The 72,089-nt window shown below is 40.0% G+C and overlaps 1 protein-coding gene across 1 annotated transcript; it reads left to right on the top strand.

Annotated features, from left to right (window-relative positions):
• The first annotated feature begins 27,812 nt into the window (after positions 1-27,812).
• LOC128641240 (uncharacterized) lies at positions 27,813-61,460 on the top strand. The gene is made up of 2 exons (XM_053696883.1): positions 27,813-28,184; positions 51,910-61,460. The coding sequence occupies exons 1-2, from the start codon at positions 27,825-27,827 to the stop codon at positions 53,221-53,223; spliced, it is 1,674 nt and encodes a 557-aa protein (XP_053552858.1). The 5' UTR covers positions 27,813-27,824; the 3' UTR covers positions 53,224-61,460.
• Positions 61,461-72,089: the final 10,629 nt, after the last annotated feature.

The raw sequence follows: 72,089 nt of genomic DNA, 5'->3' as shown, positions 1-72,089 counted from the left end.
TGTGAAAAGTATACATGGTGGGGCTAAGCTAGAGCTTTTGGGGAGGCATTGAGGCCTATTTAACAAATGTCTGTCGGACCTGATCCGAAAGTGCGGATCAGGTCCACCAGACCTGCTGAATGCGGAGAGCAATACGCTCTCCGTATTCAGCATTGCACCAGCAGCTCTTGTGAGCTGCTGGTGCAACGCCGCCCCCTGCAGACTCGGTGTCAATCCACCCGATCGTACTCGATCAGGTTGAATTCCGGCGATTCCTGTCTGCCTCATCAAAGCAGGCGGACAGGGTTATGGAGCAGCAGGCTTTCTGACCGCTGCTTCATAACTGCTATTTCTGGTGAGCCTGCAGGCTCGCCAGAAACACGGGCCAATAGATAGGCCCCATTGTGTAATCCCACCTACCTTCATGCCAAGTCAACAACAGTATTTGTTTGGAGGACAGCTGACAACCCTATGTGTAAATAAAGCTCCACCCTTAACAACTACACATTAACACCTTATATAAGCAATATAGGTGAATACAGATAATCTAATTCTGAGAAAACGGAATCTTCTCTACAGAAAAAAGATCTCATCTTAAATTACATAATGAAATGAGTAAATGTAGAGGTGCCAGTTTTCCTTTAAGAAGTGAATAAATATTGCACAGCTACCTCATTGCAGTCTTTTCAAACCCTTTATCCGAGTGATATTGTAATTTGTATAAAAAGTTTGAAATATCTAGCATTAATTTGTACTGTATTTATATAGATTGCACAATAGTATAACAGGAGCATGTGTGAGAGGATGTCAGATTTGGCTAAAATAATAAAAGTCTGATATACACAATATGCCAGTCTTATCATTTGACTATTCTGTCAATCATAGTGTTAAAACAATAACTGTCTGCCATGAATATACTCTATCTTATTACAACATTGTCATGCCAGTTGTGGTATCTATATGCATTTTCATAACTACAATATTGACCATGACTTTGTGCTTCAACGGTGTCACAGATTGCTTGTCGTGTTCACAGGTAAGTGCTGATATAGTAATAGATAGTATGAAGGCTATGACAAAGCACACTTTCTCATTGACCAAAATTCACTAAGAGGTCTCTCCAGTCTCCTCTCCAAATTCAACAAGGTGCAGCATCTCACAGGTTCTAGTTAGTGAAGCTTCTCATCTTCATACTGGGACCATAATTTTGGAGCATAGATATTTGTGCTCCCTGTGAAAGAAGCAGTGCACATTCAGAGATTAGTGACAACAAGTGACATTACTGTTTTTTGACAGTTGTATCATGCCCTTTGGGTGAGCATGCACAGTACAGTGTGAGAGCTTTACATTTTTTTATGAGGCTGCATTGCTATATATTATGGGACAAAGCCCTTAAAAATTACATAAAACACAACACACATAGAAAGTCTGGCACTCACTTGCAGGCACATAGCTAGATTAAATGCACACTAGATGAGTTACTTACAGCATTTAGCCAACATGCATCTGTTGGAAGAGACGTTGAAGCAGTCCTTGGTCTATCACCTGTACCTAGATATAGCTAATAATTATCAGGTACCACTACTATTTAGTGACGTTCAACAAGTAGTAAGCTTTTACTAACTAGCAGCAAATTAAGTATGATCCAGTCACCAAAATTGTGTTGCAGTGACAAGTAACTTGCATAGGCTCTAGGAGGCATTTGTCTCTACAAAAACATTATGTTGGTTTGTGTGCCTTTCTATCCCGTTTATGCAAAATGTTTGTATTATATTAGGTTGTGTTATTCATTTATATTCCTATATGAACACAGGGCCGTCTTTAATATTGACTGGACCCTGGGCAAAAATGTTTTTGCCCCCCACCCCATGCAATTTTGCTCTCCACCCCAACATCCCAAAAAACAACTAAATCAATTTATTTTATAAAAAAATGTTTAAATTATTAGCCCAGCAGTAGATCATCCACTGCTGGACTAATCATTTTTAAAAAAAATTAAATAAATTGCAATATGTGAAACTGGACCTAATCAGTGCTAATAAGTAAATAAATATATAAATTCCTCCACTGTGTATTCATTTAATATGCTTTTGAATGTTATTCTGGTGTGAGGTTAGCTGGTTAAAGAGATTTAGGGCAGCCAAGAGGAGCAAAGCAAGGTAAAGACTGAGGAGGAAGCATGGAGGTGCAGACAAATATAAGTTTACTGATTGGAACAGCAGAACTACTATGGGAAGCTGTAAAATCTGAGACAGAGAGAAAACAAAAACTATAAAAAATAAATCTTACATTAATGTGTGAAGTATCAGCATGACACTATACATCAGAAACAGCAGCACATGTCCATTCTTTGCTAGGAACAAGCTCCCTTCCACCCTGTACTAGACAATGCTGCATGGGGAGGGGCATGTGTGCACTCACTTATTCTTCCCACTAACACCTTTCTACAAAGCACTGTTCCCCTAACAAACTTCAGTTAGTTGATCTTAGGGCCACAGCAGAAAGAGCAGGGCTAAGGGGACCATCAGACTGGATGTTGTCTGCCCAAGACTGCATGGATACAGTGTGAGACAAGTCACACAGCCTCAAGACTGAAGAGAGCAGTGTGTGCAGCTGCACAGATGCTCAAATCCTCACGTTCCTGCCGCTCCAGCTTTCTGCTGCATGCGCCTACAGTCAGCCCCACCCAGAAACAATCCCCACCATCAGAGCAGCTACCTGGTAACAGTGGTAAACCCAGCAGGACCTTTTCTGATGCAGTGGGAATGGCTGGATGCCGAGTTAGGGCTTAGCATCCAGTGCTGCACGGTGCACATCTAAAACAGCAAATGGCAATAGCTTGGCATATCACATGACACCGGCACGGTCTGGCACAGTTTCTCACAAATAAATATAAGCAGAGAACTTTTGAGTGTGACAATATTAGGACTGACTGTGTGTGTTCCCCATGTCACATCAGGCTGGGCTCTGGACAGCTGCCCCTTTTGCCCTGTGTTAAAGACGGCCCTGTATGAAAATAGACATTACAATATAGTATAACCCTGAGAGCACTGCTCTGCTTTCTCAGATTACACCTGTATGTACAGTATACAGTATGTGTTTTTGACAGACACGGAATATATGAAGATATCTTTACTAAATACATCAGTTAAGACAGGGTACAGTGGGGCAAAAAAGTATTTAGTCAGCCGCCAATTGTGAAAGTTCTCCCACTTAAGAAGATGAGAGAGGCCTGTAATTTTCATCATAGGTATACCTCAACTATGAGAGACAAAACGTGGAAACAAATCCAGACAATCACATTGTCTGATTTGGAAAGAATGTATTTGCAAATTATGGTGGAAAATAAGTATTTGGTCAATATCAAAAGTTCATCTCAATACTTTGTTATATATCTTTTATTAGCAATGACAGAGGTCAAACGTTTTCTGTAAGTCTTCACAAGGTTGTCACACACTGTTGCTGGTATGTTAGCCCATTCCTGCATGCAGATCTCCTCTAGAGCAGTGATGTTTTGCGGCTGTCGCTGGGCAACACAGACTTTCAACTCCCTCCAAAGGTTTTCTATGGGGTTGAGATCTGGAGACTGGCTAGGCCACTCCAGGACCTTGAAATGCTTCTTACGAAGCCACTCTTTTGTTGCCCAGGCGGTGTGTTTGGGATCATTGTCATGCTGAAAGACCCAGCCACGTTTCATCTTCAATGCCCTTGCTGATGGAAGGAGGTTTGCACTCAAAATCTCACGATACATGGTCCCATTCATTCTTTCATGTACATGGATCAGTTGTCCTGTTCCCTTTGCAGAGAAACAGCCCCAAAGCATGATGTTGCCACCCCCATGCTTCACAGTAGGTATGGTGTTCTTTTGTTGCAACTCAGCAATCAGCATTCTCTCTCCTCCAAACACTACGAGTTGTGTTTCTACCAAACAGTTCTACTTTGGTTTCATCTGACCATATGACATTCTCCCTATCCGCTTCTGGATCATCCAAATGCTCTCTAGCATACTTTAGACGGGCCTGGACATGTACTGGCTTAAGCAGGGGGACATGACTGGCACTGCAGGATCTGAGTCCCTGGCAGCGTAGTGTGTTACTGATGGTAGCCTTTGATACGTTGGTCTCAGCTCTCTGCAGGTCATTCACTTGGTCCCCTCGTGTGGTTCTGGGATGTTTGCTCACTGTTCTTGTGATCATTTTTGACCACACGGGGTGAGATCTTGCATGGAGCCCCAGATCGAGAGAGATTATCAGTGGTCTTGTATGTCTTCCATTTTCTAATTATTGCTCCTACAGATGATTTCTTCACACCAAGCTGCTTGCCTATTGCAGATTCAGTCTTTCCAGCCTGGCGCAGGTCTACAATTTTGTTTCTGGTGTCCTTCGACAGCTCTTTGGTCTTCACCATAGTGGAGTTTGGAGTGTGACTGTTTGAGGTAGTGGACAGGTGTCTTTTATACTGATAACAAGTCCAAACAAGTGCCATTAATACAGGTTATGAGTGGAGGAAATAAAGAAGAAGATACAGGTCTGTGAGAGCCAGAAATCTTGCTTGTTTGTAGGTGACCAAATACTTATTTTCCACCATAATATGCAAATAAATCCTTTCCAAATCAGACAATGTGATTGTCTGGATTTGTTTCCACATTTTGTCTCTCATAGTTGAGGTATACCTATGATGAAAATTACAGGCCTCTCTCATCTTCTTAAGTGGGAGAACTTGCACAATTGGTGGCTGACTAAATACTTTTTTGCCCCACTGTATATATCCTTAGCCGGATTCATTGTATATTTTAACTTTATTTCTGAAGAACATGGCTACATTATTAGGATAGGGGTAATGGGTAGGAATGGTTTTGATTTCAGGTAATAGGACTAACCAAATAGGACAAAGGTGTTTCTAATACCTGCTATCTCCAGGTATTCAGACTAGTTATTTAAATAGCTGATTCATTCTGATGTTAAATGAATAAACGATATACACAAGAATTAGAAGATTCAAAATAATAAAACCATTTATTTAATTGGTCTACCCACTTTTAGCACTGGCTAATGAAAGTAGGAGCATCATTGGCAGTCAACTGTACAGTAGCCAGGGTGATCCAAAGCTACACTGCTTACCACCTTGGTGAAGAATTAATTTGCAACCCTATCCCCCCAAAAAATAATAAGTAACCTTATATTTAATCTCTCCTCACATGTCCCACATCTTTATTATATATAATCTCACTCTACCCAATTTACTGAAGTATGTTAAATATTCATACTATCCCTTCATATTTCACCTTTCCACACAGCACACACATATGCCCACAGACTCTTCACATAGCCATAAGTACCCACGTATGCTGGCAGACCCCTGAACTTCTATGTAATAGCCTTATGCACATGGCTCCCTGCACCCCCTCTGTGCCAGCTATATACCCACAGTACTCAAGAGCAGACATATATCCCTCTTCACTCCTTTATGCCAGATATATGTCCACAATCCCCAGACCAAGCACATAGCCTTCACTCTATTGCCAGATGTATGCCAACCGACCCCATAACAGATCTATACTTATTATATGCCTTCCATATACCCACAATCCTCAGTCCAGACATAGGGTGCCCTGCACTACTTCTGTGTTAGTTATATGCCTACAGATCTCACAGATGCATGGAAGCATACACTCTCTTTGTGACATCTATATACCAGACCAGATTAATTGTTCCCAGACTAGATGCATTACCCCTTCTATGCCTTAATGCCAACTATGTGACAAAAGAGACCCTAGATCAAACAAACTGGTTAATGAAAACCATATATGCCACTTGGTGCTCGGACAAAATTCCGATGGACAAAATGCCGAAGCACATTCGTCCGTCAGACATATGTCCGAGATACACTGCTTCCGACTGCACGCCGAACAGCACAATCACGCAATCACGTAATTGCGTAATTGTCATCAGTAAAAAAGCGGAGAATTTAAATATATATTGTGGCTACTGAGGTAAAAAAATATATAAGATTTACTTAAATAAATCAAGATACATTCGGCCGAGGGCAGATACGATCCAAAATTTTCTGTTACAATCAGTGACTCGGGCGCCGCAACCGCCTCTGGGAACCTATCCATGGGTCCCTACCCTCACGATGTACTTTTAACACATAATATAATTATTATAATTATAATATTATATATTATAATTAATATGTTATATATAAATTGATTTAATTGTCTTTTGTCAGTCCACTATTAAAAATGTTATAAATATTATATATAAGTTGATTTAATTGTCTTTTGTCAGTCCACTATTAAAAATGTTATAAAACCGTGATTTTTAAGCTTCATTCCCACCCAGCAGCCGGATAAATGTCTTTCGGAATATTGTCCGTCGGACAAATGTCCGTCGGACAAGCGTCAGTCGGATAACAGTCCGGCCACGATGCCACTTATATGTCTCCATCAGAGGCGGAGAGATCCATGTCCTTTATACCCAGCTATAAGCTGTCATTAGACCCAAGACCTCAATCCAAGACTTGAAGCCCATTTTATTCCACCTATACACCCAAGCTCCTTTAATGTCAGCTTTATGCCCTAACAGACCTCATAGAGATGCCAACTCACTGTTATCCCCTTTGCCTTATCTGTCATTTCTGTTCTGCATCCACATCTGTGTGCTGCATCAGAAACTAAGCAGAGTGTGAAAGTTTTGAGAGTATGGAGGAAAGTCCAGAGCTTAGCTACCATCCTGACATGGCCGTGCTGCTTCATGACACAACTGAGGAATGGAGTACACCTTTTGTTCTGCTCTTGCTAATGCTAAGCAGCCATCCTGTGTATTTTGTGCAGTACCACCAAGTCCTGAAGGCAGTGAGATAGTTGTTTAGAAATGCTGCAATAGAGAAGGGTATGAACATAGGGAAAGAAACAGGGCCAAAGGATAGGAGAGGAGCAGAGGGCTGGCAGTTGGCACAGGGGATGTGATCTTTTTAACATAGCATACATTAGAAAAAAAGAAAGAACAAAAAAAGGTAAATGAGATACCTGAAAACCCTGCTCTTACAGGAGTAATCTGTAGGCAGCAGCAGCGGCGAACAAACACTTATGTAAGGATTCTACGGCCAGCAAGATTTTAAGGGCTAAATTTGTAAAAGTATCTCCTTTTGCTTAAATATGCCAAATACAGTAAGCTGTTCTTGGGATATCTTATATCATATGTTAACAAGGGGGATTTCTGGATAGTCCTGGGGAAGCCAGACCACAAGGGAGCACCGATCCCAATCACTTAAATTCTGTGTCGCAGTAGAACATTGTATCCCTGAAGTGTGGAACGCCTAGACAGTTGGACTCATACAGTAACTCTGTTGTAAATTGATGCCATTCTACATGTTCCCTGTCAGATTTATATTTTGGGATGTATTGGCTTGTTTTCCTTTCATGACAAATCAAATTAGAACCACACAGAAGTCCATGTCAGAATCTTGAGGTCAGTCAAAAAAGATCCGGAGAGAAATCAGATGGCACTGTTCTAGTGTGTTTCATAGAATAGAGTAATTACATTAGTTAAACTATTGTAATATTTATGGTAATCACCTACTACTGACAAGGGCATACGACTGCTCACTAGAAACAGTGACTCTCCGTGTTCTGTGTAATGATAGATATGAGCTTTGAAAGAGCTCATATATCCCTTATAAAACACCAAACTGATGTCAGGTGATCACTATTACTATTGTCATTACTTGCAAATTAGAGGGGCATATGACTTCTGTGGTAACATAACCATTAATAACCACAACTCCCTGTTTCAAAAGATGGAATTCCTGTCTTTCATTGAAAGATTGAAACAAAGGGGGAGACAGGGGTTCTGCAATAGCCTCTTCACCTACATAGAAAACCTCATTGGTGTTCTCTGGGTAGGTAAATACATTGTCTCATTGTGATCTTCTGGACCTAAAAATGACCGTTCACTTAAAGGAGGGGCTTCTCCATTTTAAATAAGTAATTTGTCCTATGTCAAACCAGGGGGTCTTTGGACAGAATTTTGGATGCTGTTTCAGGTGTCTTCTTTTTATGGTGATATCCATTATCTAAGAGGGACATAAATCTTTAGCCCCTTAGGTGCAGATGAGGAGACATTTTCGTCATGTGCAAAGAGGCCGCGATTCTCCTGCATGACAAGGCGTTCTCGACATGAAAGGGGATCGCCCATCAGAAGCTGTTTTCAGTGATTGCACGCACTACAGGCGGGGGATCATTGATGGCCTAGTCGGCGGCACTGATGGCTTTAAGTGAAGTGACGGTGATGTCACCACAAATGTTTGATGTCACAAAGTGGTGGAGTCATTGTAGCTGCAAAGGAGCTAGATGTAGGAGGTTATTCAGACCCCTTGATCGCAGCTCCCTTAGCAGCTACACGTGGCCGGACTGTTATCCGACTGACGCTTGTCCGACGGACATTTGTCCGACGGACAATATTCCGAAAGACATTTATCCGGCTGCTGGGTGGGAATGAAGCTTAAAAATCACGGTTTTATAACAGTTTTAATAGTGGACTGACAAAAGACAATTAAATCAACTTATATATAATATTTATAACATTTTTAATAGTGGACTGACAAAAGACAATTAAATCAATTTATATATAACATATTAATTATAATATATAATATTATAATTATAATAATTATATTATGTGTTAAAAGTACATCGTGAGGGTAGGGACCCATGGATAGGTTCCCAGAGGCGGTTGCGGCGCCCGAGTCACTGATTGTAACAGAAAATTTTGGATCGTATCTGCCCTCGGCCGAATGTATCTTGATTTATTTAAGTAAATCTTATATATTATGTGCTATTGCCTTTAAAAAGTCTAATCTTGAGTATTCACTGTATTTTTCTAAAACTTTCATTATCCTGTTGTTTATGATTTCATATTGTTTTTTTTGGTTTTCTCAGTTCAACTCCAGAATCAATTGTTTCAATTGTTAATTCCCATTCTGCTTGTTCTTTTCTTATTTTTGAAACTAGTCTGCAAATGCTTGGGTGGGTTATAGAGATTCGTTGGTCAAATGCTCTGTGCCATCCTTCTAGAGAGTTGTTTGTTCTAGGTAACCCTAGTTTTGTTCTTTCAAAAGTGTTCCACATCGTAATATCGAAAGTAGGTTTTCTTCTTGTACCTTGTTGTAGTTCGCCAATCCAGGTTTTTTCAAAATAATTTAAAAATTCAGATAAAATGTTACTGTTTTGTTTTTCTATTGATTTTACAAAGTCATTAAATGTTTCAACTACATCTTCCACTGGCACAAATGCTAATGCTTCTAAGCATTTTATGATCAGAGCATTTTTTTCATTATTATACCATATTTTTAAGCCCAAAGATTGTATTTTTCTCCACAGGCATTGGGAAAAATGGAAAAAGCATCCATAAATTATTGTATTTTGTAAAAAATTTGTCATGCAATTTATTGCTGCTCTTTCAAAATCTACAGTAATTGATATAGGATTGATATCTGGATTTTTTTCTTTTATAATACTAAAAATTAAATTATAAGTTTCCTGATTTTTATTTTTTGATATGCAGTATACTAATGGTATGGTATGGTTATCTTCTATTAAAACATGTATTGTATACAACTGAAAACCTAAAGGAGTTGAGTCAAATGTTCCGTCACAGAGCCAGTGTTGTTTTTTTGAAAGAAGATCTACATTTTTTTTAGTAGACAGAATGATTAAATTTTCACTTTCGTACATGATGAAATCTTCTCCTCTGGTTGTTTTTCTTAAATCATCATTTAAAATGTTTCCATTTGGTGTTGTTCGATGTCGACGTACCATTCTGGCAAGTTTCTTTTTTAGGTAGAGCTCCTGCTGCTTCAAGGGGGAAATTAAATGTGCAATTTTGTATTATGCTTGATGTTACTTCTTCTGAATTTTTAGCAACTTCTTTTATTTTTTCAATTGTTTTCATAGCTAAAATTCTTGCTGCATTAGGTGGATGTGAATGATTTGATGCATCTTTTTCAATTATATCATTAATGGTTTTTAGCCTTCCTCCATAAAAACCTTTTTTTTCACATCTCCAATATGTTACATCTTCTTTTTTTTGTCTACAATGTATGCATAACCTTCATATAACATTTTTCTTCCTCTTTTACACGTCTTTATGAACTCCATTTTTTTAATTTGATGTTTTTTTTAAATTTATTTATTTAACGGCTAGATTTAGAGTTGGGCGGTAGCCGTGAAAACCAGCGTTAGAGGCTCCTAACGCTGGTTTTTACCGCCCTCTGGTATTTGGAGTCAGTCAGGAAAGGGTCTAACGCTCACTTTGCAGCCGCGACTTTTCCATACCGCAGATCCCCTTACGTCAATTGCGTATCCTATCTTTTCAATGGGATCTTTCTAACGCCGGTATTTAGAGTCGTGGCTGAAGTGAGCGTTAGAAATTGTCAGGCTCAACTTTGCTCTTATCTAGAAAGATTAGAATAGTTGAGCATAAGTATGTTAATGGACCACAACTGCTGGAATTCAAGTCAGTAAATGTATATATGTAGCTGAACTGATAGATGGTATCAACAACATGAACCCAGGCAACTGGTTGTACCATAATACCATACAGCAGAATTTGATATATTGTGAGTATAGGTTAAAGGTTCTTATTGTCAACACATGTGTAGGTAGTACACTGAGAAATTTATGACACGAATTTCAACCTAAGTATACAAATGAGAATTGCAACAGCAGTTTTAAAAAGCTATTTAGTGAAACAATTGAATAACAGTTATATTATCATTCAGCCTGGATATATACTATAACCATGATTTGAAGAGGACTTTTGGAAAGTAAGCTTAGTAGCTGTTTTACACAACTCAGAGAGGCGCAACTTAGGTACATGTTCATATATATGATCAATAGAGACAAGCAAGCAAATTTATATGGAGCGTGGTAGAAGTTATGCTGCAGTTTAAAGCTTACCGGTAAGTTAGAAGACACTTTAGTTGCGGCCGTTTGAGTGGGGAATGCTGGAGCTGTGTGTTCCTGGAGGCAGCGTGCGTGGAGCGGAGATGGCGTGTGACGTCACCGCTCAGGATGTTCAGCTTAGAAGGAGGAATACAGGAACGCTGCAATTATTTTACAAGGAGGTGAAATTAGGTGAGCTGTTCCTGTAGAGCGATATAGATAAAGGTCATAAAGCAGAGCTGGTGCAGGATGATTTGTGAACAGCATTCACACGAGTACTGCAAAGTCAGTAATTAAGGTAGAGCCTGAACCACAACTGATCCAGGGAGAGGCTGTACTGTTGATAACCACAATACTAAGCAAAGATATTGTGGGGAGTGAACCTTATAAAGGTAAGGTATGCTGCAATACTGGGTCCTAAAGAGAGACTATTGTGTAAGCATAAAGAGAAGAAGGATGACATCCTGACAGAACCCCCCCCTTCAAGGAGCAACTCCGGTGCTCACAACTTGGGCCTGTCTGGGTTCCGCTGATGAAAACGAGAGACCAGACGAGGTGCGGAAATGTTACAGGCCGGTTCCCAGGAGTCTTCTTCAGAGGAGTAACCCTTCCAATGGACAAGATATTCGAGACGTCCAAGTCGTAGACGAGAGTCCAGAACGGAGGAAACCTCATACTCCAAGTCAGGATCTATGTCAACAGATGGTGAAGGGCTAAGGTCAGTGGAAGCACGGAGATGTCTATAGGGTTTTAACAAGGAGACATGGAAGGTTGGGTGAATTTTAAGGGAGTCCGGTAGTCTAAGACGTACAGCGTTGACGTTGACAACCCTGTCCACCGGGTAAGGTCCAACAAAAAGAGGTGACAATTTCTTTGAAGGGGTGTTCAGTTTCATATTCCTGGTGGAGAGCCAAACCAAGTCTCCGGGACTGTAATGAGGAGAAGGCGGCGATGGCGATCATAGTAATGCTTGTATGAGTCCTTGGCTTGTTTGATGGCTGCTTCAATATTCTGGAAGTTTGAGGAAATGTCCGTAGTTAACTGAGAAATTGAAGGCTATACTGTATCCGAGGAAGGTAGAAGTTGGAAACGAGGGTGAAAGCCATAATTAGCGAAGAATGGTGTTTGATTGGTTGAAGTATGTATGGTATTATTATAACAGAACTCAGCGTAGGACAAGAAATCTGACCAACGATGTTGCTGAGAGGAGCAGAAGGATCTGAGGAATTGTTCAAGCCACTGGTTACACCTCTCTGTTTGGCCGTTCCCCTGGGGGTGGTAGGCCGTGGTTAGTTTTCGTTGGAAGGAAAAGATTCTACAGAATTCTTGCCATAATTTGCGAGAAAATTGTGTGCCTTGGTCACTGAGGATCGAAGTGGGTAAACCATGATGTTTAAATACATGTTTGAGGAGTAGATGAACTGTTTCCAAGGCAGTGGGTAGTTTAGAGTAGGGAATAAAATGGCACATCTTAGTGAATAAATCCACAACAACTAGGATAGTGGTGTTCCTGGAAGATGCGGGTAGATCTACTATGAAATCTAATGCGATTTCTGACCAAGGTGTCTTGGGGGTAGGTAGTGGAAGAAGAAGTCCATAGGCTGGTTGCTTAGCTTTTTTAGAGGTAGTACATGTAGCACAGGATAATACATGTTCTTTGATGTCCTTGAACATATGGGGCCACCAGTAATTTCTTGACACCAGTTCAAATGTTTTATTGATGCCAGGATGACCTGCTAAGGAAGACTCATGTACAGTTTGGAGAAGAGTTGGTCTGAGAGTAGATGGTATAAATAATTTTGCCGAATGATAATAACAACCATTAGGATGAAGTTGTAAGAGATGTAAAGGTTTGTTGTGGTCTTTATTTTGTTCTTTGAGGACTGTTGGAAGTGAATTGAAAGTGAAAAGTAGAAACTTGTCCTGTGGAATGAGTGATTGTTCTGAAGTGTGGACTGGAGAATAGGATGTAATCCTAGAAAGTGCATCAGCCTTTTGATTCTTCCCTGAAGGACGATAGGTGATTAGAAAGTTATAGTGAGAGAAAAAAAGATTCCATCTTACCTGTCTGGTTGACAGAGTTTGGGTACATTTCAAATATTGCAGATTCCTGTGATCTGTGTAAATGAGCGTGGGAATGCTGACACCTTCCAACAAGTGACGCCAATGTTCCAACGAGAGTTTTATTGCCAGGAGTTCCTTATCACCTATCACGTAATTCTGTTCGGCTGTATTCAGGGTCCGTGAATAGTATGCAACAGGATGAAGTGGTTTCGACAAATCTTGTCTTTGGGAAAGGATAGCCCCTATTGCATAGTTTGAGGCATCAACCTCTAACACAAACTGGAGCCTTGTATCAGGGAAACGGAGAATAGGTGCTGTTGTGAAACACTTTTTTAAGTAGTCGAAAGCTGTCTGTGCTTCAGGTGTCCATTTAAATGATTTGTTAGCTTTCGTGAGGCTAGTTAAAGGTATTGCAAGTTTAGAAAAATTCTTAATAAACTTGCGGTAAAAATTTGCGAAGCCCATGAAGCATTGTACCTGTCGTTTGGTTTTTGGGGTAGGCCAGTTTAAAATAGATTCAATCTTTTTATTATCCATACTGATACCAGAGGGAGTTATGTCATAGCCCAGAAAGGTTATAGACTGTGAGTTGAATAGACACTTTTTGGCCTTTGCATAGAGATGATTACCCCTGAGTCTCGAGAGAACCTGTCGTACGTGTAGGATGTGTTCTTGATATGTCTTAGAGTATATTAGAATATCATCCAAGTAAATGACTATGAATACGTCCAGGATGTCCCTAAATATATAATTGATCAGGTGTTGAAAGGTCGCGGGGGCGATGCACAGCCCGAACGGCATAACAACATATTCGAAGAGGCCGTAGCGTGTCCTAAAGGCCGTCAACCATTCATCACCTGATCTGATTCTAATAAGATTATATGCTCCCCTCAGATCTAACTTAGTAAAAAACTTAGCCCCTTCGAGCCTTTCTATAAGCTCGGGAATGAGGGGTAAGGGGTAGCGATTTTTTACTGTGATTTTATTCAACTGTCTGTAATCGACTATAGGCCTGAGGGAACCATATTTATTCTTGACGAAGAATATACCTGCACTGGCCGGTGATGTGGAGGGACGTATAAAACCTTTTGTGAGATTTTCATCTAAATATGATTTTAGGTGTTTAAGCACGGATTCAGATAGAGGAAAAACATGCCCAGTTGGAATCTCAGATCCAGGTAAGATGTCAATGGGGCAATCATATTTCCTATGTGGGGGTAGGTTTTCGGCTTCTTTTTTACTAAAAACATCAGCATAGTCCCTATATACTTCAGGAATATTTAAATCTAGGTCTGCTTCAGTGGTTTGCAAAACAGCAACAGGAAAACATGTAGAAACACAGAATTTCGAATTAAAACTGAGAGAGTGGGTAACCCAGTCTATCTGAGGATTATGTGTAGAAAGCCAACTGATACCAAGTACAATAGGTGAGATAGGTGATGAAATTACATCAAAAGTGATATATTCTCTGTGGTGTTCAGAGGTTACTACAAGTAAGGGTATGGTTTGAAATTCTACCGGCCCAGTAGTAATGGGGTTCCCATCTATGCCTCTTAAAGAAACAGGAGACCTTTTGTGCACCAAGGGTATTTTATTTGTGTGGGTGAAATTTTTATCAATGTATGAAGCTGTAGCTCCAGAATCAATAATCGCGGAGGCGTTGACCCGCTGAAGATCCCACTGCAAGAGAAGGGATACATTTAGATAAGGTGAAACTGGTAAGAGAGTACTACAGTACTGAGGATGGTTAGAAGTCTTACCCATGTTTTGGCGTTGGAGGGAAGGACAGTCCTTAACTGTGTGATTGTCAGCGGCACAATAGAAACAGAGATTGTTCAATCTTCTCCTAGCTTTTTCCTCTTGAGAGAGAGGTCCTTTTAACATCCCTATGTCCATAGGTTCTTGTATATGTTTGGTAACGGAACTAGGTGTAGGTCTCTTAGGGTATACATCATGAGAAGACCTCTCCTGCTGTCTTTCCCTGAGACGTCTATCTATTGTGATACTAAGGGTCATCAATTCCTCTAATGAGGCTGGCAAATCAGATCTGGAAAGTTCATCTTTTATACCGTCAGAAAGACCTAGCCTAAACTGATTTCTGAGAGAGATGTCATTCCACATAGTATCTTTAGCCCATTTCTTGAAGTCGGCAATATAGTCTTCGACTACTCTTTTCCTTTGTTTAAGGGCTCTCATGGCAGTCTCTGCCGTCAACTGTTTGTATGGATCCTCATACAAAAGACCCATGGCATTGAAAAAAATTTCGAGGGAGTTCAGAATCTCATCATTGGTTTCAAAATAGGCATTGGCCCATGTACGGGGTTCACCTCTTAGATATGAAATTACAGTGAGGACCCTGGCCCTATCATTAGGGTAGGTGTGAGGTTTCAGTGAGAACATGAGTAAACAGGCGTTTTTGAATTCTCTGTAAAGAGACCTGTCTCCATTAAATTTCTCAGGGGGACTAACCTGAGGCTCTATTATGGGAGTTCTTTTATCTACAACATCCCTAATATAAGCTTTTAGGGCATCATTCTGTGCCTTAAGTGTATTGAAACCTTCTGTTAGGATATCAACCCTTTGTGTTAGGGTCTGTAAATGAGCGTTAATCCCAGCTGGGTCCATCTTGGTTTTTAAGGCTTAGTATTCTGTCAGGCTCAACTTTGCTCTTATCTAGAAAGATTAGAATAGTTGAGCATAAGCATGTTAATGGACCACAACTGCTGGAATTCAAGTCAGTAAATGTATATATGTAGCTGAACTGATAGATGGTATCAACAACATGAACCCAGGCAACTGGTTGTACCATAATACCATACAGCAGAATTTGATATATTGTGAGTATAGGTTAAAGGTTCTTATTGTCAACACATGTGTAGGTAGTACACTGAGAAATTTATGACACGAATTTCAACCTAAGTATATAAATGAGAATTGCAACAGCAGTTTTAAAAAGCTATTTAGTGAAACAATTGAATAACAGTTATATTATCATTCAGCCTGGATATATACTATAACCATGATTTGAAGAGGACTTTTGGAAAGTAAGCTTAGTAGCTGTTTTACACAACTCAGAGAAGCGCAACTTAGGTACATGTTCATATATATGATCAATAGAGACAAGCAAGCAAATTTATATGGAGCGTGAGATGTACAAACAATCCGAGGTAGAAGTTATGCTGCAGTTTAAAGCTTACCGGTAAGTTAGAAGACACTTTAGTTGAGGCCGTTTGAGTGGGGAATGCTGGAGCTGTGTGTTCCTGGAGGCAGCGTGCGTGGAGCGGAGATGGCGTGTGACGTCACCGCTCAGGATGTTCAGCTTAGAAGGAGGAATACAGGAACGCTGCAATTATTTTACAAGGAGGTGAAATTAGGTGAGCTGTTCCTGTAGAGCGATATAGATAAAGGTCATAAAGCAGAGCTGGTGCAGGATGATTTGTGAACAGCGTTCACACGAGTACTGCAAAGTCAGTAATTAAGGTAGAGCCTGAACCACAACTGATCCAGGGAGAGGCTGTACTGTTGATAACCACAATACTAAGCAAAGATATTGTGGGGAGTGAACCTTATAAAGGTAAGGTATGCTGCAATACTGGGTCCTAAAGAGAGACTATTGTGTAAGCATAAAGAGAAGAAGGATGACATCCTGACAGAAATCTAACGACAAAACTCCAGCCGCAGAAAAAAACCAGGAGTTAAGAGCTTTCTGGACTAACGCTGGTTTATAAAGCTCTTAACTACTGTGCTCTAAAGTACACTAACACCCATAAACTACCTATGTACCCCTAAACCGAGGTCCCCCCACATCGCCGCCAATTTTTTAACCCCTAATCTGCCGCTCCGTACACCGCCGCCAGCTAAGTTATCCCTATGTACCCCTAATCTGCTGCCCCTAATACCGCCGACACCTATATTATATTTATTAACCCCTAATCTGCCCCCCCCCAACGTCGCCGCCACCTACCTACACTTATTAACCCCTAATCTGCCGAGCGGACCTCACCGCTACTATAATAAAGTTATTAACCCCTAATTCGCCTCACTCCCGCCTCAATAACACTATAATAAATAGTATTAACCCCTAATCTGCCCTCCCTAACATCGCCGACACCTAACTTCAAGCATTAACCCCTAATCTGCCAACCGGAGCTCACCGCTACTATAATAAATTTTTTAACCCCTAAAGATAAGTCTAACCCTAACACTAACACCCCCCTAAGTTAAATATAATTTAAATCTAACGAAATAAATTAACTCTTATTAAATAAATTATTCCTATTTAAAGCTAAATACTTACCTGTAAAATAAACCCTAATATAGCTACAATATAAATTATAATTATATTGTAGCTATTTTAGGATTAATATTTATTTTACAGGCAACTTTGTAATTATATTAACCAGGTACAATAGCTATTAAATAGTTAATAACTATTTAATAGTTACCTAGTTAAAATAATTACAAAATTACCTGTAAAATAAATCCTAACCTAAGTTACAATTAAACCTAACACTACACTATCAATAAATTAATTAAATACAATACCTACAATTATCTACAATTAAACCTAACACTTCACTATCAATAAATTAATTAAATAAAATACCTACAATTATCTACAATTAAACCTAACACTACACTATCAATACATTAATTAAATACAATACCTACAAATAAATACAATTAAATAAACTAACTAAAGTACAAAAAATAAAAAAGAACTAAGTTACAAAAAATAAAAAAATATTTACAAACATTAGAAAAATATTACAACAATTTTAAACTAATTACACCTACTCTAAGCCCCCTAATAAAATAACAAAGCCCCCCAAAATAAAAAAAATGCCCTACCCTATTTTAAATTAAAAAAGTTCAAAGCTCTTTTACCTTACCAGCCCTGAAAAGGGCCCTTTGCGGGGCATGCCCCAAAGAATTCAGCTCTTTTGCCTGTAAAAAAAAAAACCATACAATACCCCCCCCCCCCCAACATTACAACCCACCACCCACATACCCCTAATCTAAACCAAACCCCCCTTAAATAAACCTAACACTAAGCCACTGAAGATCTCCCTACCTTGTCTTTACCTCACCGGGTTCAGCGATCGGTCCAGAAGAGGGTCCGAAGTCTTGATCCAAGCGGCGGCTGAAGAACTCCATCATCGGGCTGAAGTCGGAAGTCCATCATCGGGATGAAGTCTTCTATCAAGCCGCATCTTCAATCTTCTTTCATCCGGAGCGGAGCGGAGCCATCTTCTTCCCAGCCGATGCGGATCCAACCTCTTCAAGCGACGCCTGCTCGCCGAATGACGGTTCCTTTAAATGACGTCATCCAAGATGGCGTCCCTCGAATTCCGATTGGCTGATAGAATTCTATCAGCCAATCGAAATTAAGGTAGGAATATTCTGATTGGCTGATGGAATCAGCCAATCAGATTCAAGTTCAATCCGATTGGCTGATCCAATCAGCCAATCAGATTGAGCTCGCATTCTATTGGCTGTTCCGATCAGCCAATAGAATGCAAGCTCAATCTGATTGGCTGATTGGATCAGCCAATCGGATTGAACTTGAATCTGATTGGCTGATTCCATCAGCCAATCAGAATATTCCTACCTTAATTCCGATTGGCTGATAGAATCCTATCAGCCAATCGGAATTCGAGGGACGCCATCTTGGATGACGTCATTTAAAGGAACCGTCATTCGGCTAGTAGGCGTCAGTTGAAGAGGATGGATCCGCGTCGGTTGGGAAGAAGATGGCTCCGCTCCGCTCCAGAAGAAAGAAGATTGAAGATGCCGCTTGATAGAAGACTTCATCCCAATGATGGACTTCCGACTTCAGCCCGATGATGGAGTTCTTCAGCCGCCGCTTGGATCAAGAATTCGGACCCTCTTCTGGACCGATCGCTGAACCCGGTGAGGTGAAGACAAGGTAGGGAGATCTTCAGGGGCTTAGTGTTAGGTTTATTTAAGGGGGGTTTGGGTTAGATTAGGGGTATGTGGGTGGTGGGTTGTAATGTTGGGGGGGGGGGGTATTGTATGTTTTTTTTTACAGGCAAAAGAGCTGAATTATTTGGGGCATGCCCCACAAAAGGTCCTTTTAAGGGCTGGTAAGGTAAAAGAGCTTTGAACTTTTTTAATTTAGAATAGGGTCGGGCATTTTTTTATTTTGGGGGGCTTTGTTATTTTATTAGGGGGCTTAGAGTAGGTGTAATTAGTTTAAAATTGTTGTAATATTTTTCTAATGTTTGTAAATATTTTTTTATTTTTTGTAACTTAGTTCTTTTTTATTTTTTGTACTTTAGTTAGTTTATTTAATTGTAGTTATTTGTAGGTATTGTATTTAATTCATTTATTGATAGTGTAGTGTTAGGTTTGATTGTAGATAATTGTAGGTATTTTATTTAATTAATTTATTGATAGTGTAGTGTTAGGTTTAATTGTAACTTAGGTTAGGATTTATTTTCCAGGTAATTTTGTAATTATTTTAACTAGGTAACTATTAAATAGTTATTAACTATTTAATAGCTATTGTACCTGGTTAATATAATTACAAAGTTGCCTGTAAAATAAATACTAATCCTAAAATAGCTACAATATAATTATAATTTATATTGTAGCTATATTAGGGTTTATTTTACAGGTAAGTATTTAGCTTTAAATAGGAATAAGTTATTTAATAATAGTTAATTTATTTCGTTAGATTTAAATTATATTTAAGTTAGGGGGGTGTTAGGGTTAGGGTTAGACTTAGCTTTAGGGGTTAAAAAATTTATTAGAGTAGCGGTGAGCTCCGGTCGGCAGATTAGGGGTTGATGTTTGAAGTTAGGTGTCGGCGATGTTAGGGAGGGCAGATTAGGGGTTAATACTATTTATTATAGGGTTATTGAGGCGGGAGTGAGGCGGATTAGGGGTTAATACATTTATTATAGTAGCGGTGCGGTTCGGTCGGCAGATTAGGGGTTAATTATTGTAGGTAGGTGGAGGCGACGTTGTGGGGGGCAGATTAGGGGTTAATAAATATAATATAGGGGTCGGCGGTGTTAGGGGCAGCAGATTAGGGGTACATAGGGATAATGTAGGTAGCGGCGGTTTACGGAGCGGCAGATTAGGGGTTAAAAAAAATATGCAGGTGTCAGCGATAGCGGGGGCGGCAGAATAGGGGTTAATAAGTGTAAGGTTAGGGGTGTTTAGACTCGGGGTACATGTTAGAGTGTTAGGTGCAGACGTAGGAAGTGTTTCCCCATAGAAAACAATGGGGCTGCGTTAGGAGCTGAACGCTGCTTTTTTGCAGGTGTTAGGTTTTTTTTCAGCTTAAATGGCCCCATTGTTTTCTATGGGGGAATCGTGCACGAGCACGTTTTTGAAGCTGGCCGCGTCCGTAAGCACCGCTGGAATTTAGAGTTGCAGTGGCGTTAAATTATGCTCTACGCTCCCTTTTTGGAGCCTAACGCACTGAAAACGCAGCCATTCTGTGAACTCTAAATACCAGCGGTATTTAAAAGGTGTGGGGGAAAAAAAGCACGCGTAGCTAACGCACCCCTTTGGCCGCAGAACTCTAAATCTAGCTGTAAGTGTTTGTGTTGTTTTTTTACCTCAGTAGCCACATGTCATGATTCCACCTTAAATCCCTTTGTCCACCTTTACTATTCACCTATAAAAGGATATCAGACACACCTGTTTAATGCTTGATTATTGAAGTTGTGTTTCTGAAGAACTTCCTGTTCCTCCGTTTCTACTCTTTCAAGCCTTTAACTAAATTTTGAGAATCATCTACGTTGGATCAAGTTTTCACTTTCAAAGTGTATCTCAAGTGATTATATCTTCCAAAACTTACTTCTCCAAGGTATTTATCCCTTGCCGTAATCTATAGCCTGAATCTGTGACGTCATCTCACACGCTGTATCACAGGAGCCGTACAGCACTCGCATCTTGCAGCCTCCTCCTCTCTGACCTGTTCAGTGAACGCTGCCTAATCAATAACGCTGCTTCCCAGCTGTGTCTTCGATACATTTCAGTCTCCGATCAGGTACAAACTTCCTCAGCTCATAAACTGTTTTTGCCTCAAGTAAGATCATCTTGTAACTTACAAAGTATATTTTGTTAATTCAAGTTTACATCTCATATATAGCGGATACATATTTTTCTATCTTTTTGCTCACCATTTTGTCTCCTATTTTTCTCTTGTGCGCACAGAGTGTATTATTTTTTGTCATTAATACAGCCTGTCTCTTGTAAGACAAATCTTATTCTGAGTGAGTTTACTTCAAGAATCTTTCTCCTCAGATTTCCCACTCTGTATTATTTTTTATTTACACAAATCATTTTCAATTACTAATATTAAGTTGCTTTATTCCATGAGTTTAACTTATTCAAAGCTATATTTGTTAAATATTGGAAAAAGCTACAAATCTATTTTTATTTACCTGGAGACATGACAGAATAATCAAGCCTTAAAAATATATAAAGTTACTCTTAAATATGGATCCTGCAGCAATGGCAAATGAAATAACCAGTTTAAATCAAAAGGTGGAGATATTAGCTCAGGGTTTAACAGAGTTAAAAAATGAAAATAACACTTTGAAAAGTATTATGAATGACTTTATTACACAAAAGGCAGCTGAACACCCTGAACCAAAGATTAACCCACCAAGTGTGTTTGCTGGTGTACGCACTCGCTTCCGTGAATTTCGCAATGCATGCTTACTCATGTTCTCTATGAAACCTAAAACATATTATTCTGATAGAGTAAAAGTATGTACTGTGATCTCATATTTAAGTGGGGAACCCAGATTATGGGCTGACAAATTTTTTGAGGCTAATGATCCCATTTTAGGTTCACTGGAAGATTTCTTTAACGCAATGGCTTTATTGTATGAAGACCGCAACACCCAACTCCCTGCTGAAAATAACTTAAGAACACTTAAGCAGGGCAAACGGCCAGTTGAGGACTACGTCGCTGAGTTTCAACTGTGGGCTACGGAGTCTCAGTGGAACTCAGTCTCTCTACGCAACCAGTTTCGTCTGGGACTATCAGAACATTTGAAAGATGAGTTATCTCGTATTGAGTTCCCAGACACGCTTGAGTCTCTCATAAAGATCTCTATTTCAATGGATAGGAGATTCAGGGAACGCCGTGCTGAAAAGGTACCACCTGAACCATATCCAAAGAAGTACCATCAACCACATGTACAACAACCATCTTCAAGTCCTGTACCTATGGAAATTGGCACAATTAAGGGTCCTCTAACATACGAAGAAAAACAAAGAAGAAGAAGTTTAAATCTTTGTATGTACTGTGGAAACAAAGACCACACAGTGTCCACTTGTCCAACTCTAATACGCCAGAAGAGGGGTAAGATATTGATAGTTAACCCTCAAATTAATTCTAAAATGATATCACACTTAACCATTTCATTGTCTTTGCAGTGGGATCAACATCTTCTGCTGAATGAGGCCATGATCGATTCAGGGGCGTTTGGCATGTTCATGGATCAAACTTATGTTACAAAAAATAAAATACCCAGAGTGTTAAAGCAATTCCCTATTCTTGTCAAAGTTATTGATGGTTCCACTCATTTAAAAGGTCCAATAACACACCACACTATTCCACTACTCACTACTACAGGTAATGGACATACTGAATATATCACATTCGATATACTACCTAACTCTATCCATCCTATCATTTTAGGATACCCTTGGTTACAGCTGCATAATCCAAGTATTGATTGGGTAACCAATAATATACAATATACATCTCAGTACTGTACCAATACTTGTTACCCTACAATCTCTATAAACCACATACAACCTCAAATACCCCCAGAATACCTTGAGTTTTCAGATGTGTTTAATCTTAAAGAGGCAGAAAATCTACCACCACATAGGCCATTCGATTGTCCTATAGACACTAAACCTAATACCACCATACCTTTTGGTAAAATATATCCTATGTCTAATAAAGAATTACAATACCTTAGAGAATATCTCGATGAAAATTTAAGAAAAGGGTTTATATCCACTTCCACTTCTCCAGCAGCAGCTGGAATGTTTTTTGTGACCAATAAAGATGGTACTATACGTCCTATTATAGATTACAGGGGTTTAAATGAAATTACAGTAAAAAATCGCTACCCACTTCCACTCATCCCTGAACTCTTAGAAAGATTAACTGATGCTCAAATCTTTACCAAACTAGATTTGAAAGGTGCGTATAATCTCATACGCATAAGGAAAGGGGATGAGTGGAAAACAGCTTTTAAAACTCGTTATGGCTTATATCAGTACAATGTCATGCCTTTTGGCTTGACAAATGCTCCAGCAACTTTTCAGTTTTTTATAAATGAGATATTCAAGGATTTATTAGATATCTGCGTAGTGATATATCTAGATGACATTTTAATTTATTCTAAGAACATAACTGATCACATCAAACACGTACGATGGGTTTTAATGAGGTTAAGAGAGCATCATCTTTATGCTAAATTAGAGAAATGTCAATTCCATGTAAAGACAATCAAATTTCTGGGTTACATCATCTCCCCAACTGGCATAGAAATGGATCCTGACAAAATAAAGGTTGTTTTGGATTGGCCTGTCCCTACCAATTTAAAATCTCTCCAAAAGTTTCTTGGTTTTTCCAATTTTTACAGAAGATTTATTCAGGGGTATTCTTCCATAGTTCAACCCTTAACTAAATTGACAGGAAAAATTAAATTTTGTTGGACTACTGAAGCACAAGAAGCTTTCGAACATCTGAAAAAATGTTTTACTTCAGCTCCCATCTTACAGCTCCCTGATCCAGATGCAGATTTTACCTTAGAAGTTGATGCCTCAAATGTTGGTGTTGGGGCAATTTTGTCTCAACGACGCATTGGATCACAAGTTAACCATCCTGTTGCCTTTTATTCCCGACTCTTGACTCCAGCAGAAAGGAATTACTCTGTGGGTGACCTAGAACTTTTGGCAATAAAAGTTGCCATGGAACATTGGAGGCATATTCTTGAAGGCACATCCAAACCTTTTTTAGTACTTACAGATCACAAGAATCTACAGTACCTAAAGAAAAACAAAACTTTATCTTCACGTCAGGTCCGATGGTCCCTTTTTCTAGATCGCTTTAACTATCTCATCCACTACCGTCCAGGATCAAAAAAACACTCAAGCAGACTCTCTATCCAGAACTTTTCAGAATGTACCTGAAAAGGAAGAGGCACAAAATATCATACCCACTCACAGATTCTTAGCCTCTATTACCTCATTCCATTCTGATCTACTGCATGCTCAACTCAAAGATTCCACAATCCCTTCAATCTGTACTAAAGATTCAAAGACTGGTTTATATCATTATCACAAACTTCTGTATGTACCACCAACATTAAGAAAACAATTACTTCATCATTTCCATAATCTTCCATTAGCAGGACATCCGGGTATTACTAAAACCCATGAATTGTTGAATAGAGAATATTGGTGGCCGAAAATGAAACAAGATATTTGTAGCCATATCACTGACTGCCAAGTTTGTTCCCGAACCAAACGACCTTCGCATAAACCATTCGGTTTGTTGACTCCTCTGCCAATACCTGACACTCCTTGGCATATGATATCAATGGATTTCATTGTAGAGTTACCACCTTCGAAGAATTATACCTGTATCCTCGTAGTCGTTGATCACCTTACTCGTATGGGACATTTCATTCCACTTAAGAAGATACCCTCTGCAACAACCACTGCTACCTGTTTCATTAACCATATCGTAAAATTACATGGTCTACCACTTTCAATAGTTACAGATAGGGGAACTCAGTTCACCTCCAGATTCTGGAGGGAATTGTGTCGTCTATTGAAGATCACCCCCAGATTCACAACAGCTTTTCATCCGCAGTCTAACGGTTTGACAGAACGACTAAATCAAACATTAGAGCAGTATCTTCGGTGTTATATTTCTCAAGTTCAAGATGATTGGTCAGACTGGCTACCAATGGCGGAATTCGCTTATAATAATTCGATTAACACTTCTACTAAAATGACACAATTTTTTGCTTCTTATGGTTATCATCCGAGAACAATACCCACTTCTAACATCACCTCATCTTCTCCCTATGCTGTCGAATATATTACTGAACTGAAAAACTCCATACCTTTATTGAAAAAACATCTGGAGACTGCAAAAGATAAACAAAAGTTTTATTTTGACAAGAAACATATACCTCCCCCATCATATAAACCTGGAGATCGTGTATGGTTATCCACGAAAAATATAAAACTGAAAGTTCCCTGCAAAAAATTGGCAACCCAATTTATAGGTCCCTTCAAAATTAAGAAAATCCTGAATCCTAATGCAGTCATTCTCCATTTGCCAGCTCATCTACGGATTCATCCTTCCTTCCATGTGTCTCTCTTGAAACCTTATTCTGGTACATTAGACTCACTACCCGGGAATGATTCCTCTGATGCGGATTTGTGTGCAGATCAGTCTGAATTCGAGGTGGAAAAGATCTTGGATTCCCGCAACCGTTGGAGACGGGTTGAATATCTGGTCCGTTGGTTGGGATATGGTCCTGAAGAAGACTCTTGGATTCCTTTACGTGATATTCACGCTCCAGAGCTATTACGTGAATTTCATCTTCACAACCCTTCCAAACCTGGGTCTCTGCTCCCAGGAGGTCCGCCTTGAGACGGGGGATCTGTCATGATTCCACCTTAAATCCCTTTGTCCACCTTTACTATTCACCTATAAAAGGATATCAGACACACCTGTTTAATGCTTGATTATTGAAGTTGTGTTTCTGAAGAACTTCCTGTTCCTCCGTTTCTACTCTTTCAAGCCTTTAACTAAATTTTGAGAATCATCTACGTTGGATCAAGTTTTCACTTTCAAAGTGTATCTCAAGTGATTATATCTTCCAAAACTTACTTCTCCAAGGTATTTATCCCTTGCCGTAATCTATAGCCTGAATCTGTGACGTCATCTCACACGCTGTATCACAGGAGCCGTACAGCACTCGCATCTTGCAGCCTCCTCCTCTCTGACCTGTTCAGTGAACGCTGCCTAATCAATAACGCTGCTTCCCAGCTGTGTCTTCGATACATTTCAGTCTCCGATCAGGTACAAACTTCCTCAGCTCATAAACTGTTTTTGCCTCAAGTAAGATCATCTTGTAACTTACAAAGTATATTTTGTTAATTCAAGTTTACATCTCATATATAGCGGATACATATTTTTCTATCTTTTTGCTCACCATTTTGTCTCCTATTTTTCTCTTGTGCGCACAGAGTGTATTATTTTTTGTCATTAATACAGCCTGTCTCTTGTAAGACAAATCTTATTCTGAGTGAGTTTACTTCAAGAATCTTTCTCCTCAGATTTCCCACTATTTTTTATTTACACAAATCATTTTCAATTACTAATATTAAGTTGCTTTATTCCATGAGTTTAACTTATTCAAAGCTATATTTGTTAAATATTGGAAAAAGCTACAAATCTATTTTTATTTACCTGGAGACATGACACCACAATATATATTTAAATTCTCCGCTTTTTTACTGATGACAATTACGCAATTACGTGATTGCGTAATTGTGCTGTTCGGCGTGCAGTCGGAAGCAGTGTATCTCGGACATATGTCTGACGGACGAATGTGCTTCGGCATTTTGTCAGTCGGAATTTTGTCCGAGCACCGCAGCTACAGATGATCAAGAACCCTTATTTGAAAAATAATTACCTGCTCTTTCAGCCACCCCCTCCCGTAAAAAAAAGTTTAAAAAGTAAGTAAATCATGAGTTTCTACTGAGGAGGGGTTCTCCAGGGAAACATAAAAAAAAAAAATCTAAAATAGACCACCAATGCATTTTATTTTATGGACCATTTTTTTAAAACAAAAATATGTATATTTTGTCTAAATAGCTAGGTGATCACTGTGGTGACAGTAATCACCTAGCAGGAAAGTGTGCTTTCATTTTCACTCTGACACACAGAGCCCCCTAGTTTTTATTACAACCCCCAAAACCCTGTTAGAGCCCCTCTTTCAGATTTGAATAAACTTGATAGCAGTTTGGTAAGGTGATTATAGTAGCAACAGTGGTCACCTGGATATGTTCAATGTTTTTTCTAACATCATAACAAAAATATACTTTTTATTTTTGTTTAAACATTTGTTGCAGCCTTCTCACATGCAATAAAATCCACATATAATAATGATAGATTTAGAATGTGCTGGGCCAATTGGATAAAAAATGATACATAATATATTTACATATTAAGATAAACAAAAGTGTGATATACTTTTTTTTCAGAAATGTTCCTTCCATAGGTATTTTTAAAGTGATTATATACATTGCACACACCATTTCCATTGCACATAATTTATTGTGTGAATGATAAAGATGCCTTACATGGGGATATGTTTTAGTTTTTTATTAATCATTTAAATGTGTAGAATATATACATGCTTTAAAATACTATAATGCTTATTAATGGTGTGGACATTTTTTTAATACTCTGGTGCATCTCTCTACATTCTATAACCAATTTGTTTTTTTTCGAAGATAAATACAGTTATCAATACTGCGTAGGTAGGGAAAATTATTTAATATGACAGAAACTATTTTGCATTTTATTTCTGCAAGCAGTGAGTGAAATACACTAAGCAGAACTAAGCATTAGCTTTTCTCATAGCTTACTTTCACTTTTCATTCACACTTCCTGACTTCTGTACTGGCCTGGCCTGTTTGATTGACATTAACAACAACCAGTCAAGAGTCTCTTCGTGCTAAATGGCAGCCAATCTAACAGTAAGCCCTATTCTACAGAACTAATGCTTGGAACTTCCTTATGCTGAACACTGGGGAAAAAGCAAACCAAGACTCTCAAAACATGAGAGGAACCCCTGAGAGGCTGAAGTTGTTCCGTGACTATATTACTTATTATGAAGAAAAAAGCCACCAAGGAAATGTTTTATTATGTAGTATCCAGCACTTGCAGGGCAGTAGATACCTTTTGTCACGGACTTCCTCTGCAGACATAGGTGACTTTTACTTTAAGGTTATTAAAGAAAACTGCCTTAGCCTTAAGCAGAGTGAAAAGCAAAGAACTGAAGAATTACGAAAATTGATAAAGGGGTTTGAAATTTTGGAGCTTGTCTGTGTACATTTGTTTCTGTTTCCCTGGAGAAAAGAGATCAGGACTCTAAAGGTAGGCACTCAAATGTATTACAAATACATAGCAAATTAGTATTTGCATGACGTAAAACTTGCTAAATTATTCTTAAGGGGACATACAAAAAACTTTTTTTTTCTAATTTATTGCTTCTTTAAAAATAGTCCTTCAATAAACCAACAGTTTTATTTTGGGGCTTGTGGGAGTTTAGAAGGGAGTACCTGTCAGTGTCAGGTGTGCACAAACATCTAATTCACAATGCAATAATAATATGATCTAATTCAGTGGTGTCCAAAGTTGGTTTCTTATTCAAGCTGTTTCTTATTCCTGATAGTCTGTTTCTTATTTATGGAAGTTGGTTTCTTCAATTTTTTTTGTCAGACTGCTTTAAAGGGACAGTCTAAACCAGAATATTGATTGTTTTAAAAGATAAATAATCCCTTTATTGCCCATTCCCTAGCTTTGCATAAACAACACAGTTACATTAATACACATTTTACCTCTAATTATCTTGAATCTAAGCCTCAGCAAACTGTCCCTTATTTCAGTTCTTTTGACAGTCAGCATTTTAGCCAATCAGTGCTGGCTCCTAGGAACAGATTGTTATCTATATGAAACACCTGAACTAACACCCTCTAGTGGTGATAAACTGTCAAAATGCCCTGAGCTAAGAGGCGGCCTTCAAGGGCTTAGAAATTAGCATATGAACCTCCTAGATTTAGCTTTCAATTAAAGGGACAGTATACTGTAAAATAGTTTTTTCCTTTAATGTGTTTAAAATTAGCTTTTTTTACCAACTGCAGAGAAAAAATGTATGAAAATTTGATTTTTAAGGTTATTTGTGTATATTAAAGCTCTTATTTTGTGTTTTGAAGCCACAACCTAATAAAATGGGTTGAGGTTGTAGGTATAATCAGATCTCATTACTGTATCACATTGCGTACATAAACATGTTTCTTTATCTTATATCTGTCCATAAACCAGTCACCAGTACTTGGAGAGAACAATGGAAAATCAACATTTTATTACCTTATCTCTGCTATATCCTACTGGGAGTGTAATCTCTTCTGCTGGCTGTGTTTACAAAGCTTATCTATAGCTTGGACCTGCGGCCACAAACTTTCAGAATAGGTGGGGATACCACATGCTAAATCAACTATTTCAAATGCCAATATAAGGGTAAAGGAGATACCTGTAAACAATGTAATAAACTCCAGCAGGTTAAGTGGATCATTGGGAACAAATTAAAGGGGAGAAATATTTTGAGTAAACTGTCCCTTTTAAGAATACCAAGAGATCAAAGCAAAATTGGTGATAGACGTAAATTGAAAACATGTTTAAAATGACATGCCCTATCTGAATAATGAAAGTTTGTTTTGGACTAGACTCTCCTTTTAAATTGACTTTAAAATAAAAATATAGGTTTTATTTAAATAACAATATGATTCATATAATGTAGTTACACAGAGGTGAATTCCCTTTATACAACAATTGGATATACAAACTGGAAAAAAGGGCATACGTTGGCACCAATACAAATATTACAATTTTGAATAAGTAATTTATATTTTCAAATGGTTAATCACCATTGGGCCACTGATTTTACTGATAATATATGTAGGGTAGATCCCCCCCTCCTTGACATGCAATTGTTTTTAGCCTGGCCCAATGTTGTTTTGGGCACAGCAATTGATGCCAACCCTGACATAGGTGCTGCAATTCCCATTTTTGAATAAGTAACTGCTATTTTCAAAGGGTTTATAACCATTTGGCCACTGATTTCACTATAAACATGCACAGTAGATCCCCCTTTATGAGACTAAATTGTTTTTAGCCTGGCCCAATTGTTTTTAGCCTGGCCCAAATTGATGCCAACACTGGCATAGGTTCTGTAATTACCATTTTTGAATAGGTAACTGATATTTTCAAAGTGTTAATGACCATTGGGCCACTGATTTTACTGTTAATATATGTAGGATAGATCCCCCTCTATGACATGCAATTGTTTTTTATCCTGGCCCAATGGTGTTTTGGGCACAGAAATGAATGCCAATCCTGGCATAGATGCTGTAATTCCCATTTTTTTTAAAAGTAACTGATATTTTCAAAGGGTTAATGACCATTGGGCCACTGATTTTACTGTTAATATGTAGGGTAGATCCCCCTCCATGACATGAAATTGCTTGTAGCCGGGCCCAATGGTGTTTTGGGCACAGAAATGAATGCCAATCCTGGCATAGATGCTGTAATTCCCGTTTTCTTAAAAAGTAACTGATATTTTCAAAGGGTTAATGACCATTGGGCCACTGATTTTACTGTTAATTAATTTATGTAGGGTAAATCATCTTCCATGACATGAAATTGTTTTTAGCCTGGCCCAATGGTGTTTTGGGCACAGAAAAATTGATGCCAACCCATGCATAGGTGCTGTAATTCTCATTTTTGAATAAGTAATTTAAATTTTCAAAGGGTTAATAACCATGGGGCCACTGATTTTTCTATGAATATACACAGGGAAGATACCTCTCCATGACATGCAATTGTTTTTAGCCTGGCCCAATGATGTTTTGGGCACATAAATGAATGCCAATCCTGTCATAGATGCTGTTATTCCCATTTTTTAATAAGTAACTGAAATTTTCAAAGGGTTAATAAGCATTTGGCCACAGATTTTACTATGAATATATACAGGGTAGACCCCCTTCCATGACATGCAATTGTTTTTAGCCTGGCCCAGTGGTGTTTTGGACTCAGAAATTGATGCCATCCTGGCATAGGTGCTGCAATTCTCATTTTTGAATAAGTAACTGATATTTTCAAAGAGTTAATAACCATTGGGCCACTGATTTCACTATTAATAAACACAGGGTAGATACCTCTACATGACATGCAATTATTTTTAGCCTTGCCCAATAGTGTTTTGGGCACATAAATTGATGCCAACCCTGGCCAAGGTGCTTTAATTTCCATACTTGAATAAGTAACTGATATTTTCAAAGGGTTAAAGACCATTGAGCCTCTGATTTTACTGTTAATATATGAAGGGTTGACATGCAATTGTTTTTAGCCTGACCCAATGGTGTTTTTGGCACAGACATTGATGCCAACCCTGGCAAAGGTCCTGTAATTCCCATTTTTTAATAAGTAACTGATATTTTCAAAGGGTTACTAACCATTGGGCCACTGATTTTACTATGAATATACACATAGTAGATCCCCCTCCATGAGATGAAATTGTTTTTATCCTGGCCCAATGGTGTTTTGGGCACATAAATGTATGCCAGCACTGGCATAGTTGCTGTAATTCTCATTTTTGAATAAGTAACTGATATTTTCAAAGGGTTAATAAGCATTTGGCCACTGATTTCACTATGAATATATACAGGGTAGATCCGCTTCCATGACATGCAATTGTTTTTAGCCTGGCCCAATGGTGTTTTGGGCACAGAAATGAATGCCAATCCTGGCATAGTTGCTGTAATTTCCATTGTTGAATGAGTAACTGATATTTTGAAAAGGGTTAATGAACATTGGGCCACTGATTTTACTGTTAATATATGTAGGGTAGATCCCCCTCCATGAGATGCAATTGTTTTTAGCCTGGCCCAATGGTGTTTTGGGCACATAAATTGATGCCATCCCTGGCAAAGGTGCTGTAATTCCCATTTTTGAAAAAGTAACTGAAATTTTGAAAGGGTTAATAACCATTGGGCCACTGATTTCACTATGAATATATACAGCGTAGATTCCCCTCCATGACATGCAATTGTTTATAGCCTGGCCCAATGGTGTTTTGGGCAAAGAAATTAATGCCAATCCAGGCATACATGCTGTAATTCCCATTTTTGAATATGTAACTTTTATTTTTAAAGAGTAAATAACCATTGGGCCACTGATTTCACTATGAAAATACACACAGTAGATCCCCCTTCATGAAATGAAATTGTTTTTAGCCTGGCCCAATGGTGCTTTGGGCACAGAAATTTATGCCAACCCTTGCATAGGTGCTGTAATTCCCATTTTTAAATAAGTGTAACTGATATTTTCAAAGGGTTAATGACCATTGGGCCACTGATTTTACTGTTAATATATTTAGGGTAGATCGCCCTCTATGACATGCAATTGTTTTTAAGTTGAAATAATTTTTATTAAGTTTTAAATAGTACAAACAATGACAAGAAGGAAAAAAAAGGGAAAAAAAAACAAAACTTATTAAAGTCATCTGGTACATAACATCAGTTTGTAAATGAGCCCATTCATCATAATATCTTGGAAAACGAAGAAAACAGACTTTCTAAATCTCTTATTATAGCACTGGTTAGCATTGTAAGATAACAAATTGGTAGATTTAGGCACAATGGGCAAATATTAGCTTGACCATCAAATACAGGTCCTCACCTGTCATTCAAAAAAAGAAACTATACTAAGGAGAAGAATGAAAGAAGAGAAGAAAAGAGAAAGAAAGAAAGAGAGGAAAAAGAACTGTATCAGATGCCTATCAAAGTATCTCCTTCACATTGGGGTCCCCCATCGAGCCGATGAGACTTATTTAGTTGGTTATGTATCTAAAACTGTCTTTATAGTCTTGTCCTACACAGCATACAGCTTGCTTGTTTTGTATCTCAATTCTGTGCATTATACATTATCCAGTGGAACCATGTACGCTGGAACGTCTGTTGGGTATCTTGTATGTATGCTGCTTGTTCATACATGTTATAGAAGTGTGTAATTTTTGCTATGATCTCCTCATGTGTGGGTGGACCTATTTTCCAGTGACGTGCGATGCATATCCTGGTGGCCGTGCATGTGATTCTAATAAATTGGTTAATATATTTATTAAGTCTTCTACATGGTTCATGTAATAAAGCTTGTGACAAAGTCAAAGTTATTGGTTCACCCAGAACCTTGCTATGGAGGTCAGAAAAATCCTCCCAAGTCTCTCTTATTAAGGGGCAGTCCCACCACATATGTTTATAAGTTCCAACCATTCCACAACCTCTATAGCAGAGGCTGGAGCGCTCAGTTGTCGTATGTGAAGTAATTGTTGGCGTCAGGTACCACCTTGATATTGTTTTATAATAATTTTCTATCATGTCGGCGCTTAACAAACCTCTACAAGAGTTTCGCATTAGTAGGTTCCACTCCCCCTCCTCTATATGTGTATCTAAATCATGTCTCCATTTGTGTCTTAGTGAAATAGTTGGTGTCTGTGCCTTCTGTATGATCAAATATAACCGTGAAATTGCCTTTTTTGGCCTCTGTCTCATTTTACAAAGGAGCTCCAATTCCGTTGGGGTTTTCTCTTCTAAGTTTGTCATGAATGAACGAATAGTAGATGTGAGTTGTAGATATTGGTACCAATGTAATGTGTGGGGAGAAATTATCTCCCTCAGTGTATTGTAAGACCTCATTTTTTTATTCTCCAAGATATCTGCTATCCTATAAAGGCCCTTATTTTCCCATTTAGTTAACGTGGAGGCTGGTAGGGTTGACATAACGCATTTCAATGGCGTATATATGGAGTTGGGAGAAAAGAGAGAAAGGTCTCTCGTTAATTTGTGCCATTGTGTAATCGTGTGAGATGTGATTGTGGATATTTTATTTTGTTTAGGAGGTAGTCTCCAAACCATTGCCTCCGGGGAAGCGAAACCATTAATATTCATCTCCAGTTGAACCCATCGGACCTCCTCCTCCGTCCCCATCAATAGCAGCGTCTGAGCCAATCTAGCTGCTTGATAATAGTTTTTAAAATTAGGTATACCCAGACCCCCCAACTGTCTATGTCTAGTGAGTATACTTCCAGCTACCCTAGCTTTTCTGTTGTCTCTCAAAAATCTATGAATCCCAGCCTGTAGTTCCTCTAGGTCTTTAAAGCTTATTTTTATCGGTAGAGCTCGGAACAGATAAAGGATTCTGGGTAAGATCATCATTTTAACGACATGCAATTGTTTTTAGCCTAGCCCAATGGTGTTTTGGGCACATAAATTGATGCCAACACTGGCCTAGGTGTTGTAATTCTCATTTTTTAATAAGTAACTGATATTTTCAAAGAGTTAATAACCATTGGGTCACTGATTTCACTATGAATATACACACAGCAGATCCCCCTCCATGAGATTAAATTATTTTTCGCCTGGCCCAATGATGTTTTGGGCACAGAAATTGATGCCAACCCTGGCATAGGTGGTGTAATTCCCATTTTTGAATAAGTAATTGATGTTTTCTAAGGGTTAATAACAATTGGGCCACTGATTTAACTATGACATGGCATTGTTTTTATTCACAAATGGGAAGCTCTCGGTCCCCAGATGCCACAGTCCAAAAAGCGGCATGATCCGTTACTGGGGACTGGAGTTACATCCTGGTAAAGATATGGAGGTGGGAGTGTCCAAAACCCCCGGTTCCTGAGGGAGCTCCCCCTCGGCAATCACCCAGCCCTTGTCCGCCAAAGGCAACCAACCCCCAAAAGATCAGAGCTCTGGGACAAAAGGCCTCTGGAGTGACCTGGGGTAAAGGTTAGTGGGCGTCCGGACGGCCAGTAGCTCCAGGAGCCTGACCAGTCAGAGAGGGGTCAGGCGGAAAGGGATCAGCTCTTCCATGAGGAGGTACAAACAGTAAAACATGACACAGGAAGGGTTTGGGAAATCCCGTAAACAATGAAAGGGCCAAAACTGGTGTATTAAGCTGTGAGCCAGGTAGTAGGGGGGTGGGGGTAGCTTTGGCAGTCTGGTATCTGTGACAAAATATATATATATATATATATATATATATATATATATATATATATATATATATATATATATATATATATAACTTTAATTACACTTAGGGATGTCATACAGCATTAAATTAGAAATACGTTCAAAGTAATCATTTCTTGTATGCAGGTCAGTAAGTAGCGGCTGAAAAGAAAAAATCCACATACACCCATATTACATCTACAGAAGTTAAATAAATAAATAATACAATTACTCTATTAGTGTTGTGCATTATTGCATTTGAATATCCCTTTTAAATTTAAATAGTTTATACTTCATGCATAATAATTTTTTTTCTTTAATCGGACACCAAACCCAAATTTATACTTTCAGGATTCAGATAGAGCATGCGATTTTAAGCAACGTTCTAATTTACTCCTCTTATCACATTTTCTTCATAATCTTGGTATCTTTATTTGAAAAGCAGGAATGTTAAAAGGGATACTAACCCCAATTTTTTTATTTAATGATTCAGATAGAGCTTGCAATTTTAAGCATCATTCTAATTTACTCCTATTATCAATTTTTCTTCGTTCTCTTGCTATCCCTATTTAAAAAGCAGGAATGTAAATGTAGCCACCAATAAGCTAGCGCTATCCAGGGTGCTGAATCTAAAATGTGCCGGCTCCTAAGCTTTACATTCCTGCTTTTTAAATAAAGATAGAAAGAGAACAAAGAAATTGATAATAGGAGTAAATTAGAAAGTTGCTTAAATTGCATGCTCTGTCTGAATCATGAAAGAAACAAATTTGGGTTTAGTATCCTTTTAATGTCCCTTTAAGAAAGTCATTTAGCAGCATTGAATAATATATTAGTTCCCGTTAATCATTTCTTTCTTGGTAAAAATGCATACACCCTAATTATATCTAGAGAGATTGTTTTATTATTCAAATTATGCAAGGTGCAGATGTTGACATTTAATTCACAAGAAAGATGATTCAATCTTTCCATGCACGTTGCTCATCTGTCCTGAGAGGTTTTTGTGATTCTTGCATTTCCTATACAAAGAGCAATTTTAGTTGCCAAACTGTTACTTACATAATTTTGTACTGTAACCATATCATAATCATAATATAATCATGACAGCATAAAAAAAGTAAGCAAATGTGGAAAAAAGTAAGCAAATCCTTGAAAATCCCTATTGGAAAAATCAGGTACGGATGGTTAGAAGTGAACCTGGCAATCCCCATGCTCATCCAGGGCCTGATATTCAAAACCTCGCCGCTGAGTTGAGAAGATCTAAAAAGTATCGTTGGTACGGTGAGGCCCTTAAATTTTTTTTTATAAACACAAATTTTATCTTGAGAAATGTTTATGTTGCTATGCAGTATTCTTTATGTGAAACAGAGACTCCTACATTACAATACAAGGTCTAAAAAAAAATCCCAAAAATGATGTGTGATTTCTCTCCATGCCGGCGAGGTTTTGAATATCAGGCCCACAGTCAGGAACCTTTCATGGGTCTGGTGTATATACCTATTAAAAGACCTGGTTAGCTCTGATTGTATAGTAAACCCTCACTATTACAAGATACATTCACCTAGAATAAGTATCTGTTTAAAGTATTTAAAGGCACAGTCTACACCAGAATTTTTATTGTTTAAAAAGATAGATAATCCCTTTTATTACCCATTCCTTAGTTTTGCACAACCAACACAGTTATATAAATACACTTGTTACCTCTGTGATTACCTTGTATGTAAGCCTCTGCAAACTGCCCCCTTATTTCAGTTCTTTTGACAGACATCCATTTTAGGCAATTAGAGCTGGCTCACCTGAACACCACGTACGTGAGCACAGTGTTATCTATATGACACACATGAACTAACACCCTCTAATGGTGAAAAAATGCCCTGAGAGAAGAGGCGGCCTTCAAGGGCTTAGAAATTAGCATATGAAGCTCCTAGGTTTAGCTTTCAACTAAGAATACCAAGAGAACAAAGCAAAATTGGTGATAAAAGTAAATTGCAAAATTGTTTAAAATTATATTCTCTATCTGAATCATGAAAGTTTATTTTGGACTAGACTGTCCCTTTAAGCCTAAAATAAAACAAAACCAAGAACATAATGGAGAATTACTGAATTTTTAACATTGCATTTTGGAAAACTTTGTTGTTCTTGTATTTTTAAACAATGTTAATGAAAGGTTCTAAAAAAAAAAGTTCTGACCCATCTGTGCAACTGCTGCTGCAAATTTTCTAAACTGCTGTGTCTGCTCGGTACCAGCATTACTCTGTGGGTCCCTAGCGCAATTTTAACTTTGTGTTTAGCTCCTTTGTGAGGGATGATCACATGGAGATTTGTTAGGAGAATACCCCTGTCGGTTGCTGGCTCAACCTGGGTGATTGACAAGCTTCTTCTCTTGCGTAATTGGTTGCTCGAGTGCAGGGGCTCTGCTAGTGCAATGCTAAATATGGGAAACAAATGCGCCCCACAATTTGTGATCTTGGGCGTACAGGTTCAGTACATGGTAATCTTGTCTGTCTGAACAATGATAAATCTACACTATAGGCCTTCAGGGTTGCAAGTGCTACACTTATCTATTAATCTAGATAGTGATGCAGCATAACTGTAAAAAGCTGACAGAAAATATCAAATGAACATCTCTGTGTAAAAAAGAAGATATTTTACCTCAAAATTTCTTCAGCTCTGTGAACAGTTATATTAGACAGCTGCAAGTTGAAAATAACAAAACAATAGCCAATCAGCATCAGCAGTGATGATGTCTTGCTTTGTTTTGTTGTGATCTCATGAGATTTCACTGAAATTTCATAGTAAACTTCCTTAAACTGAATTGGGAAATAACATGACTGTGCCTGCACATGTCAAATGCACATTCCCTTGCAAGTCCTAGGACTAGCATCCCAATTGGCTGCTTAAAGTCCCTTTACAATGGAATGTAAAAATTTTGAGATAAAATATCTTCCTTTTTAGACATATTCAGGTGATATTTTCTAGTCATTTTTATTTTAAAGATATGCTGCATCACATTCAAATGCTTCAACATTTGGGTATTATGTCCCGTTAAATAACCATGGTTATTAACCTGTATTATTTCACCTGTGCTCTAGTTAGACATTGTGAAAATCTGACTTTTTATGGATACTTCAGGACTAGAGTTGAGAAACCTTGCCTTAGCTGATCCCTTTATATTTCCTTACAAAACTAAGCCGCACAGGGTTGCTTGAGTGTAACAAGTCTATGTTTTGGGTGATACATCCTCTGATTGGCTGTATTGACCAGCAGTGTGGATTTGCACAGATCTTAGTGTGCTGTACTTTCACACCAATAAATCGGGCTTCGAAAAGAGCTCAATGTGGCGAGCAGCCACCTTCTTCTGCATTCGCATTCTACTTAAGCATTCAAATGCACACCCTTAGTATTGACCTTTTTATTTAAAAAATAATAATAATATAGGCCCAATCTATTTGTAAAAGTTAGATATAAACGTATTGTATGTATTAATTATGCAACCATTTAAAAAAAATTTACTGACATTCTCCTTTAAAGGGACATAGAAGTCAAAATTAACTTTTCCTTCTTAATGTGAGGAGAGTCCACGGCTTCATTCCTTGTGGGAATACTGAACCTGGCTACCAGGAGGAGGCAAAAACACCCCAGCTAAAGGCTTAAATACCTCCCCCCACTCCCCTCATCCCCCAGTTATTCTTTGACTTTCGTCACAGGAGGTTGGCAGATAAGTGCCAGAGGATACAGAGTAGTTCCTTATGGAGGGTAGTACTCTTCGGAATGGGACTGGAGTTTAAAGTAGTCTTGTCAGCTTCTCAGTGAGAGCATTGGTGAATGTTAGAGTCTGGAGATGCAGGGAGAGTTTCTGTGAACCCATCCAGACTCGTATTAACAGCTCCTAAGCAATCAGTGTTGACTAGTTTCACTGCCTGCTTCTATCACTCAAGTCCATGTCAGGAGCAATGCTACAAGACTGTCCAACTTGAGAGGCTGTGTTTCTGTTCCATGGCAAAGATTCCGGTAAGATTGTTTCATTTTTTATACACATTTGATAATGCAAGAAGACAGGGTCACAGTGTGACTTATTTTATCTGAATGGAATTGAGGGTTAATGTCTCCGGAAGGGGATTATTGAACAGGTTGGTATAATCACATATTTTTAATATTGTGTTTATGCTGTGACATGTGTGAGATGAGGCTCAGGCAGATGTTGGAACGTACATGTTTCACTTTCATTTTGGAGCACTGTGCAGCCTGTTAGGCTTGGCACGCTTTTAGTGGTGCTGGTGCGGTCCTGCATGGCGCACTACGTGACTGGGTGTGGTCAAATTGATTCTCTTCTTCCTGACCGTGCGGTTGTCTGGAGATGAAGTGGTTTCTCTCTTGGGCCTGGGTCATAGGTGGTGGTGAGTGCCCCAGCCATTGGGGGTATAAAGGTGTAATTTATCTTTGTCTATAGTCCTATTTATAAGCACAAGCTATGGAGGACTCTGATACTTTAGAGGGTACTCCCTCTCTACCTAAATCTAATGCCTGTCTATATTGTGAGGAGGCCACGGTATACCCGCCTGCTCAATTATGTTCCACATGCCTTGATAAAGTAATCTTGTCAAAGAAAGCTAATATGTTTAGTACTACTGAGCCTTCTACCTATGAGGAGTCTCTGTCCCATGAGGTGCACACCCTACAGTCATCTCGTAATACACATGCAGCTTCCCGTAGCACTCCTATTCCTCTATCTGGAGGGGCCCTTTTACCGCCAGACTTTACTGAACAGTTACAAACGGCAGTGTCTGCGGCCTTTAGTGCTTTACCTCGCCCTGCTAAGCACAAGCGAAAGGTTTAATATTGCTATCCTTGGGGTCATCTACTAGTCTATTGGATTTATCTGATACAAGATTAGACAATGATGAAGACGCCTCTGATACTGTAGAGGATGCTCTTTCTGGGTTGGAATCTGCTGCCTCTAAGCCTCCAGCTGCGGAGGAACCAGACTTTAGATTTAGGATTGAATGCTTACGCTTTCTGCTAAAGGAAGTTTTGGCTACTTTAGAGGTTCCAGAACCAAAATTACCAGAGGAACCTTGTATTCCTAAATTAGATAAGGTCTACGAGGACAGGGTTGTACCATAGACTTTTGTGGTTCCCGTAAATATGGCGAATATTATTAAGAATGAATGGGAAAGACTCAGTTCCTTTTTTTTCCCCTTCTTTTTCCTTTAAAAAATTGTTCTCGGTTCCGGACTCTCAGTTGGAGTTGTGGTGTTCCATCCCTAAAGTAGACGGTGCTATCTCCACGCTTGCTAAGCGCACTACTATCCCACTTAAAGATAGTTTGTCGTTTAAAGAGCCCATGGATAAGAAGCTGGAAAACTCTATTAAGAAAAATGTTTCAGCATACGGTATATTTGTTTCAACCGGCAGCGGCTGTTGCTGCGGTTGCGGGAGCGGCTATCTACTGGTGCGACTTCTTGTCTGAGTTGATCGAGGTGGAGTGTCCCCTCGACACGATCCAGGAAAAAATTAAGGTCTTAAGGGTAGCTAATGCTTTTATTTGTGATGCAAATATGCAGATTATTTGCCTGAATGCCAAGGCTTCAGGTTTTTCTGTGCTAGCCCGTAGGGCACTCTGGCTGAAGTCTTGGTCTGTGGACATGACTTCAAAGTCTAGACTTCTTTCCCTCCCATTTAAGGGAAAGATTCTTTTTGGTCCAGGCCTGGACTCTATCATATCCACGGTTACTGGAGGCAAAAGTGCCTTTTTACTGCAGGATAAGAAGAACAAACCTAAGGGACAGGGTCCTAATTTTCGTTCCTTTCGTTCGGACAAATCCCAATGTGAGCAGCCCTCTACAAAGGGAACTTGGAAACCTCCTCAGTCCTGGAATAAATCCAAGCAGAATAAGAAGCCCGCCGAGTCAAAGTGGGCATGAAGGGGCGGCCCCTGATCCGGCTTTGGATCTGGTAGGGGGCAGACTGTCACTCTTTTCAGAAGCTTGTTTTGGGGACGTGCAAGACCCGTGGGTACTGGAGGTCATCGCTCAGGGATACAGGATAGGTTTCAAGTCTCATCCTTCCAGGGGCAGATTCCTCTTATCAAACCTGTCTTCAAGGCCAGAAAAGAGAGAGGCTTTTCTAGGGTGTGTGAGGGATCTCTCCGCCCTGGGGTCATTGTACCAGTACCTCCAGCAGAGAGAGGTCTGGGATACTACTCAAACCTGTTTGTGGTCCTAAAGAAGGAGGGTAGTTTTCGTCCAATTCTGTCTGTCCCCTCGTTCAAGATGGAGACAATAAGGTCCATTCTTCTTCTTTTAGTCCAGGAAGGACAATTTATGACTACAATATACCTGAAGGATGCCTACCTTCACGTCCCTATACACAAGGAACACTTAAAGTTCCTAAGAGTTCGGTTCCTGGACCAGCACCTCCAGTTTATTGCATTTTTGTTTGGTCTAGCTACTGCTCCAAGAGTTTTTACGAAGGTTCTAGGGGCTCTGCTCGCAGTGGCCAGAACCAGAGGAATTGCAGTGGTGCCATATTTAGACAATGTTTTGGTTCAAGCACCGTCCTGTCATCTGGCAGAGGACCATTCAAAAGCCCTTCTTTTTCTTTTATTCGATCTCATAGATGGAAGATAAACTTAGAAAAGAGTTATCTTATTCCCAGTACCAGGGTGGAGTTCCTGGGTACGATAAAAGACTCCATATCCATGAGGATATTTCTTACAGACAAGCTTCTTATTGTCTTGACCTCCTTCAGGTCATCTGTGGCTTGGTGTATGGAGGTAATTGGGCTCATGGTGCCCTGCATGGACATCATCCCCTTTGCCAGATTCCATCTCAGACCTTTTCAGCTGTGCATGCTGAGACAGTGGAACGGCAATCATTCAGATCTGTCTCAACAGATTTCTCCGGACAGCCGGTCGAGAGAATCGCTCTCCTGGTGGCTCTGGCACCTGTCCTTCTTGAGACCATCCTGGGAGATTGTGACTACGGACACAAGTCTCACAGGATGGGGAGCTGTTTGGGGTGCCAGGAAGGCACAGGGCCTGTGGACTCGAGGAATCCCTCCTCCCGATCAACATCTTGGAACTTTGAGTGATCTTCAATGCTCCTAAGGCTTGGCCCCTTCTGGGTTCGGCCCAGTTTATCAGATTCCAATCAGACAACATAACCTTGGTGGCTTACATCAACCATCGGGGGGGGGCACGAGGAGCTCCCTAGCAATGAGGGAAGTATCTCGGATTCTGGAATGGGCGGAGACCCACAACTGCTTGCTGTCAGCGATCCACATTCCGGGTGTGGACAACTGGGAGGCGGATTTCCTCAGCAGACAGTCTTTTCATCCGGGGGAATGGTCTCTCCATCCCGAGATGTTTGCGGAGATCTGCAGCAGATGGGGGACACCAGAGATAGATCTCATGGCATCACGGCTCAATTTAAATCTTGTTCTTAAGGTTTTGCAGAGGGCTCCGTTTTGAGCCTATGCACGGCCTTGACATTAAATTACTATCTTGGAAGGTTCTCTTTTACTGGCTATTGCTTCGGCACGCAGAGTATCTGAAATGGCTGCCTTGCAATGTGAGCCCCCTTACCTAGTATTCCATGCTGATAAGGCTGTTCTTCATAGGTTAGGTCATGGGTTAGGTTTTCTTCCTAAGGTTGTTTTTGATCGCAACATCAATCAGGAGATTGTTGCTCCTTCATTGTGTCCTAACCCTTCTTCTTTAAAGGAGCGGTTACCTCATAATTTGTATGTGGTTCGGACCTTGAAGTTCTATATTCAAGCTACTAAGGAGTTTAGACAGACTTCTTTGTTTTTTGTCTATTCTGGGAAGCGTAAGGGGCAGAAAGCCTTGTCCACTTCCTTATCTTTTTGGTTGAGGAGCATTATTTGCTTAGCATAAGAGGATTAAGGCTCATTTAACTAGAGCAGTGGCTTCCTCTTGGGCCTTCAAGAATGAGGCCTCTATGGAGCAAATTTGAAAGGCGGCTACCTGGTCCTCCTTACATACCTTTTTAAAATTTTACAAGTTTGACGTTTTTGCTTCGGCTGAAGCATCTTTTGTGAGAAAGGTTTTGCAGGCTGTGGTGCCCTCAGAATAGGGTTCGCCTCTCCTTGTTTTTATTCTCCCATTTCATTCAGTATCCTCTAGAGCTTGGGTATATGTTTCCCACAAGTAAGGAATGAAGCCGTGGACTCTCCTCATATTAAGAAGGAAAACCATAAATTATGCTTACCAGATAATTTGCTCTCCTTCTGTATGAGGAGAGTCCATGATCCCCGCCGTTTTCTCCATTGGACGGACCTAAATTTTGTTTTGTTCTTCTGGCACCATTTATACCCTGATATTTCTCCTACTGTTCCTTGTTCCTCGGCAGAATGACTGAGGGGAGTGGGGGAGGTATTTAAGCCTTTGGCTGGGGTGTCTTTGCCTCCTCCTGGTGGCCAGGTTCAGTATTCCCACAAGGAATGAAGCTGTGGACTCTCCTCATACAGAAGGAAAAGGAAATGATCTGGTAAGCATAATTTATGTTTTTATGGTTCATACAGACATGCAATTTTAAGCGATTTGTTTAGTTTACTTCTATCATCAAGTTTACTTCATTCTCTTCGTATCCTTTGTTGAAAATCATACATAGGTAAGCTGAGGAGCAGCAAAGCACTACTGGGAGCTAGCTGCTGATTTGCTCATTGCTTCAACAGACGGTTTTAGCTAGGAATTACTAGTGCAATGCTGCTCTGGCTTTTACTATAGGGTCTATTTAGCAAATGCCAGGCAGACAAGGGCGGACATCTCCTGACCTGTCTGCCCAGCATCGCTGCTAGCGGGCAGGAATACGCTGCCTGTAGTGGCTTGTGCACAATGCCGTTGTCAATCATCACAGTTAGATAAGTCCAGGGAATTGAAGTGATTGTAAAGTTTGTATATTTAAAACACAGTATATTAAATCATTCATAAAAACAGGGGCACTTTCATTGATTACATTTTTTTTGAGATGCTTCATTTGTAAAAGAATTACCATTTAGTGATGGTAATTATTGCACCATTCCTCTGCACACATCTCATACTTTAGTTAGCTGATTGATGACGAATCCGGCGTCATCCAATCGTCGATCTCAGAGACATCTCATTGTTTGCTAAACCTTTATGCACTGGAAGGAGTGAGGTTCTATCATTTGTATTGACCATATTCCTACAAAATAATAATTCCCTCTATTCTTTCTAACTCTTGCTGCTCTACAGGGATTTGTGGAGATTACTATCTCCTTGCTATCACCAATTGTGCACTGTTTAGCAATATTTTGAAAAGCTCTACAGTGAGGCATAGGTGGAAATTAACACCTTTTTGCATCTTTTTGTTGCTTTAAAGCAGTTGTAAATTAGTGCGTTTAAAAAAACAGAATTTATGTTTACCTGATAAATTTCTTTCTCCAACGGTGTGTCCGGTCCACGGTTTCATCCTTACTTGTGGGATATTCTCCTCCCCTACAGGAAATGGCAAGGAGAGCACACAGCAAGAGCTGTCCATATAGTCCCCCCTCTGGCTCCGCCCCCCAGTCATTCGACCGACGGTTAGGATAAAAAGGAGAAACTACAGGGTGCCGTAGTGACTGTAGTGTATAAAGAAAGACATTTTTCAAACCTGATTAAAAAACCAGGGCGGGCCGTGGACCGGACACACCGTTGGAGAAAGAAGTTTATCAGGTAAACATAAATTCTGTTTTCTCCAACATTGGTGTGTCCGGTCCACAGTTTCATCCTTACTTGTGGGAACCAATACCAAAGCTTTAGGACACGGATGAAGGGAGGGAGCAAATCAGGTTACCTAAACGGAAGGCACCACGGCTTGCAAAACCTTTCTCCCAAAAATAGCCTCCGAAGAAGCATAAGTATTGAATTTGTAAAATTTAGCAAAAGTATGCAGAGAAGACCAAGTCGCTGCCTTACAGATCTGATCAACAGAAGCCTCGTTCTTGAAGGCCCATGTGGAAGCCACAGCTCTAGTAGAATGAGCTGTAATTCGTTCAGGAGGCTGCCGTCCAGCAGTCTCATAAGCCAATTGGATGATGCTTTTCAGCCAAAAAGAAAGAGAGGTAGCAGTAGCTTTCTGCCCTCTCCTCTTACCATAATACACAACAAACAAGGATGATGTCTGTCTGAAATCCTTTGTTGCTTCTAAATAGACTTTTAAAGCACGGAGCACATCTAGATTGTGTAACAAACGTTCCTTCTTCAAAACTGGATTAGGACACAGAGAAGGAACAACAATTTCCTGGTTAACATTCCTTTGGAAGAAAACCAGGCTTGGTACGTAAAAACAACCTTATCTGTATGGAAAATCAGATAGGGAGAAGTACACTGCAAAGCAGATAATTCAGAAACTCTTCTCGCAGAAGAAATAGCAACCAAAAACAGAACTTTCCAAGATAGTAACTTAATATCTATGGAATGCATGGGTTCAAACGGAACCCCCTGAAGAACTGAAAAAACTAAATGTAGACTCCAAGGAGGAGTCATGGGTCTGTAAACAGGCTTGATTCTAACTAACGCCTGTACAAACGCCTGTACATCTGGCACTGCTGCCAGACGTCTGTGTAACAAAACAGACAGAGCAGACATCTGTCCCCTTGAGGAACTAGCTGACAACCTTTATCCAGACCTTCTTGGAGAAAGGAAAGTATCCTAGGAATTTTAATTTTACTCCAAGGGAATCCCTTGGATACACACCAACAGATATATTTTTGCCATATCTTATGGTAAATCTTCCTAGTAACAGGTTTTCTGGCTTGAACCAGAGTATCTATGACTGTGTCTTAAAACCCACGCTTAGATAGAATCAAGCGTTCAATTTCCAAGCAGTCAGTTGGAGAGAAACTAGATTTTGGATGTTCGAACGGACCGTGCAGAAGATCCTTTCTCAAAGGTAGCTTCCATGGTGGAGCCGATGACATATTCACCAGGTCTGCATACCAAGTCCTGCGTGGTCACGCAGGGGCTATTAGAATCACCGAGGCCTGCTCCTGTTTGATCCTGGCTACCAGCCTTGGAAGGAGAGGGAATGGTGGAAATACATAAGCTAGGTTGAACGACCAAGGCGCCACTAATGCATCCACCAGTGTTGCCTTGGGATCCCTGGATCTGGACCCGTATCGAAGAACCTTTGCGTTCTGACGAGAAGCCATCAGATCCATATCTGGAATGCCCCATACTTGAGTCCACTGGGCAAAAACCTCTGGGTGGAGTTCCCACTCCCCCGGATGAAAAGTCTGACGACTCAAATAATCCGCCTCCCAGTTGTCCACTCCTGGGATGTGAATTGCAGATAGGTTGCAGGAGTGATCCTCCGCCCATTTGATGATCTTGGATACCTCTCTCATCGCTAAGGAACTCTTTGTTCCCCCCTGATGATTGATGTACGCTACAGTCGTCATATTGTCCGACTGGAACCTTATGAATTTGGCCTTTGCTAGGTGAGGCCACGCCAGGAGCGCATTGAATATCGCTCTCAGTTCTAAAATGTTTATCGGGAGAAGAGACTCTTCTCGAGACCATAGACCTTGAGCTTTCAGAGAGTCCCAGACCGCACCCCAGCCTAAGAGACTGGCGTCGGTCGTGACAATGACCCCTTCTGGTCTGCGGAAACTCATTCCCTGAGACAGGTGATCGTGAGACAACCACCAGCGGAGAGAATCCCTGGTTACCTGGTCTACTTGAATCTGGGGAGACAAGTCTGCATAGTCCCCCTTCCACTGAATGTAATGGTCTTAGATGAATTCTAGCAAAAGGAACTATATCCATAGCTGCAACCATCAATCCTACTACTTCCATGCCTGAGCTATGGAAGGCTGAAGAATAGAGTGAAGAACTTGACAAGTGTTTAGAAGCTTTGACTTTCTGACCTCTGTCAGGAAGATCTTCATCTCTAAAGAATCTATTATTGTTCCCAAAAAGGGAACTCTTGTTGACGGAGACAGGGAACTCTTTTCTACGTTCACCTTCCATCCGTGAGATCTGAGAAAGGCTAGAACAGTGTCTGTATGAGCCTTTGCTTTGGAAAGAGACGATGCTTGGATTAGAATGTTGTCTAGGTAAGGTGCTACAGCAATGCCCCTCTGTCTTAATACCGCTAGAAGGGACCCTAGCACTTTTGTGAAAATTCTGGGAGCAGTGGCTAAACCGAATGGAAGAGCCACGAACTGGTAATGTTTGTCCATGAAGGCGAACCTCAGGAACTGATGATGATCTTTGTGGATAGGAATATGCAGGTACGCATCCTTTAAGTCCACGGTAGTCATATATTGACCCTCCTGGATTGATGGTAAAATTGTCCGAATGGTTTCCATTTTGAATGATGGAACTCTGAGGAATTTGTTTAGAATTTTTAGATCCAGAATTGGCCTGAAAGGTCCCTCTTTTTTTGGGAACTACAAACAGGTTTGAGTAAAAACCGAGACCTTGTTCCACTGCTGGAACTGGGTTTATCACTCCCATTTTTAATAGGTCTCCTACGCAATGTAAGAATGCCTGTCTCTTTATCTGGTCTGAAGATAAGCGAGACACGTGGAACCTTCCCCTTGGAGGAAGTTCCTTGAACTCTGGCAGATACCCCTGAGAAACTATTTCTAGTGCCCAGGGATCCTGAACGTCTCTTGCCCAAGCCTGAGCAAAGAGAGAAAGTCTGCCCCCTACTAGATCTGGTCCCGGATCGGGGGCTACCCCTTCATGCTGTCTTGGTAACAGCAGCAGGCTTCTTGGCCTGTTTACCCTTGTTCCAGCCTTGTAATGGTTTCCATGCTGGCTTAGGCTGGGAAGAGTGTGTTCTTAGCCTTGAAAGGCCTATCTTGTGGGAGGGCATGTCCCTTTCCACCAGTAATGTCTGAAATAATCTCTTTCAATTCCGGCCCGAAAAGGGTCTTACCCTTGAAAGGAATATTAAGCAATTTAGCCAAAGCGCTCTGCGCGCCACTATTGCAACCCCTGAATTTTTTGCCGCTAACTTAGCCAATTGGAAAGCGGCATCCAAAATAAAGGAATTAGCCAACTTTAGTGCGTGAATTCGGTCTATGACTTCATCATATGGAGTCTCTTTTTTGAACGAATTTTCTAGTTCCTCGAACCAAAAATACGCTGCCGAGGTGACGGGAATAATGCACGAGATTGGTTGAAGCAGGAAACCTTGCTGAACAAATATCTTTTTTTTTTTTTTTTTTTTAGCAATAGTTGTGCACTTACCGTTTGCCATGCGTCCCTTCTGGGGTCAACAATGGGGAACATTTTCTTGAATATAGGAGGTGGAACAAAAGGTATACCTGGCTTTTCCCACTCCTTAGTCACTATATCCGCCACCCGCTTGGGTATCGGAAAGGCATCAGCGTGCACTGGGACCTCTTAGAATTTGTCCATCTTGCACAATTTCTCTGGAATTACCAAAGAATCACAGTCATCAAGAGTAGTTAGGACCTCCTTAAGCAGGGCGCGGAGATGTTCTAACTTAAATTTAAATTTTACGACATCAGTGTCTGCCTGCTGAGAAACTATTCCTGAATCAGAAATTTCCCCCTCAGACAGGCCCTCCCTCACTACCAATTCAGATTGATGTGAGGGTATAACTGATAAATTGTCCTCAGCGCCAGCCTGCTCATCTTCTGTAATTAAAACTGAGCTGTCACGCTTTCTAGGACAGGATGGCAGTTTGGATAACAGATTTGCTATAGAATTATCCATTACTGCTGTTAACTGTTGCATAGTAACAAGCATTGGCGTGCTAGATGTACTAGGTATCGCCTGCGCGGGCAAAAACTGGTGTTGACACAGAAGGAGAGGATGAGGAACTATCCCCACTGCCTTCATTAGAAGAATCATCTTGGGCAATCTTATTCAATGTGGCAGTACTGTCCATACTTTGTTTGGACGCTATGACACAATTTGCACAAACATTAATTGGGGGAACCACCTTGGCTTTCATACACACAGAACATAAGTCATCTGAAGGTATAGACATGTTAGACAGAAATTGGCAGGTTAATAATGCAATAAAAACGTTTTTAAAGAAAAGCGTTACTGTCCCTTTAAATAATAAACAGACACACTTTATTTCTGATATTGTGAAAAACAATGAAGGCAATGTCTGATTTTTACAAAATTTTTACCCTAGAGTCCTGAAAGTATTGCACACCAAGTTTCAAGACTTTAATCCTTAAAATGAGCAAACCGGAGCTATTTGTTCAATTTAACAATTTTAGCAAACTGCAATCACTGCCACAGCCTTGCTGCGGCTTTTTACCTTCCCTGAGAGTTATTCAGCACTGAAATAAATCTCCCTGAGTCCTTTTCTTGAAGCCACAGGACCCTCACATGAAGCTGTATGCACTGCCATAGAAGTAAACTGCGCAATTGAGGCGCGAAAACGGGGCCTCCTTCCTCTGCATATCAGAGTGAAGGGGCCTTTCTGACTGAAATAGCCGTCTAACTAAATGCCAGGCCAAAAGTGCTTTTAAGTGCACCAAACACTCTAAATGCCATTAAAATATGAAATAAAACAATCGATTTAGCCCACAATAGTGTCAACCATTTGTAAGCCTTAATCTGTTATGAGTCTAAGAAAATGGCTTACTTACCCCTTAGGGAAAAAACTGACAGTCTTCTAGCATTAACATGTCTTGTTAGAAATATGACTAATCATACCTTGAGCAGAAAAGTCTGCAAACTGTTCCCCCCAACTGAAGTTCTCTGGGCTCAACAGTCCTGCGTGGGAACAGCAATTGATTTTAGTTACTGCTGCTAAAATCATACTCCTCTTTAAACAGAACTCTTCATCCTTTTCTGTTTTAGAGTAAATAGTACAAACCGGCACTATTTTAAAATAACAAACTCTTGATAGAAGAATAAAAAACTACAACTAACACCACATACTCCTCACCATCTCCGTGGAGATGCTACTTGTTCAGAGCGGCAAGGAGAATGACTGGGGGGGCGGAGCCAGAGGGGGGACTATATGGACAGCTCTTGCTGTGTGCTCTCCTTGCCATTTCCTGTAGGGGAGGAGAATATCCCACAAGTAAGGATGAAAACATGGACCGGACACACCAATGTTGGAGAAATGCTAGGATTTAGTATCATTAAAATTAAACTGTAGTTTCATTCATCAGTTACTAAAAAAAATGGTGCTAATCTCACCCTTTCTGTGCTGCGGCAGCTCGCTAAAGTCAGAGGGGCCTATCTATCAAGCTCCGAATGGAGCTTGATGCCCCGTGTTTCTGGCGAGCGTGCAGGCTCGCCAGAAACAGCAGTTATGAAGCAGCGGTCACAAAGACCGCTGCTCCATAACCTGTCCACCTGCTCAGAGCAGGCAGACAGACATCGCCGGAAATCAACCCGATCGAGTACGATCGGGTTGATTGACAACCCCCTGCTGGCGGCCCATTGGCCGCGAGTCTGCAGGTGGTGGCGTTGCACCAGCAGCTCTTGTGAACTGCTGGTGCAATGCTGAATTCGGCGAGCGTATTGCTCGCCGTATTCAGCGAGGTCTGGGGGACCTGATCCGCACTGTCAGATCAGGTCCGCCAGACTTTGATCAATTGGGGCCAGAACCTTTGGCTGCCCATGGCACAGCGCTCTTTACCAGTGAGGTGAAATTTCCACCTCTAAACCAATAGCCGTGCTAGGATGTCAGTTGACACACACGGCTATTGGTTTAGAGTTGGAAATGTCACCTCATTGAAGAAGAGTGCTGTGCCATTTATCAACCTTTTTTTGGTAACTGATTAATTAAAGGGACACTGAAACCAATTTTTTTTCCTTTGTGATTCAGATAGAGCATGACATTTTAAGCAACTTTTTAATTTACTCCTATTATGAAATTTTCTTCATTCTCTTGGTATCTTTATTTGAAATGCAAGAATGTAAGTTTAGATGCCTGCCCATTTTTGGTGAACAACCTGGGTTGCTCTTGCTGATTGGTGGATAAATTCATCCACCAATAAAATGCTGTCTATAGTACTGAACCAAAAAAACAACTTAGATGCCTTCTTTTTTTCAAATAAAGATAGCAAGAGAACAAAGAAAATTTGATAATAGGAGTAAATTAGAAAGTTGCGTAAAATTGCATGCTCTATCTGAATCACAAAAGAAAAAACTTGGGTTCAGTGTTCCTTTAAACTACAGTTTTTTAGTAATGGTAAATCCTATAGTTTTTTAAACGCTTGGATTTACCATCACTTTAATGCACTAACTCAATGAAACTGACAGAATACAAATGTTGTTACTTTAAGGTATTAACTTTTTCATAAGTCTTCCATTCATTGCTGCAGATTTGGCTGAATGAATAGAGGTCCAAAGTTGCAATACCTTATGATATCTTTCATAGTTTCCAAGCATACAAGTGAAAAACACTCCAAAGAAGTAAACCTACAGTCTATTGACCTATTTCTATTCACATGAAAGAAGCCTAAATAGATCCATAGAAGTAAACAATTATTTTAGACCAATTTAAAGGGACAGTCTACACTAAAATTGTTATTGTTTAAAAAGATAGATAATGCTTTTACTACCCATTCCCAAGCTTTGCACAACCAACATTGTTATATTAATATACTTTATAACATTTAAACCTCTACATTTCTGCCTGATTCTAAACCACTACAGACAGTCTCTTATCACATGCTTTTTTTATTTGCTTTTCACAACAGGAGACTGCTAGTTCATGTGGGCCATATAGATAACATTGTGTTCACACCCGGGGAGTTAAGATTTAGCACAACACAGTACTAAATGCAAGTCAATAAATAATAAATACAAAGTCATGTGATCAGGTCAGAAGATGCTTAGATACAAGGTAATCACAGAGGTAAAAAGTATATTAATATAACTTGTGTTGGTTATGCAAAACTGGAGAATGGGTAATAAAGGGACTATCTTTTAAAACAATACAAATTATATTGTAGGCTGTACCTTTAACATTACTGTTCAAAATGTATTGATCTGTTTTATTTTGCTAAATGTGTAACTGGATTTTACCTTCTTTTTACAGACATTCACTGGGAATTTTGTATATTTTGTACAACCGGTTATTCCAGAAAAAATTGTAAGCGAAATCCTGCACAGAGTTGGTTATAGAGAGGTTACGCAAACAGAGTATATCATTCGGGAAGCTATAAATAAAGAGGAAGCTAAACAAGTTGCATTTGAGCTATTTCTGGCTAGAGTACAGTGTGAAGAAATCATTCAACAAATAAGTGAGCACAAGTCTGATTGTGTAAAAATCTTCCTTTGCACCAGTGGTGACGGAAACAATGAAGAGAAATCACCTGTGTATGGTTTTGACGGTACTCAGAATTCAAAACAGGCTGATTTTACAAAGTTAAAACATGTTCCCTGCACAAATAATCTTCATCGCCTTGCAACAGTTCCTGAAATACAAAGAGAGGAACTGCAACTTCCCAACTTGCTACTAAACATGAAAGATGACCCCAGTGAACATTTTTCTGACGAATTCTTAAATCAATACAGTGATTTGAACATTGCCCAAAAACCAATATTTCCAACACACCACAAACAAGAGAAAAACACACATGTCAACGTTAAAGTGGACAATAACTTAAAACCACCTCTTTCTGAAAAAATAAACTCATCCAATCTAATGTCACAAGCCCCAGAATCCTTAGAGTTAGATGCTGGCATTTTCCAAAAAACATTAAGTTCGGCATCTCTAGGCAAGGTCTGTGAATTGACTAACACAAGCTGCCAGGTGGGTAAGTACATAGAGTGCAAAGATAAACAAGACAGTTCTGAGAGAGACCTTGGAAATGCCAATTTTAGTGAGTCTCCAGTTCCACTTAGTGTGTCTAGTAGACAAGGGAATTTTGAGAGGTCCATCATCAAGTTGAAATTAGAGAAAATGAACACTAAATCATTAGCCTATCCCATTGAAGAAACATCACCTCCGCACCACCACCCAGACTCTTCAGATACTTACTGTGAAATGAAACAGACACTAAAAAAGCACAATGACTTATTGTATGAAGGTTTCACTAATACTCCTGTCATGGCAGTATGCTCATCTAATCTTGATGTTCCGTGTCACAGCAATAAAGCTGTGGGATGCAGTTCTGGTGATGAGCATGTGCGACACCTTAGAGAACCTCCCAGCTCAACATACATCCCTCCAGGAGGGGCGGTAAGACAGTGCTTGAGGACCACAGACCTGCAACCTGAGGAGAACCATTTTCAAGCTCCTTCTCCAACGACAGACATGGTTCGCATTGATGAATCCATGTATAAAATGAACGTCGATACCAGGGAGGATTTTGTGATTATTACTAAGAGTGGCAACCTGCAACGTTGAATACCAACCAACTGTGCACATTACACAATGTTTACAAAAGAAAAACTTGACGTCTGCTTAAATGGATTTTAAAGCAAGCTTTCTGTATATGCTGAATAATTTACTGCATAGTAAAAAGGTTGCATACAAAATAAATATTTAAACCTGTAATTTTTGACAATTTGCCTTACCGTTCCTTTAAGTTACAGGGAAATGGTTAAAGTAAATATTGTAAATTTTTTTTATTATGCATTCTTAAAACCTTTCATGAAGAATTCAAGTTTGAGTTAAAATGAAGAATATTTTGTCAGAAGAAAAAGTGTGCTGAAAATCCATACCGAGATACAGATAAAAGTGCTACTGGCTCTCTCGTGTAAAAGACACATTTCTTACTTTTCTTAACCAAGTCTTGTTTATGAATGTAGTATGGATTATATGACTCAGTTTGATGGGTGACCCTTTAACCGTGTAGTGTAAACTACTATTACTAAGACTGGTGTGGTTAAATGATTTGTGTATATACATAGTAAATAATTGTTGCCACCCTTGGCAAATACTCCTACATTGTTTCTCATAACTAAATTAAGATATTTTTACAGAGCTTTATCTGATTTTTGTTAGAACATACAATCAGCTAATTTACTTAGTTATCAAATTGTGCACAGTCTTTTTAAATGCACACTTTCTGAGGCACCAGCTACTACTTAGCATGTGCAAGAGTTTAAAGTGTATACTTATTTGCCTTTGATTGGCTGATACAGGAGGCCGTCAACTGAAAAACAATTTTAAAAGTTGTCAGAAAAAATCTATTGTTCATTTCAAATTCAGAATAAGTGCTATTGTATTTTTTTGTATTTATTACTTGTTGATGCAATTCTACTGAGTATACTGTAACTGTATATAATGGTCCTGCAAAACAACATTTAATCACCTCTTGGTTTAGTGTGAAATTGTGATTGTTCCACTTTCCCTAGAGAGGCCAAAAAGCAAATTGTGTATCCTCTCAAATGTAGGCAGTTTGCAGCATTTTGAAAAACTAGGTTACAGATTTTGCTTTTTGGCATCTTAATGGAATGGGGGAGAAACCACACTTTTTACACACAAACAAAATATGTTTAGTGTCCCTTTAATTTCAAGTGTGTATACAAGTAATTGAGTTTATTTTGCACATAATGGTTTTATTTAATGTTTTAAATCTTCATACATTTTGGATTTTAGTTACATTTGTAAAAGTAAAGATATTTTTTGAACAATATTGAAAAGAAACAAAATGTTTAGTATCAAATCTAGAATTATTTTTCATAAAATTATTATAAATTACATATTTTTTATTAAAACACAAATTAAACTAAAGATGCAAATTATAGTCTATAATACCTTTCTGATTACATTACTGTATTATGTTTCTGATAGTACCGTGAATCCAGAAGTATTTAAAATGGTATAAAACTACCTTTAGGTTACACATATAAGCTGTATAATGACATGTAAATATTGCCTGAATGACACAAGGTATTGTTGTTTCTTTCATGTAAGTGGCAAGAGTCTATGAGCTAGTGACATATGGGATATATATTCCTACCAGAAGGGGGCAAAATTTCCCAAACCTCAAAATGCCTATAAATACACCTCCCACCACACACATACTTTAGTTTTACAAACTTTGCCTCCTATGGAGGTGGTGAAGTGTGATAGGCGCTTCTAAGCATTCTGAAGCCCAATTCCTCTCAGAGTATAGTGTTTGTCAGAGGGATGTGAAGGGAGTATTTATTGCCTATTGATTTTATGATTTCACCCATGGGAAATCTGTTTAAAGACTCTCTGTAATCGGTCGCAGGGATTCATCCCCTGCCTCCCTTTTCAGATCGACGTTATACTCCTATACCATTACCTTTGCTGATATTTTTCAGTACTGGTTTGCTCCAAGGCAGAACATACAGTGATCTGAGATGTCATCGCAGAAAATGCATCATGTCTGCAGAAAGAGCAGGACACATGCAGGAACTGTTAGTGCTTTAACTTTGCAGCACTGCTCCACATCGGGCTGTTCTCTTTAAAGAGTGCTGTGCTCTGGCTGCATTGTGTAAGTTTTTCTTAAGACAGCGCATTCACAGCAAAATTCAGTTTAAAGTGAACAGTCAAATATGCAGTAAAGCTGCAAAGCAGCAGCCCATTGATTGATTGACTGGCTCTCAGATTGTTTTCAATCCAAACCCTTAGCCTTTCCCAGTCTGCTGTTTTTTTCTGAATATAAACCATTCTTATGAGCAATGCACCTTTTTTATTATTACATTTCTGTGTTAGACCAAGAGAAAAGGAAACAAATTTATTCAAGAGACTTTTTACAATTTTTTTTGTCTGCAGCTAATTTGCAATCCAATTTTCAACTGCTTAAATATATTATAAAAAAACTTTAAAAATTGAATTATTCTCCAGTTAATCAACACATTGCATTTGAACTGGTGATTTAGTGTAACTGCCTAATTTAAAATTGATTTTTTTAAAAATAACCTGCATAAAAATTTTCACTCAAAAAATCTCATCGCAGAAAGTGAAAAAAAGTTCTGCCTCTGGGCTGGTTTGGCTGTTTGCTATATGTGGATGGGTGTCTTCTGGTAAGTATGTATAATTTTTTAAGACACTCTCAGCTATGTTTGGCGCTTTATATTATATTGTAAAGTTTTAAATATATGTGTTTGCTTATATTTGCCATGAGTCAGGTCTATGTATATTTCCCTTTTTTTGCAGACTATCAGTTTCAGTATGGAATTTATGTTTGGGAAGATTATTTAAATTTGTTCTTACCAAGGGTTCCAGTTCTTTCAATTTGACTTTGTTTTCCAAAAATTTTTGCGGGTTAACTAGGCTCGCAAGGATGCAAAATGCAGTTTTTTATGGTGTAATTTTTGGCACGAAATTGCGTCTATGGTGATGCAAGTCTAGTCATTTTCTGCGTCTTTGTTGACATTAGTTATTTTTGGCGCAAAGTTGCGCTTGTTATGACGCGAGTTGTGTCATTTCCTGGTGTTAGTTTTGGCGACAACATTTTATTTTTTTTACTTCCTTTTGCCTCATGCGTCATACTTGGAGCCAACATTTTTTGTATATTACCCCTCTTCCTTTAATGCTTCTGGTTCTCTTCATATTTTTAAGAGCTACGATGCTTATTTTTTTGCATCTTACTTTAGCATAAGCATTTTTCCCATTCCTGAAACTGCTATATGAGGAAATTAGATATTTTGTTTAATTGTTGTTTTTTTCTTTTTACCTTTTGCAAGGTGTCTTAGTCTGATCCTGCCTCTGATGTTGCTGTCAAAACCATGCTGGCTGAACACAGTTCTACCAAGCTAAATGTGTCTGTTGTAAATTAACTGATGATATTTCTTCAGCTCAATTATGTGGCATCTGTCATGACAAGCCTTTGCATTCTGATAATGTTGCTATTAGTACTAATACATTGTCTGTTGTTCAAAGTCTAATTTACCTGATATTCCTGCAGATGTAAAGAATTATATTGCTGCAGCTATAGATAAGGCTATGTCTGCTATTCCGCCTTCAAATAAATGTAAACGGTCTTTTAAAACATCTTATAATTCTGATGAAATTTTTATTGACCGACAGCATACTGAAATATCCTCTGCTGATGAGGATTCCTCTGGTTCAGAGGATCTTGAATTAGATTTTGAAATTGACAAATCTTCCTATCTGTTTAAGATTGATTATAGTCGTTCTTTGTTGAAGGAAGTTTTGGTTACTTTAGGTATTGAAGAGTCTAGTCCTCTTGATAACAAAGCCAGTAAACGTTTCAATTCTGTTTTTAAACCTCCTAAGGTTGCACCTGAGGTTTTTCCTATTCCAGATGCTGTTTCTGATATGATTACTAAGTAATGGTCTAAGCCTCGTTCTATCTTTTAATCCTACTTCTAGGTTTAAGAAGTTGTATCCTTTACCTGTGGCTAATTTAGAGTTTTGGGAAAAAGTAACTAAAGTTGATGGGGCTATTTCCACTCTTGCCAAACGTACTACTATACCTATGGAAGATAGTACTTCTTTTAAGGATCCTTTAGATAGAAAGATTGAATCTTATCTAAGAAAAGCTTATTTATATTCTGGTTATATTCTTAGACCTGCCATATCTATGGCTGATGTGGCTGCTGCTTCAACTTTTTGGTTGGACAGTTTAGCTCGTCAGGTAGAAGATTCTGATTTGTCTAGCATTGTTCTTCTGCTTCAACATGCTAATTATTTCATTTGTGATGCTTTGACATTATTAAGATCAATGTTAAATCTGTCTTTTTATTATTTTAGCCAGAAGAGCTTTATGGCTTAAATCTTGGAATGCTGACATTGTGTCTGAATGTAGATTACTATCTCTTTCTTTCCAGAGTAAGAATTTATTTAGTTCTCAATTGGATTCTATTATTTCTACTATCACTAGGGGGAAGGGAGTTTTTTTTACCCCAAGATAAAAAGTCTAAGGGTAAATTTAAGGCTCCTAATCGTTTTCGTTCCTTTTGTCAGAATAAGGAACACAAGTCTACTCCTTCCCCTAAGGCCTCTGGTTCCATTTGGAGACCATCTTCAACTTGGAATAAAACCAAGCCTTATAAAAAAACAAATCCAGCCCCCAAGACTGCATGACAGTACGACCCTCAATCCAGTTTAGCTGGTAGGGAGCAGATTGAAATTATTTCAGGAAATTTGGTCAGGTTCTTTTCAGAATCAGTGGATTCAGAATATTGTGTCTCAAGGGTATCGGATAGGTTTCAGAATAAGACCTCCCATGGGAAGATTCTTTCTCATGTTCCAACAAATCCTGTGAAGGCTCAGGCTTTTCTGAAATGTGTTTCAGATCTAGAGCTTTCAGGGGTGATTGTTCCAGTTCCTCTACAGGAACAGGGTTTGGGGTTCTATTCAAATCTATTCATTGTCCCAAAGAAAGAGAACTCTTTCAGACCAGTTCTGGATGTGAAACTTTTAAATCATTTTGTAGGAGTCCCAACTTTCAAGATGGTGACTATAAGGACTATTCTGCCTTTTGTTCAGCAAGGGCATTTTATGTCCACAATAGACTTACAGGATGCTTATCTTCATATTCCAATTCATCCAGACCACTATCGGTTTCTGAGATTCTCTTTTCTAGACAAGCATTATCAGTTTTTCGCTCTTCCTTTTGGCCTAGCAATAGCTCCAACAATCTTTTCAAAGGTTCTTGGTGCCCTTCTATCTGTAATCAGAGAGCAGGGTATTGCAGTGTTTCCTTATTTGGACGATATCTTGGTACTAGCTCAGTCTTTTCATTTAGCAGAATCTCACACGAAACAACTAGTGTGGTTTCTTCAAAGGCATGGTTAGAGGATCAATTTACAAAAGAGTTTCTTGATTCCTCAAACAAGGGTCACCTTTTTAGGTTTCCAGATAGATCCAGTGTCCATGACTCTGTCTTTAACAGACAAAAGGCAAATTAAATTGGTTTTAGCTTGTCTAAACCTTCAGTCTCGATCGTTTCCTTCAGTGGCTATGTGCATGGAAGTTTTAGGTCTTATGACTGCAGAATCGGGCGCAATCTCCCTTTGCTCGTTTTCATATGAGACCTCTGCAGCTTTGCATGCTTAATGGTGCAGGGATTATACTCGGATATCACAACTGATATACTTAAATCCCAACATTCAACTCTCTCTGTCTTGGTGGTTGGACCATAACCAGATTGTTCGAGGGGCCTCTTTTGTTCGTCCTTCCTGGACTGTGATCTCAACAGATGCAAGTCTTACAGGTTGGGGAGCTGTCTGGGGGTCTCTGACAGCACAAGGGGTTTGGAAACCTCAAGAGGCAAGGTTACCAATCAATATTTTAGAATTCCGTGCTATCTTCAGAGTTTTTAAGGCTTGGACTCTATTAAAGAGAGACCTTTTCATTAGTTTTCAGACAGACAATATCACAACAGTGGCATATGTCAGTCATCAGGGAGGGACTCACAGCTCTTTAGCAATGAAAGAAGTATCTTGGATACTTGCTTGGGCAGAGTACAACTCTTGTCTTATTTCTGCAGTTCATATTCCAGGTGTAGACAGTTGGGAAGTGGATTATCTCAGTCGTCAGACTTTGCATCCGGGGGAGTGGCCTCTCCATCCAGATGTGTTTCATCAGATTGTCAGATGTGGGGTCTTCCAGAAATAGATCTGATGGCTTCTCGTTTGAACAAGAAACTTCCCAGATATCTTTCCAGATCCAAAGATCCTCAGGCAGAGATGGTGGATGCTTTAGCAGTTCCTAGGTTTTACCAGCCTGCTTACATTTTTCCACCTCTAGTTCCTCTTCAAAGGGTGATCTCCAAGATCATAATGGAACAATCTCATGTGTTTCTGATAGCACCAGCATGGCCTCACAGTTATGGTATGCAGATCTTGTCCGGATGTCCAATTGCCAGCCTTGGCCAGTTCCTTTACGGCCAGACCTTCTGTCTCAAGGGCCGTTTTTCCATGAGGATCTCAAATCTCTAAATTTGAAGGTATGGAAATTGAACACTTAGTTCTTAGTCATAGAGATTTCTCTGACTCAGTGATTAACACTAAGTTACAGGCTCGGAAGTCTGTTTCGAGGAAGATTTATTATCAAGTTTGAAAAACCTATATTTCATGGTGCTCCTCTCATACTTTTTCTTGGCATTCTTTTAGAATTCCTAGGATTTTACAGTTTCTTCAGGATGGTTTGGATATAGGTTTGTCTGCAAATACTTTGAAGGGACAAATCTCTGCTCTCTCTGTCTTATTTTATAGAAAGATTGCTAAACTTCCTGATATTCACTGTTTTGTTCAGGCTTTGGTTCGTATCAAACCTTTTATTAAGTCTATTTCTCCTCCTTGGAGTCTTAATTTGGTTTTAAGGATTTTGCAGGCTCCTCCTTTTGAGCCTATGCATTCTTTGGATATTAAACTACTTTCTTGGAAAGTGTTATTTCTTTTGGCTATCGCTTCTGCTAGAAGAGTTTCTGAGTTGTCGGCTCTCTTGTGAGTCTCCTTATCTGATTTTCCATCAAGATAAAGCGGTTTTACGGACTTCATTTAAATTTTTGCCTAAGGTTGTGAATTCTAACAACATTAGTAGGGAAATTGTTGTTCGTTCCTTTTGTCCTAATCCTAAGAATTCTCTTGAGAGATCACTACATTCTTTGGATGTGGTAAGAGCTTTGAAATACTATGTTGAGGCTACTAAGGATTTCAGAAAGACTTCTAGTCTATTTGTTATTTTCTCTGGTTCCAGGAAAGGTCAGAAAGCCTCTGCCATTTCTTTGGCATTTTGGTTGGAACTTTTGATTCACAAAGCTTATTTGAAGGCGGGGCAGTCTCCACCTCAGAGAATTACAGCTCATTCTACTAGATCAGTGACCACTTCTTGGACTTTCAAGAATGGAGCTTTAGTTGATCAGATTTGCAAAACAGCAACTAAATTTTACCATTTTGATGTATTTGCTTCTTCAGAAGCAGTCTTTGGTAGAAAAGTTCTTACGGCAGCTGTCTCAGTTTGATTCCGTTGCCTATGATTTGAGTTTTTTTAAATTTAAGAAAACTTAATTATTATTTGGATTTAATTTTTTTCAGCGGAAATAGCTGTTTTTATTTTATCCCTCCCTCTCTAGTGACTCTGTGGATTTCCACATCTTGGGTATTATATCCCATACGTCACTAGCTCATGGACTCTTGCCACTTACATGAAAGAAAACATAGTTTTTATGAAATAAATTAATTTATCAGGTAAGTTCTTACATAAATTATGTTCTACACTTGGTCGCAATTTGCAAAGGCAAATATACAAATATTCCAAAATCCAAATCTTTTCCCAACCAGTTTGGATAAAGTGTTTTGTACCTGTATTATTATAATTAGCTGCAATTGTTTTTCAGTGGTCAAACCCAGCAGTTTTCTTATTTGGAGCAGCCAATTAGGACTTATCAGACTTAAATTATAAGAAAAGAGGGAAGAATAAATAATGAAAGTACTGTATGCATTCTATATTATAATCTTAGAGCGTTTACTGTCCATTTTAATAAAGCCAAAAACCATGCAGAACTTGTGTGAAAAGTGATTTCTGATGGAATAAACACTAGGCATATGAATTTGGCCATTCTTTTCTCAAAACAAAGCCAAATATGGCTTTGGGTAACTGCATTTGGCTCTAGATTTATTTGTGTAAAAGTGCAACTCATAAGTATCCAGGCAAAATAATTATACAAGAAATAAAGCAAGATTTGGACAAGGCAAGGGGTGTTGTAAAACTGTTTCATGTGTTTCACTGTTTCCCTTTTTTGTAAAAAACTAAATTTATGCTTACCTGATAAATTGATTTCTTCTATGGTAAGACGAGTCCACGGATTCATCCTTTACTTGTGGGATATTATTCTTCCCTACAGGAAGTGGCAAAGAGCACCACAGCAGAGCTGTCCATATAGCTCCTCCCTTAGCTCCATCCCCCAGTCATTCGACCGAAGGTACAGGAAGAAAAAGGAGAAACTACAAGGTGCAGAGGTGACTGAGTTTAAATAAAAAAAATATAATCTGTCTTAAAATGACAGGGCAGGCCGTGGACTCGTCTTACCATAGAAGAAATCAATTTATCAGGTAAGCATAAATTTAGTTTTCTTCTATAAAGATAAGACGAGTCCACGGATTCATCCTTTACTTGTGGGATACAATACCAAAGCTACAGGACACGGATGAACGGGAGGGACAAGACAGATGGCTAAACAGAAGGCACCACTGCTTGAAGAACTTTTCTCCCAAAAACAGCCTCCGAAGAAGCAAAGGTATCAAATTTGGAAAAGGTATGAAGCGAAGACCAAGTCGCAGCCTTACAAATCTGTTCAACAGAAGCATCATTTTTAAAAGTCCATGTGGAAGCCACCGCTCCTAGTAGAGTGAGCTGTAATTCTTTCAGGAGGCTGCTGTCCAGCAGTGTCGTATGCCAAACGGATGATGCTTTTCAGCCAAAAGGCCAGAGAGGTAGTCGTAGCTTTTTGACCTCTACGTTTTCTAGAATAGACAACAAACAAAGAAAATGTCTGACGAAAATCTTTGGTCGCTTGCAAGTAAAACTTTAAAGCACGAACCACGCCCAAGTTGTGCAATAGACGCTCCTTCTTAGAGGAAGGATTAGGACACAGAGAAGGAACAACAATTTCCTGATTAATATTCTTATTAGTAACAACCTTAGGAAGGAATCCAGGTTTGGTACGCAGAACCACCTTATCAGCATGGAAAACAAGATAAGGCGAGTCGCATTGCAATGCAGATAGTTCAGAAACTCTTCGAGCCGAAGAGATAGCAACTAAAAACAGAACTTTCCAAGATATAAGCTTAATATCTATGGAATGCATAGGTTCAAACGGAACCCCTTGAAGAACTTTAAGAACCAAATTCAAACTCCATGGCGGAGCAAAAGGTTTAAACACAGGCTTGATTCTAACTAAAGCCTGACAGAACGACTGAAAGTCTGGAACATCTGCCAGACGTTTGTGCAGTAGAATTGATAAATCAGATATCTGTCCCTTTAAGGAACTAGCTAATAGCCCCTTCTCCAATCCTTGGAGAAAGGACAAAATCCTAGGAATCCTGATCTTACTCCATGAGTAGCCATTGGATTTGCACCAATAAAGATATTTACGCCATATCTTATGATAAATTTTCCTGGTGACAGACATTCGAGCCTGAATCAAGGTATCTATGACCGACTCAGAGAACCCTCGCTTGGATAAGATCAAGCGTTCAATCTCCAAGCAGTCAGCCGCAGAGAAACTAGATTTGGATGCTGGAACGGACCTTGAATCAGAAGGTCCTGTCTCAGTGGCAGAGTTCATGGTGGAAGAGATGACATGTCCACCAGGTCTGCATACCAAGTCCTGCGTGGCCACGCAGGTGCTATCAAAATCACAGAAGCTCTCTCCTGTTTGATTCTGGCAATCAAACGAGGAAGGAGAGGAAAAGATGGAAACACATAAGCCAGGTTGAACGACCAGGGTACTGCCAGAGCATTTATCAGTACTGCCTGAGGATCCCTTGACCTGGACCCGTAACAAGGAAGTTTGGCATTCTGACGAGACACCATCAGATCCAATTCTGGTGTGCCCCATTGCTGAATCAATTGTGCAAACACCTCCGGATGGAGTTCCCACTCCCCCGGATGAAAAGTCTGACAACTTAGAAAATCCGCTTCCCAGTTCTCCACTCCTGGAATATAGATTGCTGATAGATGGCAAGAGTGAGTCTCTGCCCATCTAATTATTTTGGTAACCTCTATCGTCGCTAGAAAACTCTTTGTTCCCCCCTGATGATTGATATATGCTACAGTCGTGATATTGTCCGACTGAAATCTTATGAATCTGGTCAACGCCAGCTGAGGCCACGCCTGAAGCGCGTTGAATATCGCTCTCTGTTTCTGGTCTCTTGGTCCAGATTTATCTGAGGAGATAAATCTGCATAATCCCCATTCCACTGTTTGAGCATGCAAAGTTGCAGTGGTCTGAGATGCAAGCAAGCAAATGGAACTATGTCCATTGCCGCTACCATTAAACCGATTACCTCTATACACTGAGCCACTGACGCCCAAGGAATGGAATGAAGAGCTTGGCAGATGGATAAAATCTTTGATTTCCTGACCTCCGTCAGAAAAATTTTCATGTCCACCGAATCTATCAGAGTTCCCAGGAATGGAACTCTTGTGAGAGGGATAAGTGAACTCTTTTTTTTACGTTCACCTTCCACCCGTGAGATCTTAGAAAAGCCAACACGATGTCCGTGTGAGACTTGGCTAGTTGGTAAATTGATGCCTGGATTAAGATATCGTCCAGATAAGGCGCCACAGCTATGCCTTGCGTTCTTAGAACCGCCAGAAGGGACCCTAGCACCTTTGTGAAAATTCTGGGAGCCGTGGCCAACCCGAAGGGAAGAGCCACAAACTGGTAATGCTTGTCCAGAAAGGCGAACCTGAGGAACTGGTGATTATCTTTGTGGATAGGGATGTGCAGATACGCATCCTTTAAGTCCACGGTGGTCATATATTGACCCTCCTGGATCATTGGCAAAATAGTCTGAATGGTCTCCATCTTGAAGGATGGGACTCTGAGGTATTTGTTTAGGATCTTGAGATCCAAAATTGGTCTGAAAGTTCCCTCTTTTTTGGGAACCACAAACAGATTGGAGTAGAACCCTTGCCCCTGTTCTGTTTCCGGAACTGGGCAGATCACTCCCATGGAATATAGGTCTTCTACACAGCGTAAGAACGCCTCTCTTTTTGTCTGGTTTACAGACAATTGAGAAAGATGGAATCTCCCCCTTGGGGGAGAATCTTTGAAATCTAGAAGATTCTCCTGGGTTACTATTTGTAAAGCCAAGGAATCCTGAATGTCTCTTGCCCAAGCCTGAGCGAAGAGAGAAAGTCTGCCCCCTACTAGATCCGGTCCCGGATCGGGGCTACCCCTTCATGCTGTCATGGAGGCAGCAGCGGGCTTCTTGACCTGTTTACCATTGTTCCAAGTCTGGTTAGGTCTCCAGACTGACTTGGATTGAGCAAGATTCCCCTCTTGCTTTGCGGCAGGGGAAGAGGAAGAGGGACCACCTTTGAAGTTTCGAAAGGAACGAAAATTATTTTGTTTGGTCCTCATCTTATTCGTCTTATCCTGAGGAAGGGCATGGCCTTTCCCTCCAGTGATGTCTGAAATGATCTTTCAGTTCAGGCCCGAATAGGGTCTTACCCTTGAAAGGGATGGCTAAAAGCTTAGCTTTTGATGACACAACAGCAGACCAGGACTTAAGCCAAAACGCTCTACGCGCTAAAATGGCAAAACCTGAATTCTTCGCCGCTAATTTCCACAAAAACGTTAAAGCACTCCCAAATCAACATTTGTCATTCAGTGTCAACCATATTAGTAATTGGCCCCATATGCAAGCTAAGTAATGCCCTTCTTTTAGCTCTAGGATTACTGCTTACCTTTACCTTCCTGGGTATAATGTCAGCCTTTCTGAAATACGCAGTCTCTCCAGAAAAATATGACTGAACATACCTCATTGCTGCATAGCATGAAACCGTTCCTCACACTGAAGTTTCCTGTACTCCTCGGCCTCTGTGGGAACAGCAATGGACCTTAGTTACAAATGCTAAGATCATCATCCTCCAGGCAGCAGTCTTCCATCTGCTGCCTGAGAGTAAATAGTACACACCGGTACCATTTAAAATAACAAACTCTTGCTTGAAGAAATTAAAAAACTAATATTTTATCACCTCTTTCACTTTACCCTTCCTAGTACTTAGAGTAGGCAAAGAGAATGACTGGGGGTGGAGCTAAGGGAGGAGCTATATGGACAACTCTGCTGTGGTGCTCTTTGCCACTTCCTGTAGGGAAGGATAATATCCCACAAGTAAAGGATGAATCCATGGACTCGTCTTACCTTTATAGAAGAAATACTCAATATCTTCATATCCCTAAACACTAAAGGCAAATTATGAGTGGATTGCTAACTGTTACGCATGAGTGAAAATGGTTTATCACAGCTGTTTGCTCGCGTCGGGTTTAGCGCTCATATTACAAGTTGAAATTAAATGCATTCACTTGAGCGCAGCTTAAGTTAACGAGCATCGGAATAGCACGACCTCAGAGCTCTGGTTAACTGTTTTGCAAAACAAAATAGTGTCACAAAACATATCAAAAATATATTACAAAGTACACTTACACTCATAACACCATCTAATAAAAATTATATTAAAAAAAATATTGCACAAATAGTTATAAGAGCTCAAAGATATGAGCAAAAGGCTTTAATATAGCTATACATATGTGTGTGTGTGTATATATATATATATATATATATATATATATATATATATATATATATATAAGTGAATTGGAGCCCTTTGCAGTTAAGTAGATGAAAACATGTAAAAAGCATATTTATGCAATATTAATTTTTATCAGTGTAATTACTGTAAATATTTCACATTGAAATGTTCTGCACATAGCAGAATGTGTTCTGTGTATTTATAATAAACAAGGATCGATAGTCCCCAAAGAGGTGCACTTGTGTGCGGCAGATAAACTTCAGACGAATCCAAACGATTCAGGCAGCACTCCCAAAAGAAAATCCTGGATAGACTCCTGCAGAAGACAGAGAAAAAGAAGAGAGGCGCCAAACATAGAGCAGTATCGTATGGGAGATCAAGAGGCACAAAAGTGAGCCCTCCCCCCAAAATACACAAATTACTCACAGATGGAGCGGCACGAATCAGAGTGCCAATAGTAGCAGGTCGGGACTGTTGTGGGTCGCCGACAGACACGCTGGAGCTGTTTTCCTCACAGGGGCTCATCCAATCAGTGTGCCGACTCCTTCAGAACACCCACAGCAGAATCTTGTTTGAAATACCGATAGAGTTAACTATATTCAGATAGCAGTCAAATGTCGACGCGTTTCCCCTGATAACAGGCCTTTTTCAATTCTTTTTTTCTTATTGTAATTTTTTTTATGTTTAAATAGGGTCACAAACCACACACTTTTAGGTAACCATCATATTTATATTAGTTCGTTTAATAATCCACTTTCACGTAACAACATATTTATTTTTTTAGTTCCGCTATTACCTATATAACACATTTATAATGGATACTAGTATTTTACTAGTTTCATTAATTTCACTGTAAAACACTTTAATCATATATATGACATACTATATATTTTCACAGTTATATTTTCACAATAGTTCAATGTCAATATACTTCTAAATACACTTATATTTATTAGAATACTCAAAAGAATAGTTTTTAAAATAATAATGCAATGTAGGTCCAGGTTGTGGACTCTACCCAGATTTTTTTTTTTTTTTTTACACATTTAGACTATTTAGTTATCAGTAAGTTTAGTTACATTTATTAGCACTGAACCTCACATATTACAAATCACAGTTTTATAAGTTACAAATCTAATCTGTTATTTGCACACATTATAGTTAGTGATGTCGCAAATAGTTTTCCGGCGAATAGATCGATCCGCCCCCTATTCGTCATCATTGAGTAAACTTTGACCCTGTATCTCACAGTCTGCAGACACATTTCAGCCAATCAGCAGCAGACACTCCCTCCCAGACCCTCCCAGCTCCTGGACAGCAGCCATTTTAGATTCATTCTGATCCTGCATTCTTAGTGAGAGGAGGGATAGTGTAGCTGCTGCTGATTTTATAGGGAAATTGATAGCTAGGCTAGTGTATTCAGTGTCCACTACAGTCCTGAAGGACTCATCTGATCTCTGCTGTAAGGACAGCACCCCAAAAAGCCCTTTTTAGGGCTAGAACATCTTTTTTTTTTGCCTGTGTAATTTTGACTGTGAAACATCAGTCTGCTAGTGTAATCTAATTGCAGTTGCCTGCCTGCAGTGCCACCACTCATATCTGTTATAACAGTAGTGTAAATTTTGTAAAAAAAAAACTTTTTTGACTGAAACATCAGTCTGCTAGTGTAATCTAATTGTAGTTGCCTGCCTGCCAGCGTGTGTGCCAGGCCCACTTGCTAAGTGCCACCACTCATATCTGTTGTAACAGTAGTGTAAATTTAAAAAAAACAAAACATTTTGACTGTGAAACATCAGTCTGCTAGTGTAATCTAATTGTAGTTGCCTGCCTGCCAGTGTGTGTGCCAGGCCCACTTGCCAACTAGTGCCACCACTCATATCTGTTGTAACAGTAGTGTACATTTAAAAAAAAAAAAACTTTTTTGACTGTGAAACATCAGTCTGCTAGTGTAATCTAATTGTGCCTGCCTGCCTGCCAGCGTGTGTGCCAGGCCCACTTGCCAACTAGTGCCACCACTCATATATGTTGTAACAGTAGTGTAAATTTAAAAAAAAAAAAAAATTTTTGACTGTGAAACATCAGTCTGCTAGTGTAATCTAATTGCAGTTGCCTGCCTGCTAGCGTGTGTGCCAGGCCCACTTGCCCAGTGCCACCACTCATATCTGGTGTAACAGTAGTGTAAATAATTTAAAAAAAAAAACTTTTTTGACTGTGAAACATCAGTCTGCTAGTGTAATCTAATTGCAGTTGCCTGCCTGCCAGCGTGTGTGCCAGGCTCACAGCGTATACTGTGCCCACTTGCCCAGTGGCACCACTCATATCTTGTTTAATAGTAGTGTAAGTGTACATTTAAAAAAATAAAAACGTTTTGGACTGTGAAACATCAGTCTGCTTTTTTGTGTCAGGCTCACAGCGTATACTGTGCCCACTTGCCCAGTGCCACCACTCATATCTTGTTTAATAGTAGTGTAAGTGTACATTTAAAAAAAAATGACAGGCAGAGGCAGGCCACCCCGCAGGTGCCGTCGTGGTGCTGTGATTCCCTTTGGCCGTAGAATAATACCCAGTGTTCAGAGGCCACGTCCCATGAACTCGAAAAGTTCTGAGGAGGACATAGTTGACTTTTTAACACAGGACACCCAATCTTCTATAGCTTCCGCTCCGAACCTTGACGCACCATCCTCCTCCAGCTTATCTTTGGGCACCTCTCAAGTTACCACCACTTGCCCGTCTGCCGCCACCACCAACACTAGCACCACAGCAGCTTCACTTGATGTGTCAGAGGAGTTTTTTACACATCAGTTGGAAGAAATGAGTGATGCACAACCATCATTGACAGAGGATGTAGATAACAGTGATATGTCTCAGTCAGGCAGCATTACAGACATGGACGTACGGTTTAATGATGATGTACCCGCTGCTGCTTCCTTTGTTGATTTGTCAGATACAAGTGAAGCGGTTGATGATGACGATGCGTCCGTGGATGTCACGTGGGTGCCCGCTAGAAGAGAAGAACAGGGGGAAAGTTCAGATGGGGAGACAGAGAGGAGGAGGAGGAGACGAGTTGGAAGCAGGAGGAGGTCGTCGCAAGGAGTTAGTGGCACAGTCAGACAGCATGCATCAGCACCCGGGGTCAGCCAGACAGCACGCCAATCAACGCATGCTGTTGCCACCACCAGAATGCCGTCATCGCAGAGCTCAGCAGTGTGGCATTTTTGTGTGTGTCTGCCTCTGACAACAACGATGCCATTTGCAACGTGTGCCAAAAGAAACTGAGTCGTGGGAAGTGCAACACCCACCTAGGTACAACTGCTTTGCGAAAGCACATGATCGCACATCACAAACGCCTATGGGATCAACACATGAGTAGAAGCAGCACACAAACTCAAAGCCGCCATCCTCCTCCTGGTCCAGCATCTTCAGCCACGTCAACCACTGCTGTCCTCCTTGCCCCCTTTCAACCATCCGCCACTCCGTCTCTCTTCCGGAGCAGTTCCTGCTCATCTGCCCACAGTCAGGTGTCTGTCAAGGACATGTTTGAGCGTAAGAAGCCAATGTCACGAAGTCACCCCCTTGTCCGGCGTCTGACAGCTGGCTTGTCTGAACTCTTAGCCCGCCAGCTTTTACCATACAAGCTGGTGGAGTCTGAGGCGTTCAAAAAATTTGTAGCTATTGGGACACCTCAGTGGAAGGTACCCGGCCGAAATTTCTTTTCACAAAAGGCATTCCCAAACCTGTACTCGATTGTGCGAAAGGAAGTAATGGCATATCTGGCACACAGTGTTGGGGCAAGGGTCCATATGACCACTGATAGCTGGTCTGCAAAGCATGGTCAGGGCAGGTATATCACCTACACTGTGCATTGGGTAAACCTGCTGACGGCTGCCAAGCATGGAATGCGTGGCTCTGCAGAGGAGGAGTTGGTGACACCGCCACGACTTGCAGGCAGGCCTGCTGCCACCTCCTCTACTCCTCCTACTCCATCCTCTTCCATAACCTCCTCGGCTGAGTCCTCTTCTGCTGCTGCATCTTGCTCCACATCAACGGCACCCCCCCAGCTCCGCAGGTACTATTCTACAACCCGGATACGGCAGTGTCACGCCGTCTTGGGGTTGACTTGCCTGAAAGCAGAGAGTCACACCGGACCAGCACTCCTGTCCACCCTGAACGCACAGGTGGATCAGTGGCTCACTCTGCACCAACTGGAGATCGGCAAAGTGGTTTCTGACAACGGAAGTAATTTGGTGGCGGCATTGAAATTGGGCAAGTTGACACGTGCCGTGCATGGCACATGTGTGTAATCTGCTCGTACAATGCTTTGTGCATAAGTACCCAGGCTTACAGGACGTCCTGAAGCAGGCCAGGAAGGTGTGTGGCCATTTGAGGCGTTCCTACACGGCCATGGAGCACTTTTCCAATATCCAGCGGCGAAACAACATGCCAGTGAGGCACTTGATTTGCGACAGCCCGACACGTTGGAATTCAACACTCCTAATGTTCGACCGCCTGCTCCAACAAGAAAAAGCCGTTAACGAGTATTTGTATGACCGGGGTGCTAGGACAGCCTCTGCGGAGCTGGGAATTTTTTTGCGACGTTTTTTGCTCATGCGCAATGCCTGTAGGCTCATGCGTCCTTTTGAGAAGGTGACAAACCTAGTCAGTCGCACCGAATGCACCATCAGCGACATCATACCATTTGTTTTATTCCTGGAGAGTGCCCTGCGAAGAGTGCTGGATCAAGTCGTAGATGAGCGTGAAGAGGAAGAGGAAGAGTTGTGGTCTCCATCACCACCAGAAACAGCCTTATCAGCATTGCTTGCTGGACCTGCGGCAACGCTGGAAGAGGATTGTGAGGAAGAGGAGTCAGAGGAGGAATGTGGCTTTGAGGAGGAGGAGGAGGAAGACCAACCACAACAGGCATCCCAGGGTGCTCGTTGTCACCTATCTGGTACCCGTGGTGTTGTACGTGGCTGGGGGGAAGAAGATACCTTCAGTGACATCACTGAGGACGAGGAATGGGACATGAGTAGCTCGGCATCCAACCTTGTGCAAATGGGGTCTTTTATGCTGTCATGCCTGTTGAGGGACCCTCGTATAAAAAAGCTGAAGGAGAACGACCTGTACTGGGTGTCCATGCTACTAGACCCCCGATAAAAGCATAAAGTGCCAGAAATGTTACCGAATTACAACAAGTCGGAAAGGATGCAGCATTTCCAAAATAAATTAAAAAGTATGCTTTACACAGCGTATAAGGGTGATGTCACAGCACAACGTGAATCTAACGGGAAGAGCTGAAAGTAATCCTCCGACTCCCACGACCATGCCGGCAAGGACAGGACGCTTTAGAGACGTGTTGTTGATGGAGGACATGCAGAGCTTTTTAAGTCCTATGCATCGCCACAGCCCTTCGGGGTCCACCCTCAGAGAACGACTCGACCGACAGGTAGCAGACTACCTCGCCTTAACTGCAGATCTCAACACTCTGAGGAGTGATGAACCCCTTGACTACTGGGTGTGCAGGCTTGACCTATGGCCTGAGCTATCCGAATTTGCAATAGAACTTCTGGCCTGCCACGCTTCAAGTGTCCTGTCAGAAAGGACCTTCAGTGCAGCAGGAGGTATTGTCACTGAGAAGAGAAGTCGCCTAGGTCAAAAAAGTCTAGATTACCTCACCTTTATTAAGATGAATGAGGGATGGATCCCGAAGGGACTGACATTGGGCGATACATTCAAGTAAAAAAGGCCTGATGAGATGAGCTGCCTTGGGCTAAAAATGGTCCACACGCTGCTGTATTTTATCTTCAAATGCCGGATGACTTGCGTGACTTATCCACCACCAACTAGGGTTCAAGCCGCAATGTTTTAGGGCACTTTCTGCCTGGGAAACAAACATCAATTTTTCTGGCCGCTGCTACAGCAGCGGCTGCAACAATACCTAATTTTTCAGGCATGTGTACATGCCAAATTTTTCTGGCCTCTGGTGCTGCACTGTGGCTTCAAAAACAAAACAAAAAAATAGACACTTAACAGGATTAAACTGATAGGAATAGTACTACTTAACA

This window comes from Bombina bombina, chromosome 1 (genome assembly GCF_027579735.1).
Source record: "Bombina bombina isolate aBomBom1 chromosome 1, aBomBom1.pri, whole genome shotgun sequence".
NCBI classification, from domain to species: domain Eukaryota; kingdom Metazoa; phylum Chordata; class Amphibia; order Anura; family Bombinatoridae; genus Bombina; species Bombina bombina.
The sequence above is the reverse complement of the archived record's forward strand: the minus strand, read 5'-3'. Positions and strand labels throughout refer to the sequence as shown.

Excerpts from the sequence above, each read along its gene's own strand:
- LOC128641240 (XM_053696883.1), top strand. The coding sequence starts at position 27,825 with ATGCTGAACACTGGGGAAAAAGCAAACCAAGACTCTCAAAACATGAGA. Across the intron at positions 28,185-51,909 it reads AAGAGATCAGGACTCTAAAG|ACATTCACTGGGAATTTTGT; the intron begins GTAGGCACTCAA and ends TTCTTTTTACAG.